General features: G+C 43.7%; 2 protein-coding genes and 1 pseudogene across 3 annotated transcripts; 2 read left to right on the top strand and 1 right to left on the bottom strand.

Moving 5' to 3' along the window:
• The first annotated feature begins 9401 nt into the window (after positions 1 to 9401).
• LOC139416314 (aladin-like) lies at positions 9402 to 16795 on the top strand. Its single transcript, XM_071164814.1, has 17 exons — positions 9402 to 9496; positions 9697 to 9808; positions 10362 to 10489; positions 10642 to 10697; positions 12364 to 12455; positions 12591 to 12637; positions 12826 to 12924; positions 14509 to 14652; positions 14770 to 14890; positions 15022 to 15146; positions 15241 to 15301; positions 15366 to 15456; positions 15576 to 15669; positions 15760 to 15827; positions 15934 to 16012; positions 16106 to 16190; positions 16522 to 16795. Exons 2-17 carry the CDS (start codon positions 9713 to 9715, stop codon positions 16675 to 16677), a joined length of 1542 nt encoding a protein of 513 aa, XP_071020915.1. The 5' UTR covers positions 9402 to 9496; positions 9697 to 9712; the 3' UTR covers positions 16678 to 16795.
• Positions 16796 to 18799: 2004 nt separating this feature from the next.
• LOC139416313 (collagen alpha-1(II) chain-like) lies at positions 18800 to 47751 on the bottom strand. Of its 2 annotated transcripts, XM_071164812.1 has the most exons (54): positions 47448 to 47643; positions 40471 to 40677; positions 38661 to 38680; positions 38235 to 38267; positions 37314 to 37346; positions 37158 to 37211; positions 36452 to 36553; positions 35869 to 35946; positions 35054 to 35098; positions 34747 to 34800; positions 34059 to 34112; positions 33398 to 33451; positions 33086 to 33139; positions 32834 to 32887; positions 32653 to 32697; positions 32480 to 32533; positions 31978 to 32022; positions 31666 to 31719; positions 31146 to 31244; positions 30988 to 31032; positions 30739 to 30837; positions 30515 to 30568; positions 30285 to 30392; positions 30102 to 30155; positions 29712 to 29810; positions 29512 to 29565; positions 29310 to 29408; positions 29048 to 29101; positions 28809 to 28862; positions 28496 to 28549; positions 28322 to 28375; positions 28040 to 28084; positions 27784 to 27882; positions 27502 to 27609; positions 27344 to 27397; positions 27138 to 27191; positions 26983 to 27036; positions 26442 to 26495; positions 26227 to 26334; positions 25985 to 26038; positions 25823 to 25876; positions 25542 to 25703; positions 24813 to 24920; positions 23991 to 24098; positions 23543 to 23596; positions 23312 to 23419; positions 23138 to 23191; positions 22896 to 23003; positions 22701 to 22754; positions 21158 to 21265; positions 20772 to 21060; positions 20448 to 20635; positions 19911 to 20147; positions 19405 to 19738 (listed from the first exon to the last, which is right to left on the bottom strand). In XM_071164812.1, exons 1-54 carry the CDS (start codon positions 47539 to 47541, stop codon positions 19592 to 19594), a joined length of 4470 nt encoding a protein of 1489 aa, XP_071020913.1. In that variant the 5' UTR covers positions 47542 to 47643; the 3' UTR covers positions 19405 to 19591. The 2 variants fall into 2 exon arrangements, with proteins under 2 accessions (XP_071020914.1, XP_071020913.1); XM_071164813.1 differs by lacking the exon at positions 40471 to 40677 and having other exon boundaries at positions 18800 to 19738; positions 47448 to 47751.
• A 9937-nt stretch (positions 47752 to 57688) lies between these two features.
• LOC139416311 (glutaminase kidney isoform, mitochondrial-like) overlaps positions 57689 to 68226 on the top strand; it is a 32954-nt pseudogene continuing 22416 nt past the window's right edge.

Genomic DNA, 68226 nt, shown 5'->3' with positions numbered 1-68226 from the left:
TTTCTGAATGTTTGGCCTTGTCAGTATGATACATATACTCTCAGAAAATAGGGTACGGTTAGTGTCAGTGGCATACCACAGTTTTGCGAGCCCCCTCAGGTCTTAAAAATGAAAAAATAAAATCAGACCCTTTACTCAGTACTTTGCTGAAGCACCTTTGGCAGTGATTACAGCCTTGAGTCTTCTTGGGTATGATGCTACAAGCTTGGCAAACCTGTATTGGGGAGTTTCTCCCATTCTTTTCTGCAGATCATTTCAAGCTATGTCAGGTTGGATAGGGAGCGTCACTGAACAGCTATTTTCCGGTCTCTCATCAGATGTTAGATTGGGTTCAAGTCCTGTGTTGTGTTGGCTGTATGCTTAGGGTCATTGGAAGGTCATTGGAAGGTCATTGCAAACTCCAAGCGGACTGTCATGTACCTTTTACTGAGGAGTGTCTTCCGTCTGGCAACTCTACCACAAAGGCCTGATTGGTGGAGTGCAGAAGGAGTTGTCCTTCTGGAAGTTATCCCGTCTCCACAGGTGAACTCTGGAGTTCTGCCAGAGTGACCATTGGGTTCATGGTCACCTCCCTGACCAAGGCTCTTCTCCCCCGATTGATCAGTTTGGCCAGGCGGCTAGCTCTAGGAAGAGTCTTGGCGCTTCCAAACTTTTTTCATTTAAGAATGATTGAGGCTATTCTTCTTGGGGACCTTCAATGCTGCAGAAATGTTTTGGTACTCTTCCCCAGATCTGTGCCTTGACACAATCCTTTCTCTGAGCTCTACGGACAATTCCTTCAACCTCATGGCTTGGTTTTTGCTCTGGCATGCACTGTCAACTGTGGGACCTTATATAGACAGCTGTGTGCCTTTCCAAATCATGTCCAATCAATTGAATTTACCACAGGTGGACTCCAGCCAAGTCGTAGAAACATCTCAAGGATGGTCAATCGAAACAGGATGCACCAAACTCAATTTCGAGTCTCATATCAAAGGGTCTGAATACTTATGTAAATAAGGCATTTTTTATTTTTAATACATTTGCAAAAAAATTCTAAAAACCTGTTTTTGCTTTGTCATTATGGGGTATTTCAATAAGGCTGTACCGTAACAAAATGTGGGAAAAATGGAAGTGGTCTGAATACTTTATGAATGCACTGTATAATCTCACACGGTGCTGTTCTGTACCTTTGTTCTGTACATTTGGGGATAATCTAGTATAATGTAAAAATGTTGTACCCGATATTTGGAATATAAAAGGTACAATCATAGGAGGCATGGCTGAGTCGGGGTGGCATTCAGTTAGTTATTTTTGGCCACCTGTGATTGAAAGTGGTGTACCAGTTTAAGCAGTCTATGGTTATGTTAATTAAAGTTTGAGCATGTCTGCTGCTAGTTCTGACGTCTTTATAAAGGCTTACATAAAAGCATGTGACAATAAAGAGCTGTAATTAATATTTCAGAGACGTTAACCCAACACTGATCAAACTAGTCAAGAGGTATATGGACCTCTTAAGCGTACTGATTAACGTGTTGACTTGACAGTTGCTCGACCCAGGTTCGAGTCCCAGGCTACCCCCACGAATTCACTACACTGGTGTCAGAAGCGGGATGGCGGAGCGGTGTGAACACATGAGGAGCTTGGTATAGAGAAGAGGTACATTTTTTGTCACTTAAAAGGAACACACGGCTTTGTCACTGTGATGGTACTCTAAAAAGGGAAATTTGTACAAACTGCAAGGATATATACCTATAACTAACAAGGGATTTTGCTTACAGGTACCACTACAGTGACAAGCGTTTGGAACCCTTTCAGTACAATTTGGTACCTTCTTTAAGTTTAAGTAGAGTAGAAATGATTGTAATCAAGTCAACTACAAAGGTGTTGTTCACTCAGCAGAAAGACTGTCTGTAACAGACTAAACATCAGACAGATGGGCCTTACTTTGTGGGAGAAGAGAGGGAGAGAGAGAGAAAAAAATAACTACAGGGAATCAAAAAATCTTGCTCTACCTTTCTTTAAAAAAAACACTCCTGTGAGAACAAGTCAACCGTTTCAATGCAATTTCTCCTCAGTAAAGACTCAATTATTCAGTAAACCACATTTTAATATCTATGAATCTATGAACGGGATCGAGGCAGTCAAACAGGGCCAAATCATCTGGAATGGGAAATAGTTTTATGAATGAACCAGGAAGATAGCACTGACTACAGAATAAACCTGACCTTTATCCCCAGGGTGATTCCCTTAGGAGTGTCACCATAGGGCAGGAAAGCCTATATATTTGTTACATTATGGATATGGATAGTACTCTGTTGGAATCAATAAGGATGAGTAAGCTGCTATGCTTCTTCTGGTACTGTATTGTATTGAATGGTCCTGTTACATGCTTGGCTTGACAGTGTTATGCTGCAACCAATTCATTTACAATACTGTACAAGTCATGGCATTGTATCTCCGTAGAATATGACGAAATTGCATAACTAACCCATTGAGGTGTGTGTGTGTGCGTGCGTGCGTGCGCGTGCGCGCGCGCGCGTACGTGTGCGTGTGTGTGTAAGTAAGAGAGAGAGAGAACTGCCACATGTACCCAATTTACATTATACGGCAGCCCCTTACTCTGTACTGCACCACCGCATGAGAATCGCGACGCTCGAGCGAATAGAGAGCGTTAAATGGGAAAAACACTGGGCCACAGTGGGAAGGAGCACTTTCGCTCACAAATGCAGGGAGATCTATCTTTAAATAACCAAGGATGTGATGATGACACTCACTAGCATCACAGTCGACGTGCATGAATTAAAACCCGAACCGTACGAGTCCATCCATGCCAAGTCTAACTGCCGCATCGTCTGTAAATTTACTTAATGTTGGCACCAACACAAACATATTTCGTAATAGATTATCACGCTGCTGCATAAATATGATCTCTCGCATTAATCAGCGATTATGCATTTTCTCCTAGATTGACGTGCTGTTACGCTACAATGTGAACAGAGTACGAACAGAGTACATTGCATGAGGCAAAGACAAACCTACATGAACATCTCATAATGCCTGATTTCCTATTTGATCTATAATACTTGATAGCATGACATTCCCATACCTTTCTGCCTGGTTGATGTCGCGTTGTCAAGTACGGGATGGGTTCAGCTTGCTACATGCGATAATTAAGAACAATTGTCGTTTTTCCTCTCCGGACTTACAGTCGTTTTATTGCGTGAAAGTCCCTTTCCACGAGTTCACGTTATCAGAACGAATCCCAGCGGGCAAATTGTGTTATCAATAACCGGGGAACCATGGAACGTGAGTCGCGCGCTGGGTTGGGGGAGGGAGCTGTCTCCTTCCCAGTGCTGAATTGACGTCACGGAGGAGCAAGCTACCCACAAGGGGGCGCGAATATCGCCCCCACAAAATTGTACAGTGGTTTCCATCTTTTCAGCAACGTTTCATAAACTGTCTTCGAGTCATGTGAGTTCCACTGACTTCTTTGTTCTTTGCTTGAGATGATGCCTTTGGAAATGTTTTGCACACACAATTAATGGTTCAGATACGGTAGGATAACGTGGGGTAACTAGCGCTCTCCAAGAACAATGTCCAATTGCTGACACAAGAAAAGCAAAGTTTGGTAAAACATTTGGAATATGGATGATGGTCATGCTTAGAAAAACAAACTATGAAGGCAAATAAGTGGCTACAGTTTACGCTTTTTTAATCAAATGTTTTTTTTTAAATAAAATATTTTTGGGTAACTTATGTTAAAATATATATTTTTTTTAAATATGTTGAGTGATTAACTAAATTAACTAGTGATTAAGTTAAAGTCCAAGTATCAAATATTGAAATAAAATGGCATCATCTCACTGTTAATATCCTCACTATGATGAGGTTTTGATGTAAGGTCCCTCTTTTTATTGTCCCATCAAATCATGTCCACATCCTAAAGTATCTACAAAATGACTATGTAACTGATTTAAGTTATTTGGACATGATTTAAACATGATTTGGAAAATGCTAATTTAGTCACTATTGACTTACATCAGATCTAACTTAATTAGATTATATATACACAGTACCAGTCAAAAGTTTGGACACACCTACTCATTCAAGGATTTTTCGAGATTTTTTTCTATTTTATAAATAAATAATAGTGAAGACATCAAAACTATTAAATAACACATATGGAATAATGTAGTAACCAAAAATTGTTAAACTAATCCAAATATATGTTATATTTGAGATTCTTCAAAGTAGCCACTTTTGCCTTGAAGACAGCTTTGTACACTATTGGCATTCTCTCAACCAGCTTCACCTGGAATGCTTTTTCAAACGTCTTGAAGGAGTTCACAGCTGAGCACTTGTTGGTTGCTTTTTTTCTTCACTGTGCGGTCCAACTCATCCCAAACCATCTCAATTGGGTGAGGTCAGGTGATTGTGGAGGCCAGGTCATCTGCTGCAGAAATCCATCACTCTCCTCCTTGATCAAATAGGCCTTACACAGCCTGGAAGTGTATTGGGTCATTATCCTGTTGAAAACAAATGATAGTCCCACTAAGCACAAACCAGATAGTATGGCGTATCGCTGCAGAATGCGGTGGTAGCCATGCTGGTTAAGTGTGCCTTGAATTCTAAATAAATTGCTGACAGTGTCACCAGCAAGCACCCCCTCACCATCGCACCTACTCCTCCATGCTTCTCGGTGGGAACCACACATGCGGAGATCATCCGTTCACCTACTCCGCATCTCAAAAGGACACGGCGCTTGGAACCAAAACATTTGACTCATGAGACCAAAGGACAGATTTGCACCAGTCTAATGTCCATTGCTTGTGTTTCTTGGCCCAAGCAAGTCTCTTCTTATTATTATCTTATTACTTATTATTAGTAGTGGTTTCTTTGCAGCAATTGGACCATGAATGCCATATTCACGCAGTCCCCTCTGAACAGTTGATGTTGAGATGTGTCTGTTATTTATTTGGGCTGCAATTTCTGAGGCTGGTCAGTCTAATTAACTTATCCTCTGCAGCAGAGGTAACTCTGGGTCTTCCTTTCCTGTGGCGGTCCTCATGAGAGCCAGTTTCATCATAGCTCTTGATGGTTTTTGCAACGGCAGCTTTCCACGTTTTGAAATTTTGAAATTTTCCCCATTCACTAACCTTCATGTCTTAAAGTAATGATGGACTGTCGTTTCTCTTTGTTTATTTGAGCTGTTCTTGCCATAATATGGACTTGGTATTTGGGATGCATGCCAGCAAAGCCACTACACAACACAACACTAAACAATACATTAATTGCACTCTACCCCTGCTTCACCTGGATATCAGCGGAGCCTTGTCTGGCAGTGAAACAGTTCATTCAGCCTCATTTATTGCCTTTTTTTTAAACAGCTGGTATGGCTGAGTGTTTAAACAAATGTGGTTTCTATTGACAATTGAGATGTGCAAACTATGGCATAAGGGGATTACAAGCGGATAAGAGGCAATCCGTAATTTCGATTACGACATTAATGAGCGAGCTAGGACGGACGTAGTCAATATAACTATTTTAAGTTATACTAAGGTATACTTATACACTTTTGAAGTGTACAGCGACAGAATTCAGAACATGGGCCATTCTTACCGTGTTCTCCCTGTACACCAAGTCAGAACTGTAGGATAAATAAAGGGGGCATATAAGCAGACAATGAAAGCTCTTACAATATTAGATGATTACACTTTTAAAAAAAGGTTATAGGCTACATCTGCACCACCAAGTCAGAACAGTAGGTGAAATTAAGAGGTGAAAATAGACCAAATTATTAGGGTGAGGCACATGGGCTACTAACAGCTTGCTACACAACATACACTCAGTATTACTTTCTTAGCTGCAGTATACATATCTCCCTGGCATATTACATCATTTATGCAGCAGCATACAAGACATTTTTGGACTCACCTTCCCAGCACTCGGGGCACTCGGCTGAGATCATTAACATTTCATATTTATTTATTTTTCCATATTTTCTCATTGTTTCTGTGATCAAAAAATACAATTAACATTTAAATTAAATTATTTAAGAGTCCTGTTTAAGTTGTATTTTAGTATTTTGATACCTTGTGCAAGGTCACTGATAAGCATTCAAAACTTTGTGGATGGAGCCTCCCGAGTGATGCAGCGGTCTAAGACACTGCATCACAGTGCAAACTACATTGTTACAGATGCTAGTTCTATACCCGTGCTGGCCACGAATGGGAAACCCATGAGGTGATGCACAATTGGCCAGGCATTGTCCGAGTTAGTGGAGGGTTTGGTTGGCCAGGATGTCCTTGTTGCATCGCACTGTAGTGACTCCTGTGTCGAGCCAGGTGCATGCACGCTGACACGGTCGCCAGGTGTACGGTGTTTCCTCTGACATCATTGTTTTGGGGGTGGATGGGTATAATTTGTATGAATAAAATGTATAAGAGCAATATTTAAAATGACTAAATCGGTTAATTTTGTATACATTTATTTAAATTTGCATCGGGCCACTTCTGGGGGGATTCTGGTAAGATGTCGGCAAAGTCGTCTGAATTCCAGTAGACAGAAACGGCCTGATGTACTTGGGCTGATTCTGGGCAGTCATTCATTTTGATTCCGGGCCAAGTCTGAAACCTGATTCCGGAAGAGGGCCGCTTCTGGGCCGATTCCTCATTGCTAGCTGGGTTGTTGGGCTGTGCTCACTTGAACAGAAAGGTGGAACGGCGGTCCTTCGTGTGCAAATTTTGTCTTCAAACTCTCAAAGTCTGCTATTCTCTGGATTTATAACTTGAAAAAAAAAAGGTTGAATCATGATGACGTCAGTGATCTTCAGGTCTTAGCTCTAGAAAGAGGGATGAGTTCCCGATTTACAATTCCGTTGGATGAAAGTTCAAAACGTATTTTCCCAGTCGTAGCTCATTTTTCCCGAGTTCCCAGTTGTCTTGAATTCACTAAAGTCAGATTTTGCAGTTCCGAGTTAACAATTGTTTTGAGCGTGGCACAAATCATGCTTCATTGACAGCATGGCCAATGTTGAATGTTTATAATTTTAAACTAGGAAAAGAGACCCTTATTCTTAGACCTGGGACCACACAGACACAGCCACTCCATTGAATAGCAGTTAGCCACTGATTCCTTCCAAACCACTCATTGTTGAATTTGCGATTTCCAACTTGTTGTGTAATGTTTATGTCCAATGGCCGATGAGCACCAATACATTTTATCTATCATTTCTCTTAATTATTTATCTTCATATGACAAGGATTAAAAAGGATTTGCCAGTAGATTGTCGACTTGATTCATGATGATGACTGCTAGCTAAGATTTTGAAAGTATGATGTTGACATGATCAGTCCAATCAAAGCTACCGTAGATAAAACGTGATTCGATGTCATTTTATCTGTGGCAAGTGACCTTTAGCCTTCTTGGATGGGCACTTCTAATTTAACTCTGTGGCAGCACCCAAGGGGCTAGAATTTTCAATGTCTACCCTTAGACTTGGCTGTGATGTAGTGTCCCCATGAGTGACAGAACACTGAGCCAATCACAGTGCAACTCTCTGCATTTTCTGCTGGCTTGCCCCACCACAACAGAAAACACTGAGCTAGGCTGAAACACCTGCATTTTGGAGCTGCCTTACTCAAGAAAACAACAAAGAGACCACATGTTTGTTTGCAGCTTTATTAACTCAGTGATATTTATATATTGTTTTTACATTGTTTACAAACTGATAGGTGATATGTATTAATGCCAAAATAACATGCAGAACAATGCCAAATAACATGCAGAACAGGCAAGCCCCCCCCCCAAAAAAAAAACCACCCAAAAAAACATGTGAGGTCAAAACCGGTGGGGCCCTGAATGACAGGTCACCACTGCCAACATTCAATGTCTACAATTTGTTTTTACAATTTGTTTGGTTCATCCAGGCCATGTAACAAACAGCATCAGTGTGAACCAGATTATGTGAGTGGAGTTGAGCGGTTGGAAATACAGCACTGCTCAAGTGCTCCAGGTCATTTTCAACGTCTCTGCTACAAACCGCTCTGTGCTCAGAAAAGAAAACTGCCGCTTGATATTTTCTCCATTCATTAAAATCACAATTTAACCAACACCCATCTATTTTTGTGACTACCTGGGCCTACCATTTGGTTTTGAATTATTGAAACCAAATCATATGATTTGAATGAAAAGTGTTTGAATAAACATGAAAAGGTGAATGTAAGAAGTGCACATGTCATTTTAAACAGCATATAAACACTCCAAATAGGTCAGGAGCCAGACAGGGAGCCCAAGAAGGAATGGAAAGGAATTATTTAGGCTATATTATTTATATTATTTCAAGGCTATAGCCTACAAATAAATACATTGTGAAGCATTTGCGAGTGTGACACACACAAAAGGCTGGTAGGAACATAAAGCATTCAACATTATTGTATTAAATCATTGTAGTCTATACATTTCGTATATAGGTTGTGACTTACTTATAATTAAATACAAATTAAACAAAAAATTACATTATTGCCTTTGAATTTATTTTTAGAATACATTTTTAGAAACATGAGTTTGGCCTGTCTGTGGCTTCAGGCTCATGCGATGGTGCCTGGAGATCGGGCCAGTAGCGGAGAGTATCCATTCCACACTTGCAGGATGCTAAACATAATTTTCGCCATTCTTGACAGGCTGGGCAGAGACCCTGAGTTTTGTATTTATTTATATAGGTAGGCCTAAAGGTTTTTTAGGCAAAATAACCCAATCAAAACGGAAAGCTTCTTGAATACCGGCATATACCAAGCCTATTGGGCCAAAATCAACTATGGCCTATTGTATAGATAGATAATAGAACAAACATGAACGAAACGTTTAAGATATGTGTTTTTTTGTTTAGAAACACTTTGCTCAATGACACACATAGTTATCTATCACCTCATTCCTTTCTTTTAGCATGTGAATGTAGTACACCACCATGCCTCAGGACACGTGTCCTTTCAGATTCCATTAGGATTATTTAGTTGTGGACAACTCCCTCTCTTGCTCTCCTCATCATTGTAAGTCATCTTGATTAGGCACATGTGTGTTTTATCAGTTTCTTTATGAAAATATTTAGCTAACTCCAGGTCAGTAGCTAAAGCAAGGGGCTATAGCAGCACAGAAGTAGACTACAAATACATGCTGGGCCGGGCATGCCTAAAGTCGTGAATTAAGCGCTACTGGAGCGGGCGATAAGGCCGACGCTCCAGCCTTTGAGAATCTCGCTCCGAGCTCCTGTCAAACTGGGATCGCTCTGCTCCAGCTCTACCCCCCAACATCTGGTGTGAACAGAAGTAGGATGTAATGCTGCTATTTGTCCGGTAGATGACAGCAGCGCATGCACCACTGGACAAAGTACGTCCGCGTTGTGGAAATTCTCCGTATTGTATGCCTTTTACAGGCCTCCGTAGTTTACGAAACTTTCCTGACGGACGCTCATCTGCGTTTTGAAGCAAACCTAGCTACATTTTACAGGATAAGGAAGGTAGTTAACATCAGCTACATGGGCAACTGAGTAGTTGTTTTTAGTCATTCTCGGTCTAGCTTGCTAGCATGTCTAAATTGCCAATCATAACTAAGCTACTACTAACGTTTAGGACTAGCTAGCAATCTAGCTAACTTCGCTAGCAGCTGCATGTGATGGCTGAATGTTGAGCTTGCTAAATGTGATGTGTCTTTTTTCAGGAGGAATGTGGTTGTGATGTGTTCTTTGGCTCTGTTCCCCCCACCGCTGTCCGGCGATGGAGAGACTTCTCAATACAACGAGTCTAACACAGATCCATCCGTCTGGTTTGAGGTGGGCGGGCTACCGTATCATTGTCAATCCCTACTACTGTTAACCGGGTGGGTAAAATTTGTGGAACGTTCCAACAGGAATCTGTTCCAAAAAACTTCGCAAATAACAAAGGTTGCCAACAAAACAACGCATACAAATTTGAATAGCGGCAGAATAAGATGCCGGGTAGAGAGTGGGCTATTTCATAACGTTTTTCACTCACCACGTTTATTTCCCGAAAAATGTCTTTCCTCACTCTGGTAGCCTATGGGCAAACATTAAGAATAAGATACGGGGTGAGTTGATCATGCTACTTTGTATGCGTTGTTTGTTGGCAACATTGTACTTTACGTTTTTGGAACAGATTCCTGTTGGAACGATCCACAAATTATACCCACCCCTGTTAACTTACTAGTCACCACTAGCTACAGTGTAACTTACCGAGTTGCCACAAACTGTCTGCCAGTGCATTGCTTGGATGTTTAATGTTATCACCTAATATTAGGCTATGGTGTGTGTGGAGAGCAAGAGCTACAGGATGAATAATGTTGTATGTGTTTCCATTTTGCTGTAGGATTCACCTGCTCTGAATCTGTACTTCCCGCGAGAGTCACTGAAGCCTCACAGCCGCCAAGAGAGCAGCAGCAAGTCGGCCTTTAGGGACCACTGTGAGACGCTGTACACGAGGAGTGCAGGGGCTTGGTGTGTGTGTCTCTCTCTCTCTCTCTCTCTCTCTCTCTCTCTCTCTCTCTCTCTCTCTCTCTCTCTCTCTCTCACACTCTCTCACTCTCACACTCACTCACACGCAATTCCGAAGCCCTGTTCACTAATCCCCACCTCTGTCTGTCTGCTAGGCGTGATGCCGGCCTGTCTGGACTCCTAAATGAGATCGCAAACTCCAGTGCAGAGGGTGAGTGCCATGTTATCGTCGTTCTTTCACTGTCACGAAAGTATTACATGCATGCATGCGTGCGCTTTAGATAAGAAATTGTCATGCAAGACTTTGTGTCTTTTTAAAGATGCTCTGTAACATTTTTGTGAGTTAAGGTCAAATTTGATAACCAAACGTGATAAAGGAGCATATTCCTACACCTAAAACTGCTCCAAAACAAATTTATATTCAAACATTTAAATGTTGGCCTCAGCTGACTACTGCATGCCGCCGTTTTGATAACGCATCATCACTGACATCACTTGAATGGTTGGTCTGACAAGCAGCCCCGATTACAATGCATGTTATTAGCCTCATTGAGCATTTTCATTTTGACAATTAAAAACATAGGGAAATAAGTGCCATTTTTAGAAGGCTGTTCCGTTAGAAATTGGTCGTGTAACTTGGCATGAGTGATAAATTGACAAAAATATATACCCTGCAAGGTTGGCTATCCATAGCTAGCCAGCTAGTCCAAACCACAGTAAGCTCAGCTATCATTGATGGATGTTTTTGCCATCTAGTGACGTTAGCGGGACGTCTTGCTACAGTTATTTTTACTATGGACATTGGCAGCATCATTTGTTAGGTCTCACCAATAGCTGCCATTGATTTAACAGGAGTGGACACTGTTAACAACCCTGCATATTGGTAGCTAACTCTTTCAGAACAGACGGACACCTAACCATCTTGCATTGACTGAATACTCGCTTTTCTAGCCCAGGTATCTAGCTAGCCTCTCCTAGGTTTGGCACATCTGAAGTCCCTCACTGCAAACCATATTGAATACCGTTTTAATGTGTAGTGTACATGATCTGCCAGCAAAAGTGACTTCGTCATTGTGGGCATTACCGTGCAGTTAGCCTGTTGGCTAGCTTTGGCTAACGCAGTTCGTCCCGTTACCCATGTCAAAACTACTGTAATGTTTAACACAGCTAGAGCTTACCCTCCGAATGAACACAAAAACATGTGTAAGTGGATTTTTGAATGAACAATAGGCGCTTATTCGATGCTAGCTACCTGCTTTGAATGTGATTGTATACGTCATGCATTTAGCTAGTTTACTAATGACGGGTAACAGTAGATCTTGATGCCTCTGCCCATGTAATGTAGCCAAGTTGAATGTGCTCATATATGCAAATGCATTTTTGACCGGACTATACAGGCTTGTTATTGGGGTTGTGAGTATTTGGTTGTTTTTCGATCTCAAATTGGTTGTTTTAGCTTTTCTTTTATTCACTTGTTTGATTATGGCTGCTCCTGAGTGGCGCAGAGGTCTAAGGCACTGCATCTCAGTGCAAGAGGCGTCACTCCAGTCCCTGGTTCGAATCCAGGCTGCGTCACATCCGTCCGTGATTGGCAGTCCCATAGGGCGGCGCATAATTGGCCCAGCGTTGTCTGGGGTTTGGCCTGGGGTAGGCCGTCATAGTAAATAAGAATTTGTTCTTAACTGATTTGCCTAGTTAAATAAAGGTTACATTTTTTAAAATAAAATAAAACATCTCTCGAAAAACGTGTAATATTATGTTCTAAAAGCATTTTCATACCATCACGTTCAACAAGGTTACCTAACCTCGACATGTAAACCAATGTTACAGGTTGATTTGAGTGTTTCAGTCCATCTTCTAATTGAGTGTGTTCCCAGTGCCCAAGTGGCTAGGGGTGAGCTCGAGCTGTGTCCTGGCCTTGCTACGCTGGGTTTCCTCCTTCCACAGCTCTCTGTTTCCTCACCTAACAGTAAGTGGTCCAGTCTGTCGTTTCACATGGCTAATTCTCAGGCAGTTCCAATCAAACAATACAGAACTTACCGGGGTGTGTTGGATTCTGCAGGCTTCTCTAAGTGACTGTCATTATTTTGCCCTTTGTCTTCAGTTGAGCAGCGAGGAAATGACCGCCGAGTTTTCCCAAGTGCTGGACTGGTAAGACTACCTTATTTAGTTGATGAATCCCCAATCGGATCCTTAAATATACTCTCTCTTATGTTGTGTATGTCCTTGTCAAATGTGAGGTATTTGTTTACTTTCACATAAGCATGCTCTCTGAAATCATGGCTGAAGTATGCTATGTATCTGTAGTTGTCCTCCTGTTCTTGCTCCCTGTGTCTCAGGTCGGACTGTGCAGTGCGGGGCTTTGCCTGGCACCCACACACTCAGAAGTGTGCCGTGGCCCTTTCAGACGATTCCATCAAGATCTACAACCCCAAGAGGTTAAGTCTGTCGCAATGGTGCTCTCTCTCTCTCTCTCTCTCTCTGTGTGTGTCAGTGACTATCAAACTCTACGGGCTTTGGATGAAACCTACAGTGCATTCGGAAAGTATTCAGACCCCTTGACAACTTCCATGTTTTGTAACGTTACAGCGTTATTATAACATTTGATTAGATAAAACATTTTCCTCATCAATCTACGTACAGTACCCAATAATGAGAAAGTGAAAATGTTTGCAACTGTTGCAAAAGTATTCAGACTCTTTGCTATGAGCCTCGAAATTGAGCTCCGGTGCATCCTGTTTCCATTGATCAGCCTTGAGAAGTTTCTACAACTTGATTGGAGTCCACCTGTAGTAAATTCAATTGATTGGACATGATTTGATAAGGCACACACGTGTCTATATAAGGTCCCACAGTTGACAATGCATGTCAGAGCAAATACCAAGCCATGAGATCGTAGGACGTGTCCGTAGAGCGCTGAGATAGGATTGTGTCGGGGCACAGATCTAGTGAAGGGTATCAAAAAAATGTCTGCAGCATTGAAGGTCCCCAAGAACACAGTGGCCTCCATCATTCTTAAATGGAATAAGTTTGGAACCACCAAGACTCTTCCTAGAGCTGGCCGCGGGGCCAAACTGAGCAATTGGGGAGAAGGTCCTTGGTCAGGAGGTCCAGAGTTCCACTGTGAATAATGGGAGAACCTTCCAGAATGACAACCATCTCTGCAGCACTCCATCAATCAGGCCTTTATGGTAGAGTCACCAGACTGAAGCCACTCCTCAGTAAAAGAGTTTGCCAAAAGGCAACATCACGTCTGGAGGAAACCTGGAACCATCCCTACGGTGAAGCAGGGTGGTGGCAGCATCATGCTGTGGGGATGTTTTCCAGTGGCAGGGACTGGGAGACTAGCCAGGATCGAGGGAAAGATGAACAGAGGAAAGTACAGAGAGATCCTTGATGAAAACCTGCTCGAAAGCACTCAGGACCTCAGACTGGGGCGAAGGTTCACCTTCCAACAAGACAACGACCCTAAGCACACAGCCAAGACAACGCAGGAGTGGCTTTGAAGTCTCTGAATGTCCTTGAGTGGCCCAGCCAGAGCCTGGACTTGAACCTGATCGAATATCTCTGGAGAGACCTGAAAATAGCTGTGCAGCGACACTCCCCATCCAACCTGACAGAACTTGAGAGGATCTGCAGAGAAGAATGGGAGAAACTCCCCAAATACAGGTGTGCCAAGCTTGTAGCGTCATATCCAAGAAGACTCAAGGCTGTAATCGCTGCCCGTCCTGTTTGTACATTGTCATTACGGGGTATATTGTGTAGATTAATGAGGACAAAAAAACCAACTGAATCCATTTTAGAATAAGACTTTAGCGTAACAATATGGAATAAGTCAAGGGGACATACTTTCCGAATGCACTGTATGTCCTCAATCATATTGTCAGACCAGCCTAGTGCAGTGCAGTGTTTAAACTATGGCACCGTTCCTGCAGTGTTTACGTACGGTTTGTGAGTGAAATTATCTCTTCTCTGTCTCCCTGCCTTGGTCTCTCTGTCTCTCGCACATTCTCTCTCCTCAGTGCTACTACTCCCACCCTGAAGCACCGTCTGCAGCGCAGTGTGGCGGCTCTGCAGTGGAAGCCTTTGTGTGCGTCTGCCCTGGCCGTCGCCTGTCACAACTGCCTGCTTGTCTGGCACGTGGACCCCACCTCACTTTCTACCAGGTACACACACACACACTTGTGTGCATTATAGAGTCATTTCTATGTCTTGAATGTTCTTCTTCCTCTGCCCTCCCTTTTTCTCTCTCAATCTTGTTTTGGTTTCCCTCCCTCTCACAGGCCTTCCTCTGGCTGTGCCCAGGTCCTGTCTCACCCAGGCCATTCCCCCGTCACGTCCGTCGCATGGTCACCTAACGGACCGCTCCTGGTGTCGGCCTCTCCCAGGGACACTGCCATGCTGGTAGGAATCGTCTCAATCCACACACACACACAGGATCTGCTACTCGGCTGGTAAAGTATTTTACTGTGATGTCGTAAGGGCTTTGTGACTCTGGTCTGTCTCTCTCCTTCTCGCCGTCTCCTCTCTGTCAGGTGTGGGACGTCGCTGTTGAGAGCTGTGTGCCTCTCCACCGCGTGGGAGGGGGAGGAGTCACGTACCTGTCCTGGTCTCCCGATGGCAGTCGTGTGCTGGCAGCTACACCCTCCTCCCTCTTCAGGTCAGAGACGGTAGCTTCATTCTTCGTGTAGTGTTGGTTGGCTGTTTCTGTATTACTGTATGTGTGTGTTATTTATGTGTTTGTGTTGCTGCAGGGTTTGGGAAACCAGGATGTGGACTTGTGAGCGGTGGCCTAGTCTGAAGGGACGCTGTCAGGTGAGATTGTGTGTGTGATTGTGTGTGTGTGTGTCTGGCTAACTGTCTCTCTGTAACTGTCTAGTCTGGCTGTTGGAGTCCTGATGGGAGTCGGCTGCTCTTCAGTGTGCAAGGAGAGACCGTCATCTATGCCCTGACCTTCACTGACAACCCAGGTACACACACACACACTATTCCATGTACAATATGAGGCACTTCAACCTTTTTATAGTTGTTTACACTGTGCTGTGTGCTTGCGTTTGTTTTGATGTGTGTTCTCCTCTTTGTCCACTAGGAGTGCCCTTAATGATGTCAGGTGGGCCAAAGGCAGCAACAGTGGTGGCCGACCTGTCCGAGACCACCTTAAATACACCTGACGGAGATATCATGTAAGGAAAGGCCCGGGTTAACTAGTCCTTTACTTCACTAGTTGTCGATTACCCTCACCGATTGGATTGTTGCGTTTGTCTATGTGTCAGGGTCGGAGGAGAGATCCAGTCATTGGCGTGGGATCCGAGAGGAGAGCGTCTAGCCGTGCATGTCAAAGGTCAGGCTTGTTCTGTCTCTTCCCACTTTCTCCGACTTGAGAGATTGTGTGTGTTTTGACGTCTTCTCTCCTCCGCTCACTTCCTCCCTCTCATCGGCTCCGCCAGGAGACGCCGGAGCAGGCCGCCCTGCCATGATCGCAGTGTTCAAGACTCAAATCAGCCCCGCTTTTAAGCTTCTGCCATGGTATGTGCTCTAGTATGTTACATTGCCAGGAAGGTATCTCAGTGGTAATCAGTTGTTTGTATCTCAGTGGTAATAACTGTGTGTGTGTGTCAGTGGTTTTGTCCAGGGGGAGGCCGGGACAGAGCCCAGACTGATGCAGTTTAACCCCAACTACCAGCATGGAGCCCAGCTCACTGTGGTTAGTCTCTCTTCAAACTCTTCTCTTTACAGTCGCGGGCCTCCAGTCATTTAGACGACGCCTCACAGTGCTGCTTAAACTGGTCTTAATAAAGCTAGAGTTCACTGATAAACTTGAAATGTAGAGCTGTTTTCAAACCTCAAGTTGTTTCTGCCTTAATTCCATTCGTATGGGGAGACATGGGCAACATAAAATGGTACATGGCCCACACACACACATTCCCTTTTACATGGCTGTTGTTGTACAGTAGTGCATCAGTTACTAGAGCAACAGATGTAGTGAGGTGTAACTTAACTCATCCTAGTGACTGTAGTGAATTCTCTCTCTACAGTGTTGGTCCAATGGGAAGATTACCCACGTGCCTTTCTGCTTTATGAGTGCTGGTAATCCCCAGCCTGGCCTGGGAGGCAGCCCGTCTCTCCCCCTGACCCAGGGCAGACCAGCCGACTACAACAACCAGACTCTCTACACAGAACTCATCTCCTGACCACACACCCACACATACACACACTCAAACTAACACAGAAACCATATTTCAGTACAATTTATACTTTTTTTTTTTACACACTTTCTAAATAAACGTGCACAAAGTGTAATGCAAGTTGTGAATGATTGTCTTTTTGAATTCCTAGACCAAGACATGGTAAGGGGGTTGGTGGAATGGGGTTAAGGTCTAGGCAGCGCTGGCCCGTTCTTTCAAAAGAGATAAACAAGGTGATTGGGAGTTTGGAGCGTTTGGAGATTTTCATTAGCCCATCCGTGACAAGGATCGATGAATTGTGCATTCCGAGATGCCGTTCTGCACCCCGCTGTTGTACTGTCCCATTATTTGTCTGTGGCCCGCCTGTTCGCTTGTGCGATTCCTGCCATTCTCCTTCGACCTCTCCTCAACAAGCTGTTTTCACCCACAGGACTGCTGCTGACTGGATGATTTCTGTTTGTCGCTCCATTCTCTGTAAACCCTAGACACAGTCATATGTGGAAAAACCCAGGAGGGTGGCAGCTTCTGAGATACTGGATCCGACGCACCTTAGGTCACTCATTTTGCCCATTTTAACATTAAATCGAACAGGAACTGAATGCCCCGATGCCTGTCTGCCTGCTTTATATAGCAAGCAACATGACTCACTGTCTGTAGGAGCGATCTATTTTTGTGAATGGGGGTGGTGTACCTAATAAACTGTCCGGTGAGTGTATATGATCATATACAACTGGAATCAATGTTTGACATTATTCAGTTCTTGTCATACTGCATCTGTTTGGGGTTCTTGCGGTCAATTTGCAGTCTACAGATTATTTATAATAATGTTCTGGCCCCCTGACTTCGCTCAAGAAAAAATCATCCCGCGGCTGAATCTATTTGAGGATCCCTGTCTAAGTTAATCAAGTCTACTGTATATTCTCTTAATCTATGTTTATCTTGGCAATAATGTTTTCAATCTTTAAAAAAACAAAAACAACCTGGCATTAATGGTATAGCTTTGCTTTCGGTCAATAACTCGAAAAGATGTAGGTCTACAACGATGATATTTGTGATTTTCAATGTAGGTTTGTAATGAGAATAATTTCCCTTTAAGAAGATATCACTGTTTAGTCTCCAGTCTAATTTTTATTGCCCAGCAGAAAGATATGGAAAGATGTTGTGGGGAAAGCACACAACGGCAAACACCTATGTCAACGTGTTGACGCGTCAGTAAGACATTACTGTTAATAAACAAAATACTTCACAATTCCATTCAGCACAATTTCTTTATTTATTCTTATTAATTCAAACAAACAGAAGCCAACCATGCCCGGCCCAACCCTGAAACCGGTGAATGATTACAGACAGTACTTTCATTCCTGTGTAATGAGATTTTCTCATAGCTAAAACACACACTCACGCACAGTCTCGCATACTCACACACGTACCATGCACTCACAAACATAAAAAAAGTTAACTGAACTCCCAAGAAATACAACTACAACAAAAACCTTAAAGTATACAGACCTTGGGTTCAGTTACCAAAAAAAAAGCTATTCAACTCCCATGCCATGTCCGTACTTTCTCAAAAGAAACGCAATTAAAAATCAACTTCATTGTTACTTGGTTTTTCCTTTTTATTTCCAATTTACATCAATTAAAAGTGTACCAAAATAAAAACAGACAAATGATCATGATCATAATAAAAATGAGTAACAACAAAAGAAATGACACACCCTCTCACACACGACGAGCCACCCTGGTTGTTTTGGGTAGCTCTCCTTGGAGTCCCGTGATTCTATTTGTGGGGCGTAGACTCCATAGGAGAATATCCAGAGTCACTTGGTTCCCTGCCTTGAATGGCTGCACCTGTCGTCCGAGGTGGGGTGTGTGTGTGTGTGGTGTGTGAGGCTAGTGGGGGTTTGGGGGAACAATGACTGAATTCTAGAACTCATAGCACCTTCTGAAGACAGCAAAGCAAAGATAGCTGTTCAGCACCAGTTCCACCCGGAAGCTCATTTTGGTCAGCTCAAGATTTAAGGTCAACTTTTTCACTTTGTTTTTCAGCGTGAGGTAGCTTTAAACAATCCGGATGACTACAACAAGACTGATTTAATTTCCCAAATTTTATTAGAATTTTTTGGGGGGGGGTTTGTTTGTCAACCGAGTAAGACATTTTCCTCTAATGGGCAATAAAGGGGTAAAGGACAAGGAAAAACATATCCCAAATGTAACCTCACTTTCCAAAAAGTGTTGGTGTGCATATAGACACATGTACACACATAATGTGGAAATATATATAAAATCATCTGGTTGTTTATAAACACAGACTTTTACAACAATAGAACCAAGTATTTTTAATACACAGTAAAAGTTTAGCTCCTGGTCTTGATGGTTAAAAAAAACACATTTTGAAGCACCTTATAATTACTGAAAATATTTTTTGGTCTACATTGATTCAAAATGGCGTATTTGTAGCTAGGTCGGAGAGGGAGGTGGAGTGGGAGGTTCTAGGTGTTCTGTAGTGGGAGGAGCTTGTGCTGTTCTTATGGTTAAGCCCCCCCCCCCAGTCCCACTGTACCTCATCTATGCCCCTTTAAAGTTTAGACAATAAATAAGTGACATCGAGTCATGTTTCTGTTTCTCCATCACTCGTCCCTTGGCCTGGTCCCTTTTCCTTCCGGCTCAAACTCATTCCCACCGACTGTGGGCCACAGGAAACACAACTGGGGAATGCTGGAATTACGTACGGATATTGCTGGTGTCTTTCAGTGCTAACATCCAGGGTGTACAACTTGGAGAGCACTTCTTTGTAAGAGAGAATATCAATTATCATTTTTTTTTTTTAGTTCCGGTCTTCTTTTTTTGGATCGTGTATTGTTTCATAGTTATTTCTTTCATGTTTTAGTTTTTTTTTCTCGTCTTGTTTGTCCCACTTTTACAAGAAGCAGACTGCGCCCACGTCCACGCCAAACTCCTGGTCCGCTCCTCCGATGTCCATAGGAGCAATGTCCACGATGGGCAGACGGGAGGTCTTCTGTGTTTTGTACTCGAAGACAGTCTTGCCCCACTGGCCTGTGTGTTTCTGTGGGACGACAACGATATGTGTTGAAACACTGTACATTCCCATAGGCTACAATGACAGATTTGTTTTGTTTGTTTACTGTGAAACTGGACTGTGCCTTCCCCAATAGGTCCTACTTTACTATGTCCATCTTTCCCCCTGTCCCTACTTTGACAGTGCCTATTCCCCTCACCTTGCAGCCGTCCTCCGCCACGCTGTAGGTGAAGCGGCTGTTGCCCTCAGCTCGGATCTCCACGTCGTTGGAGCCCTGGAGCAGCAGAGCCTTCTTCAGGTTGCCCGTGGATGCGTCCATATAGGCCACGCTGTTCTTGCAGTGGTAGGTGAGGCTCTGAGACGCTTCCGTGGACAGCAGCCTCAGGAAGGTCAGCTGGATACTGGCGGCGTTGGTACCGTCCTCAGCGTAGCTGAACTGTGGAGGGAGCCAGAGAAGGAAGAGCTTAGGGTTAAACGGGACACGGGGCAAGGAAGGCGTGGAGGAGGTCATGGAGGTCACACACAGGTTTATGGGTGGTAGGATTTTATGTGATGTCTAGAACTTATCTGCAAGCCGGAAATATAGGTTCAGTCTGCAATTCATAAAAATAAACACTGAGAGGAAGTGCTTTACTCGTTGATCAGGGTAACCCTTGAAACGAAGTTGCCCTACTGAAGCAGTAGCCGTATTTCGCTCAAACGTGCCAGTGAAGTGATTATTCATGTCGAGACTCACGTGGAATCCTCCATTCATGGTCTCTCCGAACCAGACGTGTTTGCGGTCCTTGCTCTTGCTTGTCCACCAGTTCTTGTGCGGCACGTTGGCTATGCTGGGGTACACGCAGGTCTCGCCGGTCTCCATGTTGCAGAAGACCTTGATGGCGTCAGCTGTGCTGCCAATGTTCGGGTCCACCCAGTAGTTACCTGGCGAACAGGAGGGGGAGAGGACAAATGGTTCAAACCTTAGCATGGTTTGGACTGATCACGTTGTACACATCTGTGGTCTTTCCTTTCCATTCACTCTCTCTTCTCCCTCTCCTCTAACCATTCCCCCACTCACCACTCTTCCATTCGGGGTGGGACAGTTTGATGTCTCTGCAGGTGCGGGCGGGGTTCTTCTGGCTACCGTCGGGGCTGCGCAGGTTCTCGATCTGGTAGTTGAGGGACTTGAGTGTGGAGTCCACCTCCACGTCGTGCTGCCTCAGGGAGCTTGATGCCTCATCAGCCCTCATGTACCTCAGGGGATCCGGAGACTTCTCTGGCTGAGACAGGCCAGCGAAGGCAGACATGTCGATGCCAGGGCCGGGAGGACCAGGAGGACCAGGGGGTCCGGGGTTACCAGGAGGACCCTGAAGGAGAAGAGGAGACGATTGTTACAAGGTGGGACTACATGAAGACAAACATATTTGCTGCTATATGCTATAAATGTTGCCAAGCGTTACTCACAGCAGCACCAGTCTCTCCAGAACGACCACGAGGCCCAGAGGGTCCGAGGGGTCCTGGGGTACCGTTAGATCCATCCTTACCAGCGGGACCGGCTGGGCCAGGGGGTCCCTGAGGAGGTAGATAGGGTGGGGTCAGTCACAGCTCACACACATGGATGCTAGCATAGCATGTATGAATGGGAGTCTCTTTGTAGAGGGGCTGGATTCACAGTTAGTTTGAAACTTTTACCGGATGTAACATTGTTCATGTTCAATTGTCCTACAGTGTACACTCTTTAATTCAAAAACAACCTGCTTATCGGACATTACAAACTTAGCAGCTACACTAGATGACCAAAAGTATGTGGACACCTGCTCGTCGAACATCTCATTCCAAAATCTTGGGCATTAATATGGAGTTGGTCCCCCCTTTGCTGCTATAACAGCCTCTACTTCTCTGGGAAGGCTTTCCACTCACTAGATGTTAGAAAATTGCTGAGGGGATTTGCTTCCATTTAGCCACAAGAGCCTCAGTGAGAAGGGGCACTGATGTTTATCACTTAGGCCTGGTTCGCAGTTTACCTTTAAATTCATCCCAAAGGTGTTAGATGGAGTTGAGGTCAGGGCTCTGTGCAGGCCAGTCAAGTTCTTCCACACCGATCTTGACTAACCATTTCTGTATGGACCTCGATTTGTGCACAGGGGCATTGTCATTCCTGAAACAGGGAAGGCTGCTCGGCCATGGAAACCCATTTCATGAAGCTCTCGACAAACAGTTATTGTGCTGACGTTGCTTCCAGAGGCAGTTTGGAACTCGGAAGTGAGTGTTGCAACCGAGAAACAGACGATTATTATGCGCTACGCGCTTCAGCACTCGGCGGTCCCGTTCTGTGAGCTTGTGTGGCCTACCGCATCGCGGTTGAGCCGTTGTTGCGCCTAGACTTTTCCACTTCACAATAACAGCACTTACAGTTGACCAGGGCAGACATCTAATGAACTGACTTGTTGGAAAGGTGGCATCCTATAACGGTGACACGTTGAAAATCACTGAGCTCTTCAGTAAGACCATTCTAATGGCAATGTTTGTCAAAGGAGATTGCATGGCTGTGTGCTCGATTTTATACAACTGTCAGCAGCGGGTGTGGCTGAAATAGCCGAATCCACTCATTTGAAGGGGTGTCCACATACTTTTGTATATGTAGTGTAGCTCTCTATGGGTGATAATTATTCACATCCCTTTCCTCTTCTTTATCATGTAATTAATCTTTATGCGTATATTTTTTAAGTAGTAGCCTCTCCTGTCTTGTCTTCCTCTCTGCCACTACATGTGGTAATCACAAAAGCATTAGCCTTCCCTGTTATCCTAGGACAGACTAATTAAAACACAGTAGCCATTCTCATCCTCTACCTTATCACAGTGTTGGAGGATTATAAAAAAAAAACTAGCCTTTGACCCTCATTATTATATCACGGGATAACTACTGTATAGGAGTAGTCCTTTTGTCTTATCATAAGTCTGGAGGGATTAGAGAAGTGTTCTGTCCTTCCCTCTCGCCTGGACTCACTTTAGCGCCACTAGGTCCGGCAGGTCCAGCAGCTCCCTGGTCTCCAGCGGAGCCCTGTTAGTTTAGACAAAGACGACTGGAAGTCAGGGAACAGAACTTATTCCACACGCAGAAGTGTCATGAATACAGATCTATGAAGATGGAGAGGTATAATGGCTAAAGGTCCAGCGTGGCCAGAGGACTTGGGTGACTTACGGGAGGTCCGGGAAGACCCTGCAGACCGGTGAAGCCACGGTGTCCCTTCTGTCCCCTCTCTCCTGTCTCGCCAGCCTCTCCCTTGTCTCCACGGGGTCCTTGGGGTCCCTGATTTAGAGAGGCAGAGTGTGTCAATCAGCTCAGCAAAAAAAAGGGTGTGCCAATGCCGGTGCAGCTACAGTTGGTAATAGTTCACTAGAGAATGGTGTGTGTGTTTCAAAATGAGCGATGTTGAAACTCACAGCCATTCCTCTAGCGCCAGCTGGTCCAGCGGGTCCGGCAGGTCCTTGAGCACCCTAAAAACAAGAGTGAGGTTCTTCCCATTAGACAGGCTAACAACACCCAAACCAGTGTGAATTACAAAACACTGACATTTATCTCATTCATATTGTGTCTAGTTTTGTATGGGTACTCACTCCCTCTCCTCTGTCTCCCTGCTTGCCCAGGGGGCCGACAGGGCCGGGGGCACCGGGAGCGCCCGGGGCACCAGGAGCACCAGCAGGACCAGTGTTACCACGCTCACCCTACAGGGGGAGAGAAGATCATAGGATATAAGGCCATCAAAGCGCATATGATAGCTTATCCATCAATTGGATTGATTGGTTTAGACTGATTGGTCTGATTGGTGTATAATGCAGGTGTCTCACCTTGACTCCAGTGGATCCATCTCTACCAGGGGGTCCATCAGATCCAGCGTTGCCCTGTAAGGTAGAGACAGAGATTTAATCATTCATTGAAATGTATTGCTTTTTTGTTGGTTGCGGTTGTTGTTGTTAGTGCTGTGGTCATTGTTTACAATTCTGCTTGGCGGTTATTGTGACTGTGTGGGGGAGGGAAGTTCTTGTTTTTGGAGGCTGCTGTTGTTGTGTGGTGATTATTGATATTTATGTTAATGTTGTTGTTGCTTATGCTGCTGCTGTCGTTGCTATGGTTCTTGCAGTGGCTCAATTCAGAGGTGTAATTATATTGGCCAGCAGGTGGCACTATAGTGCAGCTTTGGCCCACACCTCTGTCATTGCTGTGTGCAGCTGCAGTGGCCTATAATTGTTGTGGTTGTTGTTGTTGTGGCCTTTGCTGCTGTGTTTTAGTTCTGACCTCTCTTCCGGGCTCTCCTGCAGGTCCAGACAGTCCAGGGGGTCCCACAGGGCCAGGCGGTCCACGGTCACCACCAGCACCAGAAGCTCCCTGCTTACCGGGCTCTCCCTGGGACACACAGAACATGGACATCAGACTCACCATCAAGTGTCAGATGTCACCACAGTCCAATTATATCTGATGTCAATAACTGCAACGATGTAACATGCGACTGACTAGTCAATGGACTCATGGACTTCAATATTGATCCGCATGGTAAGTAGGACATCAGCACGGTCTAAAAGCCCCTAGCTGGTAAGAAAAGCATCAAAACCCCCAATATGACGTAGTATGATGGACACTTAGTTCTGAATGCATCTCAGTTACAGCCAATTGGTCACTGAGTGATCGACTTCTTTGTGACCGTTTTAAGGAGAAAGAAGTCTGGGTATAGATCTGTCATATTGAATGTATGTGGATATCAGGACTCCATGATATTACACAGGCAATCACTCCAGGCATCCCATATATGATTTTAGGGGACATATGTTGTTTAGTTACCGCTCAATGGTGCATGAGTAGTGGGAGTTATATGAGCCTGGACTTAGAAGGTTCTCAGGCCAATTGTCATTCATATTTTCTATCACTATATGTGGGTATGTCAGCTTATAGAGAGACCTTAACTTACAACTGGACCAGTAAGGGCAATGGTTCTCTAACACTGACCTGGCTTTCAAAGTTCACCTCTTTTCCTGATTCAGAAAATACTGTGACAATTTTTTACTCACACTAATCATAGCCTAATTCAAGTGTGGTAGTTATTATCAGGGGTGAGGTACTCACAGACGGTCCAGGAAGACCAGGGAAGCCCCTCTCTCCACGCTGCCCAGGCAGACCAACAATACCACGAGACCCAGCCAGACCATGGGGACCTGAAGGACCATCAGGGCCCTAGAAATGGAGGAGACAATTAGGTCAAAGTTCACTACATTGACTTTACAACCCCAGCTCATCGAGTGCATAACTCCAGTTCCAGAAAAATCAGGCACATTTTAAATGAAGTGGTTGACTATCAAGGTGGGTGAGTTGGTGTTACCAGGCCGACAAGGTACATCCATAAAGCTTAAAGTAACTGTTCAGTGAAAATCTCACTTTTTAAACGTTTATATTCGGTTAACTCATACCCAGATAATGTTGCTGACTCGTATTTGTGGCCAAAGCTTAAATTGGAGAAAAGACACTTCCAAAACACCACCTCAAACTTGTGTCGTAAACAGACCATTTCAAAAAATGCTTGCTATTTCCTCGTAGAGAATGCCTCATTGGATGAGCTGGCCAATCAGCGGTCTACTTTTTATGACCGGTATACGCCCACACCATTCCAAGACAAGCTGCTTTTTAACATACTTAATTCAAAATGTTTGGAAGGAAAGTATTTCACTCATTGTAATTAATTAAAGGTCAGATTTCCTAGAAATCTGGAAACACTGGACAGTAACTTTAAGAGGCTGGGTGGCATTACCTCCGTGAGATATCATTTAGCCAATGTAAGAGTGGATGGGGTAGACTCACAGGGGGGCCGTCTTCGCCAGCATCTCCCTTCTCGCCAGGGGCTCCAGCAACTCCACGCAGCCCGGCATCTCCCTGTCTTCCTGGGGTGCCAGCGTCACCGCGAACTCCCTTAGGACCGTCTTTACCAGCAGGACCAGCGGGGCCAGCAGCACCAGGGTTACCCTGAGAGAGGGAACAGAGAGATGCAGCATTTTTTCAATCACACACATATACACAGGTAATCTGAATGAAAATATGCATTTCTGTTGTCTTTGGAAGAATTGTGAGGATGTGATACTCACATTGGGACCGGGAGATCCAACTCTTCCAGCAGCACCAGGGAAACCAGTAGCACCCTACCAACAAGAAAGGGACAAGACAATATTTCAATAACAGAACATACCATGTGATATTTTCACTTACTATTGGGTAATAATCTCTTATCATTGGAACTGTTGACTTACAGCGCCACCCTGGGCACCGCGGCCTCCTTTAGATCCAGAAACACCAGTGGGACCCTGGAACAAAAAGCAACAATAAACACAATTAGACAAAGAAACAAGAGAACAATGAAACAAGAAGTGCATCAATTGTGTTCTCTCCATTTCTTTTTTCTCCAAATGGTAATGTCTTGGGTCATAAGATATCTGTCTCAGGGACATACAGGTTTTTTGGTATCTCAAAGTGCATTTCGATGGGTACCTACCACAGGTCCAGGGGCCCCAGAGGGTCCCTGAGGTCCAGGGGCACCACCATCTCCCTTCTGTCCAGCCTCGCCAAACTCTCCCTTGGCTCCAGGCTGACCATCTGCACCCTGGAGTTTGGTGGATGGAAGATACCGGTCAATAAAGATCCAACATTTGATATGGATGATGTGAATGTTTTCATTGAAACGTATGCGACTGCTGTGGTTCTACTCACAGGAGGCCCAGCGAAGCCAGCAGGCCCAGGAGGACCACCCTCACCACGGTCACCCTGCAGGAAGAGAGAGATGGACTCGAGACACAGGCACCACAGAGAAAGGCTTTCTAACTGCACATGTATGTGGCCCTGTCCGTCATGCTGCAGGTGCGGTGGTTGAAAGTGGAGGAGGCTGTACTCATCGGAGATCAAACCTTTTGGAATGGAATATATTCTGAGGGACTAAGTGTACTTTGATTTAGTGTACTTGGAACTTCCTTTATTATTTTTTAACTGTTGCCGGGCTACTTGGGAAGTGAGTGGTCTTGGAATCAAACTGAACAATATGTGGCCATCAAAATATCTGGTGACTTTGAGTGATCTTATATTTTGATCTGTCGAGCTCTGCTTCCTCTCTAGTTTCTTCCTGCTCTCTGTACTGGAGGGGAGTGAGTTTGCGCGGAGGTACATTTTCGAACCTGAGCACGTCGACAACGTGGCTGATTCAATACAAGTCTAAAAACGGACGATATGACACTGGAGGCGGAAAGACCCAACTTACAGGAGCACCACGGGCACCAGCCGCACCAGTTGGGCCAGAAGGTCCACCCTCACCCTGAGAGGGAAGGAGAGAGAAGAGTGAGAAACCATCTGTCAAATGAATATTACACCATACACATAATAACAGGTGTGTTTGATCAGTATGGTAATTCATACCTTCACGCCGTTGGGACCAGCTGGGCCAGGAGGACCAATGGGACCAGACAAGCCCTGAGTGGGAGGAGAGAATAAAGATGGAAAGGAGAGAGATGGAGTTATTATCAACCTCACTTGGTCATTGGATCATTGTATTTCCATTGGGACTTTGGATCAGAGTTGCCACAGAAGAGTGTGGCTATTTTCTCTGCTTCCGCGATACTCACTCTGGAACCATCCTTTCCAGGAGCGCCCTCAGGTCCTTTCTCGCCGTTGTCACCCTGCAAAACACAGAAAACCATGACATGTATCATGATATAACCTTGCAGTCCGCCGTCGAATTTTCTACAACAATGATTCAATATTTTTGACAGTTGTTACTCACTCTGTCACCTTTGGCTCCAAGGATACCACCAGCTCCTCTCTCTCCTGGCATACCCTGCAGGCCGGGGGGTCCCTGAGATCCAGCACCACCAGTTGGCCCAATGGCTCCCTGTCAGAGAGGAGGAACGTGGAGTTAGAAGATGGCCGATCACACTGTTTCTGATGTTTCTCTCTTCAGTAGTGGCACTGTGATTGCCCGACTATAGGAGCTCAGGACTCCGTCTCCAATAGCAACGGAAACTCTTATTGAAGACGAGGTTGGCTGAGGGGAGGGGCTCCTAACCTTGGGTCCATCAGTTCCAGGAGTTCCAGGAAGTCCACGAGGTCCCTGCAGACCCTGAGATCCTGCGCCGCCCCTCTCACCAGGGAAACCACGCTCGCCCTATCAGGGAACAGAGAGACAGGAAGTGAGAGGCAGAAACAGGAAGGACTACAGACATAAAGGTTTGACAAGTAGATGGTGGTGGCTAACTACATGATTGTGACAGTAAGTGAGGAAAAACATCTAAATCAGACTTATTGTAGAAATGAAAACTCACTCTGGGTCCCGTAACGCCTGCAGCACCAGCCTCTCCAGGAACACCCTACAGAGAGAGGAGAGAGACATTATAGCTGCATACTTTTACAGTAGATAAATAATACCGTGAGAATACAGCATGTTCTTGTGTTTGCTAGAATTACATGATCAGGATACAGGCCTGAGGCGTGTGATGACAAATGTGACGTGAGTAGCAGGGTTAGATGTTCCTAATGTGTTCAATCAATCAATAAGGGACCTGAACAGGTCGACCTGGTGTACTGCTGTGACCGTGGACACTCACCGCATCACCAGGCTTGCCTCCCTCTCCCGGGGGGCCAGCAGGTCCAGGCAGACCCTGCACAACAACAACAGGACAATCAGTGACTTCCTATGACGTCATCAAAAATAGACATCAAGTTGTTCGGAATATAATCATTCCTGTTCTAGCCATTCCAGAAAAGTAAGGCAAACTCACCTGGAAGCCAGATGGCCCAGCAGCTCCCTGCTCTCCTCTCTCTCCAGCAGGTCCCTAAGAGGAGAGCCATCAAAAGTGATCAACACAGGTTAGACAGCGACAGCACCCTGTGGTGCTGTGTGGAAAGTCTGGGAATTCCATTGCATCCTCAAGTGCTCAAAGGGAGACGCTAGCTTTTTACAAATACTATGGCTACACATATTCTGTTATAGGTGCATCGCAACAAGAGATTCTATTACTACGAGGTGCAGTTTTCACTCCTCCAGAACCGTCTATTGTCTTTCACAACGTCGGTCAGAGGTTGAACACTTACAGCAGGGCCGTTAGGTCCAGCAGCGCCAGTCTCACCATCTTTACCAGACAGACCCTGTTCAGAGAGAGAGAGGAACATGAATCAGTTCACCGTGAACCACCGCTGCAAAGGGATAGCGATCGATATCCGGTTCCTCCATTCCTTTAAATTTTGTGGGGCTGAAAATACCAAAAAATTGCACAGAGGTGAACTCAACTTTGCTAAGACAGGAAGTTCATCTGAAACGCTGATCCACTTACTATCAGACCTTGACGACCCACGAGACCCTTCTCTCCTGCCTTGCCAGGCACACCCTGTTGGAGAAAAAAAAACACAGTGGTCAGTCACAGGGAAGAAGAGAAGACAAGTGCAAGGGGGCTTAATGGGGATGTTTCCATACACTTCCTGTACTGTATGTGTCTGCACTGTCAGATACTCTGTGTCTAGAGCTGGAGGAAAATCGACTAGCAATTTCTTCCCTCTGGGTATCACAACTTTACTGGAAACCCCTGTGACACTTACATTGGCTCCCTTTGGTCCGGGGAATCCCATCACACCAGGCTGGCCACGTGCTCCCTGAGGACCAGGTGGGCCGGGGCGACCGTCCTCACCAGCAGCACCCTACAGTACCACACACGGAGGAGAGAAGGTTTAATTGTATGGCAAAATGTTTGGTAAGAGTGGAATACTAGGCGGTGCTAGCCGGTTAACGAGGCATACTTACACCAGAGCCAACTTTGCCTTGAGGACCAGCATCTCCGGGGCGACCAGTGAGACCCTGTGAGCATCACACACAAAGACAGTGTCAACATTATACATGTAGATGGAAACCGATTTAAAGCCACGATGAGCCCCAGCTCGTATCGATGGCTGTTTTGGCTTGTTGTTGTGGTGGTGGAGACCAGAGGTACTACTACTACTCACTCTGGCTCCGGGAAGACCAGGCTCTCCTGCGCGGCCGGGGTCACCAGTGCCTCCCTTAGGCCCACCCACGCCGGGAACACCACGGTCACCAGGGGCTCCCTGAGGAGGAAGAGGGGAGAGAAAGAGAAAGATTAGTATTGTTTTGCTTTCGTCACTCACATTTAAACAACATTGTTGATGAACTGTGACTAGCTAATTGTATTAATCATAGCTGGTTTTGGACAATTTATTTGTATTTGTTTTTTACTCATTGGTCTACATTGGCCGTCTTCTTACAGTTAAGGACTCCTTTAGTAGAACTAGTTGTTATGGTGATTTTGCTCCTGTCCATTCCTGTTTATCAGGTGAGATAAAAGTGTCAACGTGTCAAATCAGCATTGTAAGACCCACCTTAGCACCAGCAAGACCGTCCTGACCCGGGAAACCACGGTTACCGGGAGCTCCCTAGAAACAAGGACAGAGAGGACATTTCTGTGATGAGGAATAGGATGTGGGAACAACTGATATGACCCAATGACACAGGACAAAAACAGAGCAAACTGCCGCGAGGTCTGTGATGGTTCGGATCCTTACTCTCTCGCCAGGAGGTCCAAGTGGTCCAGCAGCACCAGGCTCTCCTCTTGCTCCTCGTTTGCCCTCCTCGCCAGCGGGGCCAGGGCCGCCTTGGGGACCAATAGGGCCCTACAGGGGGTGAGCAAGAAGATGCCGGATTAATCCCAAACATACTTCCAAGTCCAACTCAATTGAGTGAAAATATCCATGTGTGGTTATGATATTATATGACCCATCAAAACAGAACTCACAAGCTCTCCCTTGGGTCCAGCCTCTCCTTTGAAACCAGGAATACCGGGGTCTCCCTGTAACAAACGCAGGGGCAAAGTCATCATTCTAGAAATCACTCAGAACAGTTGAAATAGGAATGACTTGACTCACCAGAAACATGGGTTTCCCCCCTAAGTAAAACCAATAAGCACCACCAACATAATACTAGGGTGTCCAGGTTTTGGGGGGAACATGGGGGACCTACCGACTGGCCCTTGGGCCCAAGAGGTCCTGTTGCTCCCTGAGGTCCGGGGGGGCCACGGGGTCCTGGGAAACCAGGTGCACCAGCAATACCAGAAGCACCCTACAGAGGGCGACAGAGAGAACACAACCGAGCGTTACTGGCTGAGTAGTAGACCGATAATGGTGACCAAGAGCACTGTTTATTTCATGCTGAGTATGTAAAGAGTGTAGAGGGTACTTTCTAAACCATATAGTGTGAGAGTAAACTTACAGCAGATCCTTTAGCTCCGGGGATACCATCAGTACCAGGGTTGCCCTAAAGGAAGAGAGTGAAGAGACGAAAACAATGCATCAGTTTAATTGTGAGAGATAATCAGTACGAGATGATGCACTTCGGACTGTATCACACAGAGCCTGGGTGTTACGTACAGAGGCGCCAGCGGGACCGGGAGATCCGGGTGTGCCAGCCTCTCCGCGGGGTCCCTGTGCGCCCTCAGCTCCACGGGCACCAGTGGGGCCAGCTTCTCCCTGTAGGATGGAAGCAATTCAGTGGACCATTAGGACTGCTGTTGTTTCTCCATTGCTTCTAACTGTTCTTCAAACTGCCCTCGGCGACAAAGTCAAATGGTGTGGTGATTAGAGCTCATTGTCTCCCTGTGATAGACCGGCATACAGTCATGGTTCAATGTGACTCTTCCGAGTCCTTGACGTCGAGTGACTGAGAATCTCGCCTCGTTGCAGCTTATCACTATGGATCACCTCGTCAGAGTTTATCACCCGTGGTCTAGGGAAATGAAGTGTCTGACCGCCGCGATTGGTGGGAATTGAACAGACCCATCCTTTATCGCACCAATAGGCTTCGATTTGGTTCATGGCTGGCAGGATGCACGGCAGAAAGAAATGAAGAATGTCAAAAATTGTACATACTGTAATTGTAAATAGTACAAACCTTGGAGCCAGGGGATCCAGGGAAACCAGGTGCTCCAGCAGGTCCAACAGGCCCCTGTAGGAATCCCAGTTCAAAGGTCAGAGTTCACAAACTCACTAATTCCTGGTTTTGTTATTATCGCACAAATACAACATGGACTGGGAGAAACAGACAAAGCGGTCCAAATCCATTTGAAATTATTTTGAAAATATGCACAATTGTGATGTAATAGGTGTATTATTGATTTCTGCATTACGGTTATCTTGTACGACAATGATAAAAGCTAGATGTCTTTGAAACAGTGAGGAACCAACATGAGGAGCTCATACGTACAGGGGGACCAGCAGGGCCAGGCAAGCCATCATTACCACGGGCACCCTGAGGAGAGAGCAGACACGGGAGACATTATGATGGTGGTAGGTACCGTGAGGTGTTTATGGATGAACACGTTCACACCGTTGTGTCTCAATATTCCGTCTCCAAAGGCCTAAGGTCGGCTTCACGAGACTACCTATAGGCAGGCTTTTCAGAATTGCAATTTTGACTGAAATTGATTTTGCTACACAGCCAGATTGAGAAGGTCTTTATCGTGTGGCAACATTAACCAAAGAGAAAGTCCAAAAACTCTAGGCTGGGATTGTCTGGTAGACAAGTGTATAGACTATGATTGGGTCTGGTGAGGATTGATTGGGATTGGGGACATAAATGGTCGAAACTATACGGCACATCATCTAGGGCTACACCTTAGCTTTGGTGCATTGCTAGCTTGTATTGTTCAGGAGTGTAATAGTTTAATCAGAGAGTGTTAAAGGTAAATGTCTGCGTTGTTACTCACAGCAGAGCCAGAAGCTCCGGGACGGCCTCTCTCGCCAGGCAGACCACGTGGTCCCTACAGGAGACAAGTGATGAACACTCAGCTTGGTAACATTCAGGTAAAAGTTACAGTTGGCGAATAAAAGCATTATACTCATACTATGCAGGTGCTGCACAGGTGTAACGCTCTCTTACCATTGGTCCAGGGGCGCCGTTCTCTCCGGGAGCGCCACCCTCGCCCTATAGAGAGGAGACAGTCAGTCAGTTAGCCAATCGGACGGCTTCTCAGACAGTCCGTCAGATAGACAGACAAATAGACACAGAAATAGAAAACTCAAAAGATTGGATGAGTAGAAGACCGGGGCAGAAGTCTTACCTTGGCTCCAGCAGCACCACCCTCTCCCTTAGATCCATCAAGACCAGGATGACCCTACACACACACGGACAGACAGACAGCAGTGAGCCACTTCATCAGGACTTATTAGTCCTACATCAGCCCCATTAGACTGATTTAATGAACACTAATGAGCTAATCTGTTGCGTTGCTAATCAAGCTGGGACGTGTAACATCATAATATCCATGCTGAGGGAGTTGTGATTGTTAAAATAAGCACGATGAAGCACCCACTCTGTGTCCTTTGATTCCGGGAAGACCAGGAGTCCCGGGGAATCCACGAGCTCCCTGAAATAAATAAATAAATGAGGAAATTGGATACTAAAGGATTCTGTGTGGGATTCATCTGGAACTCCTACCTTAAGATATTGAACATTGAGTTGATCAGTATATAGTAAGATGTAAACAAAGGCAATTGATAAAAAATTAAAATAAACTTAAGTCTGTAGTACATAAGAGAACTGTTATCCATGGCATTGTGCTCTGATGTTGTGGACATAGATTTATGTTTTTCTTTCTACTATAGTCTAATCTTTCAGTGTTTACCTGAGGTCCTGCAGGTCCACGTTCACCAGCCTTTCCAGGTTTGCCAGCCTCACCCTAGCAATAAAGAAAGGGAGACACTTGAAGATATGATTCAAATCAGGAGTTTATCAACTGAATAGTAAATGTCTTCACGTTTTACATTTTAGATTCTAATTAGTTTACTTCAGCGAGAGAAGGCCCTCTGGGGTGGGGTGGGGTGAGTGTGTGGGTGGGTGGGTGAGTGGGTGGGGAGTTCAGTGTGGGAATGTAAATGGCTAGGAGTTTAGGATTTTCTAAAGGCACATTCAATGAAACAATTGTATTACAAGTTAGAAATGGTAGGTCAGTGCTTTGTGGACTGCTTCGCTGGTACTGTGTCAACGAGGATCATGCTGGTGTTTTTGTAAACAGTGGGGGAAGAAACAAGGTCCGCCTTTCATGATGGAATGAGGGGCACTGGAGTCTGGCCTGACGAAGTCAATAAGATAATGATAGTTTGGGCAGGTGGCAAGAGAGGAAATATGAGGAAATTGAAGTAACAAAGCGTGTTCAGAGCTCTACATCTGATAGAGCTCGCGCTCTACTCGAGCACGGCTTTGACAACCGAGCTCAGGCCTGAGCCGTGGATCTGGTCCAAGCCTGGCATGGTTCTGGTTCGGTTGCTGAAGAAGGCAATACTTACATCACTTCCTGGTTTGCCAGAAGGTCCAGGGGGTCCTTGGGGTCCCAGTGCACCCTGTCATAAGGGCAAAGAGCTTGTTGTCATTGATGTGTAGGCCTAATTGCTGTGACTTAGAACAGACTAGTGCAAGAAGCTACCTTCCCACAGTAAACTAAAAATGAAATCACTTCATGATTTCGGGGCCTTTCACCTAGTCTTTGCATTCTCACTGCCAACTCTAATGAAAATGTTATGTCACAGGCAGTCATGTTAAAAAGGTACCCTGTCTATTCCTGTCTATTTATATCTGACATTCACAGCATGTAGAGGAAAGGGGGCATTTTCCTGTTGCTTGTGGTTTGATTTTAATGACGGGTAATGATGTTGGTGATTTTCACTTGAGCTCTGAGGGGGGCGGAGCTCCATGTGATCCTCACATGGATAGACATTCCTACCACTTCTAGGGGTCAGGGGTTAGAGGTCGAACTGGGTTGAGTGGATTTATGAGACACTTTCACAGTAAACACTAATTTCTCTATATTTTATGTGGTTAGTACGCAATCATACAGCCCTCAGTCGAATACGGCTCCCGAGAGAGCTGATACTAGAATGCTCTGGTGCTGCTGCCAAGCTCTACGTATTATATTTCTACATTGGTGTTGTGGCACAGAGATGTATGGTGCACCCTGGGATAGTTCTGGATACTCACAGCAGGGCCTGGCTCTCCAGTCTCTCCGGGGTTACCTTGGAAACCTTGTGGGCCCTGGAATTGATTAGAAGGGACATCAAGTCAAAGACATCCTAATAGTCTGCATATTTCTATAGGCGTAGGGTGTCCACATTAGAGACCAACATAGTATATTAGGACACAGGTAGACCATAAATGTTTATCCATCCGATACAGAAGGTCAAAGGGTCAAGCCCTAATCTACAGCACTGTCCACATTCTCCTTCTGTTGTGGTTATTACTAGGGCTTAGTGTCCAGCCCACAGTTATGAAGGTGGTGTATACTTACAGGGGCTCCAGAAGGGCCAGGTGGACCACGGGGACCCATAGGGCCCTACAGAGGAAGAGGGAGAGAGATAATGAGAGGAAATGCATAATATTGATAGCAATTCATAGCTCAAAGACTATTGGGGGTATTTGCTATTTAGTCATGTCTTATAGGGAGAGAAAAAAACACACTAATTGCCAGATGTCCCATTGTAATTCAAATAACATGGCCTGTGGGTCTTCCGATGTTGTGTAATAATTAGTTAGAGTTGTGGTGTAGAAAGGTTTGAGGCCATGGTTATCTGGTCGTATGAAGAAAAAAAACCCCAAAAAACAGTGTATTTCAATGAGTCGTCGGGTAGAATAATAGACTGTAGGTTGACTCTTATTTGGGAATTGGGGGAGGGGTCATATGCTTCCAAATGCTGCAGGGCGTGTCCATAGATACGTCAATTCATCGACCATAGGTAATATAAATAGCATATGTTTCATGATCATTTCTATGTCTTTGTTACTGACTGCCGTTATAATATAGCTCATATTCCATACCAACAGGACAGCATTAGCTATCGATTTGGTATGCCAGCACAATCTGTACTACAGTATGCTCCATTCAGTGGTTCATTTCCATGACAAGATTGCAGTCTGACGTCAGTACTGTCTTCAAGTCTGTAACACAGCATGCCACTACCGACCGACATTTACCACATACCATATAGCTCTTTAGTTTACCACTATGATTTTATTTGTCTCAATCATTCATTTGAGTCTTTTTAAACCCCCTCTGGATTCTGTGAAGTTCATGTGACGGTACAGTAACATCTCTTGTCCTCTAACCATAGGTCCTTGCATCACTCCCATCTGTGCGCCTCCGGCTTTCTCATCGAATCCACCAGCCATCTGAGCCGCGAAGTTCTGCAGAAACACAACACGGGTCAAGAGACATTGTTCGTGAGTCGACGGTATCTACAGTAGATGCACTGCCCCCTGGTGTCCGCCAAAGCTATCACCGCCTGTATTTCTGCTATACAGGATATATGACCTCACCAGGGCTCCGAGGAAACAAAAACTCTGGTGGCATGTTTACAGTTGTCAGAAGGGATTACATTGGTGATATTGACTGTGGCACAGTAGCTTACCAATGTGTCGTCCATTCTTCTCTCTCTATTCTACTAACTAACACATAGATGAGCAAATAGGCGTATGGCTTAGTCTCTTTCACACACGTGTGTGTGCGTGCGTGCGAATACACACATACACACACACACATCTGACAGTGAGAATATGGTGATACTGTACTGCTAGTCCATCAACAGGGAGTGCTTCTCTGCACCACAACGACATAAACAGAGATTATGTGTGGTGGTGACATCCTCTCTCATCTACTCTCCTGTCCTCTCCTCTGTTTTCTACCACTTACCCCGCCAAGACCTGGGGGTCCGTTGGGTCCGGGAGGGCCAGGGGTTCCGGGGTTCCCGGGGGTTCCAGGCTCGCCATCTCTGCCTCTGGGGCCAACATTTCCCTAGGGAAAAGGCGAGAGGGACAAGCACATTCAACAATGGGTTCAATACACAAACATGTTCAGTGTTATCAGCTTTCATTGGGAAAAGTGAGTGATTGATATTGTTGCATGGCTTTGATGGTGTTGTCTGCCTTAGGAGACTATGTTACTGAATGTAATTCTGTTCGCAATCAATCAATCAATCAATCAACCAACCAATCCATGAATCAATCAACCAACCAACCAACCAATCAACAAATCAGTCCATCACCCAAACAATCAACCAATTAACCAATCAATCAACTCTAATGCATTTGCTGCATAACTAGCCTGGCCAGTGGTTGAAGAACTGCAGAGGATGTATTGAGGTGCTTTGCGGAGTATGCCACTGTTTCGTTACAATCTTATTGTACTATTTATAGATTGGAATATATTGGATTTTCCACAATAAGGTAGCGTATACTGTAAATCTCCCTATCCTGGATCTAAATGCAAAGTCGCACACATGATAAACTAGGCAGCAATTGAAGATGTTGAATGGTTAGCCCTTATTTCAGTCCATACCACAGACAGATTTCTAAGCATAACCTACCTGCACAAAGGTGACTGGGATTTACTGTCTTACCTTATCACCCTTAGCGCCAGCTTCTCCACGTGGTCCCTGCTCGCCCGAGGGGCCCTGCACAAACAAACAAATGTTAGGATGAGCAAGATGCTTGACAAACAGAGCACATTATTCACAAAACAAAAATAGCAAGTAAATATTTGAGAATATGTTTACCATAGGGCCTGCTGGTCCATTCGGTCCTACAACCTGGACAACAGAACAGAAAGAGAGCTTGTTCAGTTCTCAATACTTAGTGGGATGAAAGTAGTCTTTTCAAAGCCCTGATGTCTTTGAAAAGGTTTCGGGTTGCACTGCTTTGAATTGCTAAGATGCTGGGAATAGCAGGAAGTCCATTGACAATTTACTTTGGCTGAAAAAAACATCTTCCGCTTGTCAAGGTTTGTTCATTTCCCAAGAAGCCTTGCATACCAATGAATAAAAAAAGTGACTAAATGGATGTAAGACGATTGGTTTCGGTCCATTATGTCCTAGGAATGTCGGCTTCCTTCCATGTTTTGACAACAAAACAAAAGACAATCTGTCTAAAACCACCAGGTTCAAAGCAGGGTAGCTAATCACTTATCATTCGGAGGCCTTGGCTCTCTTGGAATCATATGATTCCCCAAAAGAAGAAGAACACAAATAGCCAAATTAGTAGTCCGTTACACTCCAGAGAGTCAACCCTGATAATGACTACAAACTGACTTGGATAGCTATGCTGCATGTATGTGACTTTTAGGTGAGGCTATTATAAAAACGTGTTAAAGTGTCATTGTTAGAAGTAGACATGCCGTAGCCTCTTCTTGACTAATGCTTGGCAATGGCATGCATAGGTACCTAAAAAAGGAGCGTCAGTGCCTTCGTTGACCAAAAATCCTTATGTCACTCTGATTTGAACGGACAAACAAGTCTTCTGATCTCTTCCTGAGTGAGCGTGAGCTGTAGTGCATGCCTTTGCATACAGCAGCTCATCACTGACTGTACGCTTGAATAAGGCGGAGAAGAAATAAGTACATGAGATAATAAACCCCCTGTGTCCCCTGAATACTGGCGCAATTATTTGACTATACAGTAAATCTGAGTGTGCATACTTACATCTGCAATCTCGCCTGGTTCCCCTTTCTGGCCCTAATAGGAACAAATGAAAGTCAGTGGTTTTAATGGTGGTCAGTGGTCTTAATGAAAGTCTCTGGTCTTAAGTCTGTGGTCCTAACAAAAGTCTGTGGTCCCAATGAAAGTCTGTGGTCCCAATGAAAGTCTGTGGTCCCAATGAAGACTTTATCAGTATAAAGACACATAATATTCACATCATGTAAGTCTGAAGTATTTTGGAGCCTGAGTGTGTGGATGGTTATACACGGTGTTTAGATGATCGTGTCGGCGATAGTCTGATAAGCATTGTCTAAATGACACATTGGTTTGTCCAACAGAAAATATGATTTGTATTTTGCCAAGTTATTGTTATTCGTTCATAACAGCTTTCAGGGTGGCATATCACATCATCGTTTCCCGTGGTCTCACCTTAGCACCAATCACCGCCTCTGAGGTTGCATTTGAGGTGGATGAGGAAGAGAGAGAGAGAGAAAACAACATTAAAAAGGGTGAACTTGAGACTGCTGATATCTGTGTGGGGTCCAAACCTCCAGAGTTTGAACCCTCCAGATTAAAAGGAAAACCTGTGGAAACCAAAAGACCAAACTCCAAGGCCCTGACAACCCATCCCGAGTGGGTTTGAGGGTTAGCTGTAGATCCATGTTGAGGGGATGGGGCCAGAAGCAAAGCAAAGCGTGGGGGTGGGACAGATGTTTGGATCAAATCGTCTGTGCGTGAAAAAACATTTGTCAATATAGCATATTTTGGAGCGAACAACAGAGTTCATTGTATAAATGGCTTTAGCGAGGAGCATATCATGTGACGAAATGGCACATTTCGTGGTTATTATGATAGACTGATGATGGATTGTTAGAACCAAAAATGTATATCTTCTCAAAAGTTAAAGGTTACTACTATACTTGACAGAATAAAACATGACGCATGAAAATCGTTTTTTTCGTTTTCAAAGGCACATTTTTTCAAAATGCTCGAAAATATTATGTCTCAGAATATATACTCTTTGTTCAATCATAAAACATGAACAATGATTCAAATGTGAAATGTGAGAGCAGCTTTGGTTTATTTGTGTTGTTCGGAAAGCAAGTATGAGTATTCTATGTTCAAAGTGCATATACTGTATCTTTGAATATTGATAGTAATAGCACATTGGCACTCTATATTATCATGTGTTTGCCTCTCTTCTCTTTGCATATGTTATCTGCTGTGTGTTGAGCCTGGGAGTACACTCTTAGGAAAAAAAGCTGCTATCTAGAACCTAAAAGGGTTCTTCAACTGTCCCCATACGAGAACCCTTTGTAGAACCATTTTTGGTACTAGGTAGAACACGTTTGGTTCCAGGTAGAACCATTCCCACAAGAGGGTTCTACATGGAACCCAAAAGGGTTCTACCTGGAACCAAAAAAGGGTTATCCTATGGGGGCAGCTCGAATAAGCCTTTTTTCTAAGAGTGTAGGTTGGGTCAAGTCTGGTGAAGTGAAGAACAATAATGACTCCCACATGCGTAGGTCCCTGGAAATAGGATCATATCCAGACGCGATGGGAGTAACGTGGGACCGGTGTTGGAAAAGAAGGCAAAGCAGTCAAAAATGTTCACGCTTAGACACTAGTGATGGAGGAAATGAGACTTCAAGAACCCCAAAAGTGGGTGGGACTATCATGTCTTGTCAATCATTTGTCTTATTTCACCCCAATAGGATCGCTTTGATGTGGTGGGAAAAAAGCTTCCATTGGACAAAAAAAATTACACCGTGATTGGCAGCTCAGGATAGCTTCTTAGTCACCCGCCACTAGTTAAAGCAAACATAGAAGTGTCTTGTTTTCAAGATTGACCCTGGTTGTTTTAAGTGGAAACCAGATGCCACAACGGTAGGAATAAACTCCTCATGAAGTGAACATCCATAGAGGGAGATTATCCAGAGAATGTTGCAGGTATGATCGCCAATCCAAAACAAGCAGGGAAAAGGGTAACACTTTTGAATAGGGAACATCACACCTAGCTACTTATAAATCCCTTTAATACCCATTTATGAGCCTCAAAATCTGTCCTGACTCCTGTCCAGACTCATGTCTGCACACCAAAGTCCTGAACATAAGCTACTGAGGACCTGTTAAACCCAGTGAACATCTTAACTACCATTTAGTTCCCCATTCAAAAGTTTTGGCATGTTAAAAGGGCACAGTAATTTATTCATGATTGTGTGAATAAATAAATTACAACCAGTTGGGGCGCTGGCGTCCGCAGGGCAGATGGGGCAGCACTCTCTAGGTTGGATGATGGGGTTGGCACACTCTCTGATCTCCTCGCAGATGATCTCATCACACAGCACTGACCCGCTGTCACACACACAGATACGACACGGCTCCGGCTTCCACACATCCTTATCGTTATAGCGTTGGGCATCCTGGATGCAGCTGCCTGCCTCCTCTGTGACCACCGGCAGGAGGTGGTACAGAGGCCATGGGGCATGCCGGGGGCAGAGACGGGGGTGGAGGGTGGTGGTGGATGTGAGAAGTGGCAGGAGAGGGATAAATAGGGATGGGTGGGTGTCAAAGAGGGCATGACAGTGATCATGGTGTGTAGGTGCGGGGGAGGAAGCATGAGGGGGGCACATGTGTAAATGGCAGGGTAGGGTGGAGGGCAAGCAGGAAGGGCATTGAGTGCAAGGTGGGGTGGAGGAGAGGGGTGGGGGTCAAAGTGAGATGGGTGAAGGTAAGTGGAGGCAGGTGGGAGGAGGGGGGAGAGACAAGTTATCAGCTTAGCATGAGGCCTCATTTACACCACATGCACAGCACACAGCATCACAGCACCCACACTCATGACTACACTCACAGCTTGGGACAATCAACAGGTTTCACATATACTTTTTATTTTATTTTATTTAACCTTTATTTATCCAGGTTAGTCTCATTGCAATAAAATCTATTTTTACAGAGAGACCTGGTCCAACCAAGACAGCAGCAGGGGGGAACAATATTTGAGACAAATGTCAGACATACTGTAGGAACTTACATAGACACACCATAAAAAGTATATACAGTACCAGTCAAAAGTTTGGACACACCTACTCATTCAAGGGTTTTTCTTCATTTGTACAACTTTTTACATTGTAGAATAATATTGAAGACATCAAAACTATGAAATAACACATATGGAATCATGTATTAAGCAAAAAAGTGTTTAAAAAATCGAAATACATTTTATATTTGAGATTCTTCAAAGTAGCTACCCGTTTCCTTGTTGACAGATTTGCAAACTCTTGGCATTCTCTCAACCAGCTTCATGACGTAGTCACCTGGAATGCATTTCAATTAACAGGTGTGCCTTGTTACAAGTTAATTTGAGCCAATCAATTGTGTTGTTACAAGGGAGGGGTGGTTTACAGATTTGATCCTATTTGGTAAAAGACAAAGTCCATATTATGGCAAGAAGAGCTCAAATAAGTAAAGAGAAATGAAAGTCCATCATTACTTTAAGACATGAAGGTCAGTCAATCCGTAAAACATTTCAAGAACTTAGAAAGTTTCTTCATGTACAGTCGCAAAAACCATCAAGCGTTGTGAGGAAACTGTCTCTCATGAGGACCGCCACAGGAAAGGAAGACCCAGAGTTACCTCTGCTATGATGAAACTGTCTCTCATGAGGACCGCCACAGGAAAGGAAGACCCAGAGTTACCTCTGCTATGATGAAACTGTCTCTCATGAGGACCGCCACAGGAAAGGAAGACCCAGAGTTTCCTCTGCTGCAGGGGATAGATTCATTAGCGTTACCAGCCTCAGAAATTGCAGCCCAGATAAATGCTTCACAGAGTTCAAGTAACAGACACATCGCAACATCAACTGTTCAAAGGAGAGTGTGTTAATCAGGCCTTCATGGTCGAATTGCTGGAAAGAAACCGCTACTAAAGGACATCAATAATAAGAACAGAAGTGCTTGGTTCAAGAAACACGAGCAATGGACATTAGACCGGTGGTAATCTGTCCTTTGGTCTTTGGTCAAATGAGAGATTTTTGGTTCCAACCACCTTGTCTTTGTGTGATGCAAAGTAGGTGAACGGATGTTCTCCACATGTGTGGTTCCCACCGTGAAGCATGGAGGAAGAGGTGTGGGGGTGCTTGCTGGTGACACTGTTGGTGATTTATTTAGAATTCAAGGTACACTTTACCAGCATGGCTACCGCCGCACTCTGCAGCGATACGGTACAGTACACCATCCCATATGGTTTGCGCTTATTGGGACTATCATTTGTTTTCAACAGGATAATGACCCAACACACCTTCAGGCTGTGTAAGGCCTATTTGACCAAGGAGGAGAGTGATGGATTGCTGCAGCAGATGACCTGGCCTCCACAATCACCGGACCATACCCAATTGAGATGGTTTGGGATGAGTTGGACTGCAGAGTGAAGGAAAAGCAACCAACAAGTGCTCAGAATATGTAGGAACTCCTTCAAGACTGATGGAAAAGCATTCCAGGTGAAGCTGGTTGAGAGAATGCCAAGAGTGTGCAAAGCTGTCATCAAGGAAAAGGGTGGCTACTTTGAAAAATATAAAATATATTTTGAATTGTTTAACACTTTTTATGGTTACTACATGATTCAATATGTGTTATTTTGTAGTTTTGATGCCTTCATTACTATTGTATAATGTAGAAAATTTTAAAAATAAAGAAAAACCCTTGAATGAGTAGGTGTGTCCAAACTTTTGACTGGTACACCGTGTTTTGACGCAGACACAAATATATTTCAATTACAGACATATATATATATATATTTTTTAATCTATCATATGTACAGTTGAAGTCGAAAGTTTACATACACTTAGGTTGGAGTCATTAAAACTCGTTTTTCAACCACTCCACAAATTTCTTGTTAACAAACTATAGTTTTGGCAAGTCGGTTAGGACATCTACTTTGTGCATGGCACAAGTAATTTTTCCAACTGTTTACAGAAATATTATTTCAGTTATAATTCACTGTATCACAATTCCAGTGGGTCAGAAGTTTACGTACACTAAGTTGACTGTCATGTCATGGATTTAGAAGCTTCTGATAGACTAATTGACATAATTTGAGTCAATTGGAGGTGTACCTGTGGATGTATTTCAAGGCCTACCTTCAAACTTAGTGCCTCTTTGCTTGACATCATGGGAAAATTAAAAGAAATCAGTCAAGACCTCAGAAACAAAATTGTAGACCTCCACAAGTCTGGTTCATCCTTGGGAGCAATTTCAAAATGCCTGAAGGTACCACGTTCATCTATAGAAACAATAGTACGCAAGTATAAACACCATGGGACCACGCAGCCGCCATACCGCCCAGGAAGAAGACGCGTTCTGTCTCCTAAAGATGAACGTACTTTGGTGCGAAAAGTGCAAATTAATCCCAGAACAACAGCAAAGGACCTTGTGAAGATGCTGGAGGAAACAGGTAGAAAAGTATCTATATCCACAGTAAAACGAGTCCTATATCGACATAACCTGAAAGGCCGCTCAGCAAGGAAGAAGCCACTGCTCCAAAACCTCCATAAAAAAGCCAGACTACGGTTTGCAACTGCACATGGGGACAAAGATCGGACTTTTTGGAGAAATGTCCTCTGGTCTGATGAAACAAAAATAGAACTGTTTGGCCATAATGACCAACGTTATGTTTGGAGGAAAAAGTGGGAGGCTTGCAAGCCGAAGAACACCATCCCAACCGTGAAGCACGGGGGTGGCAGCATCATGTTGTGGGAGTGCTTTGCTCCAGGAGGGACTGGTGCACTTCACAAAATAGATGGCATCATGAGGAAAGGAAAATTCTGTGGATATATTGAAGCAACATCTCAAGACATCAGTCAGGAAGTTAAAGCTTGGTCGCAAATGGGTCTTCCAAATGGACAATGGCCCCAAGCATGCTTCCAAAGTTGTGGCAAAATGGCTTAAGGACAACAAAGTCAAGGTATTGGAGTGGCCATCACAAAGCCCTGACCTCAATCCTATAGAAAATGTGCAGGCAGAACTGAAAAAGCGTGGAGAGGTCTACAAACCTGACTCAGTTACACCAGCTCTGTAAGGAGGAATGGGCCAAAATTCTCCCAACTTATTGTGGGAAGCTTATGGAAGGCTATGCAAAACGTTTGACCCAAGTTAAACAATTTAAAGGAAATGCTATCAAATACTAATTGAGTGTGTGTAAACTTCTGACCCACTGGGAATGTGATGAAAGAAATAAAAGCTGAAATAATTAATTATTTCTACTATTATTCTGACATTTCACATTCTTAAAATAAAGTGGTGATCCTAACTGACCTAAAGCATGGACTTTTTTACAAGTATTACATTTCAGGAATTGTGAAAAACTGAGTTTAAATGTATTTGGCTATGGTGTATGTAAACTTCCGACTTCAACTGTACCACTGCCTTAAGTCCTAATGCCAATCACATTCCTCAATAGCATGTGAATCAACCAAACTTTTAAACTCCTGCTAGATGAGAAGATCCTGGAGAGAATTACAAGACTACAGAGCCGAGTAGCTAAAACACTGTTTGCCTTGATCCGATCTGCTCTTTAAAAGTAAGTAGGAGTGACCTATTCAAAGAAGAACAGAGATGTCCAGAATCACACAAAAACACTTATTATTAACCACATTAAAGACAGAAGCATATCAGCATAATTTATAATAATGTATGGCATCATTATGTTCATCATATCCAGGTATTATGCCTAATAGACTCATCTCAACACGATGCAACATGGATTGGCAGCATGGCAGACTGGATCTTTCAACGTACTGGTCTGGGTGGATGCTGATTCTACCTGGGGGCCGTAGTCTCACAAAATCTAACCACCGGTCTGTCGCTTGGTTTAATCTTGCAGCATACCACCATGCATCCTACTGCAGGTTGGCTTCTAAAGCTAAGCAGGGTTGGTCCTGGTCAGTTTCTGGATGGGAGACCCGATTCTGCTGGAAGTGGTGTTGTAGGGCCAGTAGGAGGCACCCTTTCCTCTGGTCAATTTTTTTTGTTTGTTTATCCCAATGCTCCTGGGCAGTGATTGGGGACATTGCCCTGTTGTAGGGTGCTGACTTTCCAATGGCATGCTAAATGGGTGTCCTGACTCTCGGTGTCACTGAAGATCCCATGGCACTTATTGTAGGAGTAGGGGCTGTTAACCTTGGTGTCCTGGATAAATTCCCGATCTGGCCTTCATGGCCACCTAATCATCTCCAGTTTACAATTGTCTCATTCATCGCCTATCTCCTGTAACTATTCCCCAGGTCGTTGCTGTAAATGAGAATGTGTTCTCAGTCAACTTACCTGGTAAAAAAAATAAAAGCTCAACAAGCCTCACCCAGGTTTATTTCTCCTGCACTCAAACGGCTAGATTCGTTAACTCCAACGGAAGATAAAGCATCCATTCAGATCACAGTAATCATATGCAGGAGAATGCTGAGGCAGCCGACAATGAATGTATATAGCGGTGCCATTTACAGTGGAAATGTTTTTTTTTTGCGTGGTGGAGTTAGTCTGTTTAACCTGTATGCCTACTGCGCTCCCTGGTGACCAGTGGACTTGTTATGAATGAGTCCCTCACACTGGGCGACTGTGCCCAATTGACAAGCTGCTGCCCTAAGTAAACAGGGAGTCCTTCTAAAATTCTCCATCTGGATCGCACAGCTGTGTCAGGCGCCAGTTCAAACACATTGGAGAATTGAGAATGGGTAGCTTTCATGCACACGGTCTAAGGTTGGGTCTACGAGGCTAAATGCAGCTATTTGTTTGTGTTGCATTTATGTGAAAGTGGTTATTAGCACGTACCTGCCACCAAACTATACTATATAACACACGAGGTGGGTGGGTTCGGTTGGTGGCATGTTGTTCCACAACTTTTCTTTGAGTTGTGGCAATATGTATACGGACCCACAATCTCCAATTCCTTACTAAATGCTTAGAACTACTAGCAACAATGGACACGTGGCCCCTAAAATCTGTTCTTTGGAGTACTTCAAGAGAAATTGACAAACCATTTTAGGCTATGTGGAAACAAGCCTATGAATATGAGGATTTGTAAAGCAACACATGATACATTACACATTGCATAGTGTGGTGTAGCCTATCTCTCTAGCGACAGTAGTATCCTGTTCCATAGTTTCTTCATAAAATAAAATATCTTATTGAGCGACCAACTGCCATTCACTTCCTGCTACCCTTTGAGCCTTCTAGTCTGGGGTCAAGCTGTGTCTGACCCTGTCTTTTTAAATTATGAATATAATGAACCTTTTCAAATATTTCAGCCACAGCATGAAACACAAATAATTACACTTTTAATCCCCCTCGTCTAACAAATAGTCACCTTAAACAATTCAGCTATACTTTTGAAATCAGAATGTTTTCTCAGGGAGGGGGGGGGGGGGTGTAAATGCCAAAGTAAACGTTTTCTAAATTGCCCAATAAGCTCTTGAACTGTCAAAGCATCTCAAGTGAGCCACTGTGTCTCGTCTGTTGTCTCCACCAAGTGGATTTGTGTTGTTAAACACTGGCACCACGGCTAGAGAGAGCACACTGACACTGTGCTTGTTCAGAGACAGGAACCACAGTGAGTATCCAGGAGTGAAACAAACGGACACTTGTTCACCTGGTTCTCCATCCCACACAGATGTGCCTTGATAGCCTCACCTATCCTCCCAAAAGAAAGGTCAACTCTTTCATAGGCCCCTTATATCTGCAAACACTTACAATGTAACCAAAATGTAGCAATTAACGATGTCAATATCGAACCAGTATTAGGATGATAATGTTCAATTCAATACCATTATTTACATAGTTAAATAGTAATTTCTTAAATTGATATCATGTACAGTATAACAGTCCAGATAATTAACATTTCACCTCTGAATTGTATCTGCAAGAATTCTAATTCATAATTGGGCAATTCCTCCAATGACCGACAGATATATTTGCATGAGTTTGTGCCCCTCCATCAATGCCAATGTACCCAAGTGGTTCACAAAATCATATCCAATTCTCATATCTTGTTTGCTGCAGTTTTACCAACACTTGCCCTATTCATTGTGAAGGTGAGAATTGCGCAGGAACTTTAGATGCCAAGGTAGTGTGCCACAGAAGCGCAGAAAGTAAAATATGAGTTGATAAAATGGCATCAGCAGAAGAATCGAAACTTTTGCAAAAGACAATTCAACAGAATTATGTAACTTACGGTCATCCTCTTCCTGGCATCTGACAATGGATATTAAAACAACTTGGGATGCTACAAGTAGCAGAACAGTCCGTGAATCCACAAAGCTGAACATGTCTAAATTTTAGACATGCAGGACCTTGGGTGAAGAAAAAGATGGGACGGATCAGACGATGCTCTCTTTTAATGGAGTGTGTTTGTGTGTTCCCAGAGACTACAACCGAACCATGCAGTCAACCTTCCAAAATCGAAGTGGAATCCAACGCGGGGCCCTAGCCGGCACTTTACACCCACCGCGTCAGAGCAAGAACCGCGGTTTTATGTCCACAGTACCTTCTACGGATCTTCGTATATTCCAAAATACTAGACCTCCCCCCGACCCCCAGTCGAGCTTGAAACCCAACCCACATCTCCCTCCCCTCAGCACCAGCAGAATATATTCTCCCAGGGACCTCTTTCTTTCTCCTATTCCTCCCACGCGCTGCGAGGACGAGGTAGCCTACCTATAAATCACACTTTTTGGTTCGCTTTCGACCCCCCATTACAATAGCGTGGAGTATAGCCACTCACCACAATTTTGCATTACAATACTTGAAGTAGACCTTTTCCGAATGTTGCTCAATAGGCTACAATAACCAATAACAGATTTTCCATTTTACCATTTGCAGGTGGATTTAGGCCTTCACGGATAGGCCTACATTCATATTCAACTCATGTTTATTCATACACTTTTTTTATTGGCACTTAAAATAGGCAACTCTCTTATATATGGGCTTATAACAAAGGTGTAATGCAGTAATGACCAGATGTCTGAATTACATCATGGCTCTTTTGATGCAATAGTATCGTAAGTCTACCTGGGATCATGTCCATAGACTTGCAGTTTAGATTTAGGACCCAGAACAGAACTTACTCAGGTCAATAGATGAGAGACAGGCTTTTAAGATGGATCAGCTATATATATATATATATATTTGCACACAAATATAGGATTACTGTATTGAAGTCCATGGATTCCCCCAAGAGGAAACCGATCCCCTCATTGAGAGTGAATGACACTGTCGACCTGTCCACCTATACATGTGCCCACACTTGGCAAATGTTGTAGGCCTATATTTAGAAAGTTTCTACATTTCAATATTCTCTCTCTCTCTCTCTCTCTCTCTCTCTCTCTCTCTCTGTCTCTGTCTCTGTCTCTGTCTCTCTCTCTCTCTCTCTCTCTATGTCTCTCTCTCTCTTACTCTCTCTCGCTCTCTCTTTCAATTAAATTCAAAGGGCTTTATTGGCAGGAAATGTTAATAAACTTGGTGTTCATCTGCTCACAGGCCTCCAACTAACCTACATGTAAAAATAATATACAAAATAAAATAAGGCTAATCCACTTAGCTAACAATGGGAGTTGAGGGTGTATGAAGTGGACCATGGTGTGAACTACCGTAGGGAGCACTGAGGGCATGGGAAACGGCCAGCCTGCCTCTGAGGATTAACTCATTCTAAACCTGTCTGACTTTACAGAGATTCTTGGATTATGGCTTTATGGGTGTCTAATTATTGCGGGATCTGAGGCTACCCCTGGGTGTGTAGAGCACTCCAGTCCATGACAGTGTTATGTCATGGTCACGTTGCATACTTAGGGTCAGTCAGAGTTTCGGCAAGAGGCCTGTCTGTTTGAGCAAAGACCAGTTGACATGAGGCTGTGAGAACCAGTTAAAAGAAGATGTCTGCCATGACTGTTTGCAATGTATATTAAGGGGCTGGAAACTGAAGGCGTGTTGTATGCATTTCCATTAACTTTCCTGCATATGCAGTAATAGTGTTGGCAGTTCATACAGTACATGCAGTACATACAGTACATACAAATTCCACCAGTGCATGGAGCTTGTTGCTATTGCTAATGTTATACTAGTTACCTGTCACAACAGTTCAGATGCCCAACAGTCCCCTCCAGGCAAACAACATGGGCTCTCTTCATTGTGAAGCTCAGAAATAGTGAACCAGGGGATGAAATGCCTGTATGATCTTTATCGTGTATCTTTCTGAGGCAGATAGGGCCAGGCGAGAGGGCCTGAAAGCGGGTCTTTGTTGAGTGGAGAGGCACAGTCACACCGGGGTCATAACCTTTTCGAGAGACCTGTCACATAGGGAAGAAAGCGTCTGAACCCTCCATCACACCCCTGATCCAGGGACAGTTTTATTATTTGGTGCATATTGGTTAAGGTTAGGGAGAGCTGATCCTAAATCAGTTAATTTGGAAGAACACAGGAAGCATCTTGACCAATGCAGTCCTCATATCTGTTCCTAAAGCAACTAGCGAGCTCTGAATGTCTGTCTTAAATTACCATCATGCCTGTCCTAGCTAAACCAATATTACGTTCTATTAAGACAATATCACACTCTCATTAACACCCTCTCCAATTTACAAAGTGAAGCCAGGTTATTTTATTAGGCAAGTCAGTTAAGAACAAATTATTATTTTCAATGATGGCCTAGGAACAGTGAACACTGAACACTACCTTGTTCAGGGGCAGAATGACAGATTTTTACCTTGTCTGCTCAGGGATTATGATCTTGCAACCTCTCAGTTACTAGTCCAACATTCTAACCACTAGGCTACCTGCTGCCCCAGAAAATGGGAGATTGATAGATCATAGGACCAACAGTAGGTACATACACTGAGTGTACAAAACATTAAGAAAAGCTGCTCTTTCAATGCCACAGACTGACCAGGTGAACCCAGGTGGAAGCTATGATCCCTTATTGACGTCACTTGTTAAATCCACTTCAATCAGTGTAGATGAAGGAGAGGAGACCGGTTAATGAAGGATTTTTAAGCCTTTTAACAATTGAGACATGGATTGTGTATGTGTGCCATTCAGATCGTGAATGATCAAGACAAAATATTTAAGTGCCTTTGAATGTGGGAATGATAGTACGTGCCAGGCGCACCAATTTGTGTCAAGAACTGCAACGTTGCTGGGTTTTTCACACTCAGCAGTTTCCTGTGTGTGTCAAGAATGGTCCATCACCCAAAGTACATCCAGCCAACTTGACACAACTGTGGGAAGCATTGGAGTCAACATGGACCAGCATCCCCGTTGAATGCTTTCGACGACTTGTAGAGTCCATGCCCTGACGAATCGAGGCTGTTCTGAGGACAAAAGGGGTTGAGGGGGTGCAACTCAATATTAGGAAGGTGTTCCTAATGTTTGGTTTACTCATTGTAGAACTGGAATATACTGGTAACTGACTAAATAAAGGAAATGGCAACATAAAGTGACTAAATAGGGTGTAGGTGTCTGGAACTCTGTCAGAGAAATTCCATAATTTGGTGTTTTGTTGATGGTGGTGGAAAACACTGTTTCGGGTGCCACTCTAGAAACTCCCAGAAGTGTTCAATCGGGTTGAGATCTGGCGGCTGAGACGGCCGTGGCATACGGTTTACACTGTTTTCCTGCTCATCAAACCATTCGGTGACCACTCTGTGATGCCCTGTGATGTCATCCTATTGTCATCCTATTGGGACATAGCCATGGTTGCCAAAATAATGGCCTGCCCATCATTTGTATACATGACCCTAAGCACGATGGGATGTTAATTGCTTAATTAACTCAGGAACCGCAACTGTTTGGAAGCACCTACTTTCAATGTATTGTGTATCCCTCATTTACTCATGTGTCTCCATTATTTAGGCAGTTACCTGTACATAGAACTGCAATCTGAAAGCATCACTCAAATGCATGACTACTAGACGGCCGTCTTGGGGACTTATTTGGAACTTCTGCTGGATTTCACAGTGTACCATGCCTTATGATCACAACAATAGATCAATTGAACTGCGCCTCCACAATGGTAGCCAAGGTCCAAAGAACTTAATGTGCGATAGAAAACTGTCCGTTCAAGAAATGTCTCTCGTTCCCCCGACTGTACGCTGCCTCCGTCTCCCTGAGCACACAATAGGCCTCTGTGTGCTGGGCCCACGGAATGCTGTGAGATGGCAGGGCAGTGGGGATCGCTGCCTGATGAGGATGGTGCCTGGGGGGGTTGAGGAATGGTGGGTAAGGTGGGAGGATGGAGGGGTTCGGGGGGGGGGGGTGATCATTCAGGACTGTATGACTGCAAAGAGGCTCCAGGGGTCTAGAGGGTGTCTAGGTTTCGGCACGGTGACCACTGTGGAGGGGTGGCTGTGGTTTGCTGAGTACACAACGTGCCTGGGGAAGTCGAGCAAAGGACAGGGCCAGGCTCAGTCTATAAAATATATTTGTTATTGTATCCATTTTCTATTATAATTTCATAAATGGTGCAGGAGGTAACATTTGTAAAGTTGAATAGCATACCCAGATTACCAAATAGTAGGTAATGGGACCAAAAAGGTGATAGAATATAATCTAAAAATGTTTCAACGCTGTACAATTGCGCTGTGTTTAACTAGAGGAACTCTAACTTCTGCTGAAGAGAATGAGGGAAATCTGTGGAATATTTGGATTTCAGTGGTGAAAAAACTCCCTCCAGTGGAAGTCGGGTAGAACTGTCTGGCTACTCTTGCTTTAGCGGTGTGCGTGTGTGTGGTGTGTGTGTGTGTGTGTGTGTGTGTGTGTGTGTGCGTGTGTGTGCCTGTTTGCACTGTAAGGCCTGTATGTCTGTGTCATTATGGGGAGGAATGTGGGAGAGAGTAAAGTTGGCAATGAGTGAGAATTCCATTCACGCTGGGTGGTAGATGGATAATGAACCGTGTTCTTTAATTTGAGAAGCGAAATGAACGATGCATCAAATCTCTACAATTCTCTAATTAGGGAGTTTTGTTTCACCACTCTGCACACAATTAAAATGTTCCTCTCGCTATGATCAATATCAAATTAACGTCTAAGAAGTCATCTAAAATTGAAAGCAGAGGATATGTTGAGATTGGAAAGTAGCAATTCCCTTTGGATAGTAAAAGCATAAAATGAAGATGTCGCAGACACTTTTTTCCTCATTGGCTTTTCTTCCAACATCATTCTAACCTTCTGTCCTACAAAGTAGAAAGCATGCCTCTCAGACCCAAGAGAGTTTAGCGAGGGTCAGAAAAACGAACCTTTCAAACCAAGACGTTTTGCCGCCAATTTTAGCGTACCGCCAACGTTTTGCAGACTTTTCTTTGTACTGTATTTGAACGATTTTGCCAACAGCAAAGCCTGTACTTTTAATTCCACCAACCGAGGTAGTCATGATTGTGGTAATGTGTTGCAAAGTCCCGCCAAACCCTCAGTATTAATGCAAAAAAACAACATCCCCCTCTTCCTCAGAGAACGACAGCGTAGATGGAGAAAGATGCCAGTGAGAAGTAGCCTGACTGGGCAAAACACTTCTCTTTGATCTCTTCTTTAGCACTTCGGGAAGTAGTTGTGATTTTGGGGTTGTGTGCACTCTGATATGTGCTTGTGTGAAATCGTCCAATGATATTAGCTGGGTACAAGGTTGTGTAGGTTACTTTCTAAATGTAATCCGTTACAGTTACTAGTAGGTTACTTGCCCAAAATTGTAATCAGTAGTGTGACTTTTGTATTACCCAAACTCAGTAACGTAACCTGATTACTTTCAGTTACTTTTGGATTACTTTCACTTTAACAGGCATTAAGAAGACAGAAATGTTCCATCAAACGCATCAGGTGTGTCATCATAATGGTATCTGACTTGTGGTCAGACTCGCTCATGTGGAACAAACTTAAATCTGCACCTTTTTTCAATGTTGAATTGAATGTCATAATGTATTTTTTCCGCAAACATCCTTTCTGAATTTAAAAGTAATCCAAGAAGTAATCATGAAGTTTTTCTAAAGTATCTGTAATCTGAATACAATATATTAGCTGGTAACATAACTTATTACAGTTAGGGTTTTTTTGCAATCAGATTACATGTAACTGACAGGTAGATACCACTATTTGAGACGCCCTGAACTGCTGAAGGAATCCCAGACAAGCTTTGGACCCAATAGAAATATATAGCAGTTTCTCCTAAATCCAGGATATCATGGTGACATTTTAGGTGAGTCTGTTAACTACCATATTTCACCAGAATACTTTTTGACCCATAATCCTGTCCAAATACAGAATCTCCAACCCCCAAGTGTTTCAAACTGACTGTCCATTGTAGGTTATTCTAAGCTCCAGGGCTTTATCCAGGCTCTCAGACTACTGAGGCTGAATCAAAGCAGCAGGCTCCGGTATATTTATTTTCCTGTGTGAGACGACGACGGGGGTGGGGGTGGGTAGTTAAGTTTGTGCAGGCAGGAAGGGTGGGGCATGGGGGCTTCTCACACACGATGGAGGCTGGGGGGGGACAAAGCTGGCATTCATGGGCTGAGGAATGGAAAACATTTTCTCCTGAAAACTCCTGAAGCTACAACCTGGGAGAGGTGGTGTAGGTAGACCATTGGTTAGCGTGTGGCCCTTAGGAGCGGTCACATTCCTAGCGAGGCAAATCCAAAGGCTCCACCAGTGCCGGGTGAGGCCTCGTTTATTTGGTAACGCAGGTAACATTATGTCACCTCGTAGAGTCAATCTGGGAGAGGATACTATAGCATTCTACACCCAACAGCTGCACAGACTACACAGTCTAAAAAAACCATGTAACCCTATACGGGTGGGTGCAGGAACTTTTCAACTACGAGGACGTTTTTGGATGGGGAGTCTGGGGACCATTGGGGGGGCCTTGACCGTCTGCATGACAATAATGTCTCCTGAAAGAATTCCTTGAAGTGCCTTGAAGTGAGCTCCTCTTGATAGTCTTGGTAAATGTAATCCACCAATGTATTCCTCTCCTTAGTGAGGTTTTTCATGCTACATGCGAGTTGTAACTGTTTAAAGATTTGAGGAAAAAGTTGATAAATGCACCTGTGTCGGTTCCATTTATCTTATGTTTACTGTAACAGCCAGTAATGTCTTAACCAGTCAAATAATTTCCCCTTAGCCTAGTGGTTAGAGCATTGGACTAGTAACTGAAAGGTTGCAAGTTCAAATCCCTGAGCTGACAAGGTCGTTCTGCCCCTGTTCCTAGGCAGTCATTGAAAATAAAATAAGAATTTGTTCTCAACTGACTTGCCTAGTAAAATAAATACCAGTGTGCTGATATTCTACACCTGTGTTGTACATGATCAGAGAGGTGTGTGTGATGGACCCCTGAGGGATGCCCTCTCATGGATACAACAGACACAGTGACGCAGCTTAGATCTGGGGTCAGTCTGCCACCTGCAGGCAAGAGATGTAAACAGACAGCAGAACAGGTCTTCTGGGGTTCTTGTGGAGTAGCATTGAGTTGCCTCAGCCTAGAAATGTAAAGTGCCCTACTGATCTTAAAACTGTTTTTCAAGATTGTGGACAGGGGGGGACCGGTGCATAGGGGGGGACCGGTTGTTATTTTAAACAATAGAGTAACAGTCTTTTTTAGGCACTAACTCCAGCATGGCTCATTGGCCAAAGCCTATGGGGAACTGGATAAACGCAGAGAATAAGATCGTGGTGAACACTGGCCTGGGCGTTCTTATACGTTTTGTTCTATGAGATTTTCATCAGCTCACATCACTTTTTGTGACATTTGTGTAATCAAAACAAGCACTTGAATCACACGAAAGCTTCAAAATTCCTAAAGGTTAAGTTAACTGACTGATATTACATCATTGAACAGAACGTCTAAGATCTCCCAAGCGTGTGTTAACTTCAGACCTTATTTTCTGCGTTTATCCCAAAACCCCATTCTTTCCCCATTCATTTCCTGGGGCAGCAGGTAGCCTAGTGATTAGAGCGTTGGGCCTGTAACTGAAAGGTTGCTAGATTGAGTCTCCGAGCTGACAAGGTAAAAAATCTGTTGTTCTGCTCCTGAACAAGGCAGTGTAACCCACTGTTCCTAGGCTGTCATTGTAAATAAGAATTTGTTCCTAAACTGACTTGCCTAGTAAAATAAAAGTACACATTGTTACAACTGTAGTTTCCATCTCATCCAAGGAACTATGTAGTTCTGTCAGAGTGGTCATTGTGTTCTTGATCACCTCCCTAACAAGGTCCTGTTTGGTCAGACAAACAGCTCTAAGCAGAGTCTGGGTAGTTCCATATTTTTACAATTTCCCAATGATGGAGACCACTGTGCTCTTGGAAACTTTCAACACTATAGAAATTGTTTTATACCCTTCCCCAGATATCTGTCTCATCACAATTCTACCTTGGTGATCTACTGGCAGTTCCTTGGACTTCGTGGTATAGTTTCTGCTCTGAAATGCACTGCCATCTGTGGGACCTTATATTGACAGGTGTGTTTCTTTGTAAATTAAGTCCACACAATTGAATTGGCCATAGGTGGACGCCAGTCAAGTTGTAGTGACATCTCGAGGATTATCAACAAAAATGTCATGCACCTGAGCTCAATTTGGAGTGTCATAGCAAAGGGTTGGGAATACTTATGTAAATGAGATATTTCTGTATTTCATTTTCAATAGCCTACATTTGCAAAGATGTCTAAAAACACGTTTCCACGTTGTCATTGAGGGGTATCATGTGTAGATGGGGGAGAACATCAATTGAATCCATTTTCAATTCAGGCTGTAACAGAACAAAATGTGGAATAAAATAAGAATACTTTCTGAAAGCAATGTATGCTACGTGACACACTATATGGTGTCGCTACACAAGCTGCAAATTACTAGAAAATCCCCCAATGTCATCTCTGCTCATTGGCATGCTTCATTTCACCATAACCAATGTAACCATGAAATTGTAAGTAGTTAAAAAATAATAATAATTGGTAATTGTATTATTTATTTATTCACAGGTTCACAGGTGTCATGACGTTGCCCCCCCCCCTCCCTCCCCCCTTTCTCCCTTCCCTCTCTCTTGACTCTACAGAGGGACTCTTGAATAGCCTTTGTTAAACAGAGATTCTGGGAACCTCAGAAGGTGAGGGGAAATGAACTATATTTTGGTAATCCAACCAGTTGAACATATGCGTTGGTACTTAATGAATATGATGTCAGTTCGGTTGTCATCTGAGACATTCTCATCAATGATAGGATGACAAACAGTACAGTGGAAAGTCTACACATTATGCTTATCAGATTCACATGGAATTGTTGTGCAATTTAAATGTTTGAATATGAAATTATTTGGGAGGGGATGAAATGTGATTTTAGCTTCTAAAATGTGAGAATTAGGTTTTCATGAGTGAATTAGGCCCGACTCAGTGGCCCGCCCACGTGAAGAGACATTGGTTATAAACTATGAAACACGCCCTCCTCTCCCTTCCTATATAAAGCCTTGATGACAATATAACTTTCTGTTCCGGGTACATTAGGATGACGATCCGATGTCAGAAGGGTTAAAATAATAACTACAGATCGAGACATCGCTTCTCCCTTTGATCTTCAGTCTTCCTGCTCTTTCACTCAGCTAGGAACGTGTTCCTTTATGACATAATTTGTAATCAATGTATGGTTCATTCTGTGTATATGTAATTCTGTGTGATTAGTTTGGTATTTAGTAAATAAATAATGAAACCCAATTTTGTATTGCTGATTCAACCTGTTAGCCAGGGTTCGTGAAGATATCCAGGAATTTACAACTTTCAGATGAGACTGAAATAAGGTGAAGATTAATATTGACTGCTATTGATGTAAAATATTATAAAGGTCTTTAAGAGTTTATTCGGAAGATAACTGCTCTATAAATATTATTTTGTGGTGCCCCGACTTTCTAGTTAATTACATTTACATGATTAGCTCAATCAGGTAATGTTAATTACAGAGAAAGGATGTTATAGAATAGCATGTCATATCACTTAATCCGGCAGAGCCAAAGACACGACACAGGTGATAATACAACTTCTTGTTCAACAGTTGCAACAAGGTTAGATCATATTACATCTTGCAGCGAGGTATTTAAAGGTTTTGGCAATGTTTTCCATAGAAACTGCTCAGAGAAGTAGCCTATAATTAGATTTGTACTGTGCCCCTAGCCACTGAATCACGTAACTGAAATCCTATCCATGCGCGTGCCAAGGATCGTACATTTCTCACCCTCTTCCCTGGGAAAAGTCTAACCTGGATCCTCGGGACGAAAAACTCTGACGTCACCCCCATTGAGGTTGACAGCTCTACCCGGGTAAGAGTTAAGATTGGGGTTAGGTTTAGGTAAAGGTCGGGGTAATGGTAGGGTGTTAGGTTAGGTTTGAGGTTTAGGTTATGGACGTCCCAAGGATCCCGAAACAGCACAGCCACCTTCCCGTTCTGGATTCACTTGTCATTGGTCACTGGCCCATTTCATCTGTCGACCAACTTGTGCCAGTCACAACTCCACCCCCCACGCGATAGTATCAAGTCCTCAAGTGCGCTCGCGTACATGAAAACTGACATAAAGCCTCCGAGGAACGAAGCACTGGACACAGATCTGATGCCTCTACAGTGTTTATTATATTCTAAGTGTATTGTTCTTTTGGTTGCGATCCACCCCTTTAATAATGCATTGTCTGAAACGTCTGCGGACTACAAATGCGGGAGTTTTACAACTGCTCAAACACGCTGTCAGCTCCGCACGGGTTGGGAGTGACAGCAATGGCTTATCCAGGATCGAGCAACAGTCTCAGCTGTTATGCACAAGCGCAGCATCACACAGCCAGCGTCAGCAACCCTTCCATCATCAAGCTGTCAATGACATGGATGAAGCAGAGTGCAGGTAAATACCTACTCTTTCCCTAATTGGTACTGTAGAATAATGTGACTATGCAGTGCCTACAGAAGGGTTGCCCACCTGGCAGGCCGAATTCGACCAGCAGGTGATTTTATTTAAACCTCCATTTATTAAAATACATTTTCTTTGTTGGACATACAATACTTTAAAATCACCAGGATATCAATTTTAATTGAGGAAATATTTTCCCAAGTATTCCCACCCATAAATATAGACATGTGTTATCGTATCCTAATTGAATACAGGTTTGAAATTATTCGGGTTTTGTCAATTACTATATCCTTGTGCTTCTTGATGTCAAGCTGCAACAATTGAATATAATTGTTCCAGCCCCCCGACCATCCGCTCAAGAAAGAATCGGCCCAAATCTGAATTTAGTTGGGGAACCCTGGCCTACAGTAGTGGCACGTTGTCTGAAAGAGTGAAAAGATGTTCTTCTGTTGCGATCCTATAGGGTCGTTCCATTTCATTTAAATCGCTTTTTGACCGCACAACTTTTGATTTGAACGAAACTTTCTATACATATTTGCCGATGGTAAAGTGGACAGAAAGTAACTTTTTGGACCTGAATGCCAAAACATTTCGAAAATGGAAGTGCTCAAAGTTGACCCATTTTGCATACACTAACCTACCATGAGACATCCATGTCTTCATCACTGGAAAAGATGAACAGTCGAGTTTGATATAATTTAAAAGCTTACAAGCAAGGTTGTCAAACTATTTAATAATTTATTGAAACTTAAGACAAATGTATATAATCATGCCATTTTTAAACTTTTAACTTAAATTATCAAAAATAATCACATTTTCGCATATGTCATAATTTAGACCCTATTTTACATAATCGGCGGTGTATGTGTTGTGTCCGTCATGGGTTAAGACACAACATGCTCTTGAATACAGGGTGGGTGTCATGTTGTTGTCTTGACCTCTGAATACCTGGCTATGAAAAGCCAACTGACATTTACTCCTGAGGTGCTGACCCGTTGCACCCTCTACAACCACTGTGATTATTATTTGACCCTGCTGGTCATCTATGAACGTTTTGACGATCTAGAAGTACGATCTGGCCTTAATGGCTATGTACTCTTATAATCTCCACCCAGCACTGCCAGAAGAGGACTGGCCACCCGTAGCCTGGTTCCTCTCTAGGTTTCTTCCTAGGTTCCCTGACTTTCTAGGGAGTTTTTTTCCTAGCCACCGTGATTCTACATCTCCATTGAGAGCTCTCTAGGGTTTTAGGCTCGGTTTCTGTGAAAACACTTTGCAACAATTGCTGATCTAAAAAGGGCTTTATAAATACATTTCATTGGTTGACTGAAATGGGAATGAAATGTGCATTTCAACTTTAAAATGGTAGCACAAAGATGGTTGGAGGTCCAAACATCAGAGAATGTTGAATGGGAATTGCATGGGAATATTAGTTTATAAATCAATTATACTGTCAACCCTCCATAGGAAACCTATTGAAATCATGGAACGATGGATAATACAATAGACAGTTGCATTTCCGATGATATTCGACGATGAATTGTGTTTCTATGGTTGAATGACATGCACCCTTATTCAAGAGCATGCTGTGTCTCAACCGATGGCGGGCGCAACACAAACACCTCAGATGATGTCAAAAAAGGGTCTTAAGCTACAACATTTGCGAAAAGCAAAATAATCTATTTAAAAAATAAAATAATTTAAGTACATGATTGTTATTAAAATAATTACAATTCAAGAAATTCTAAAATAGTTTGTCAACCCTGTTTTGGTAAACTTTTAAGGGATATCAAACTCAGCCGTTTATTTTTTCCAGTAATGAAGACATGGATGTCTCATGGTAGGGTGGTGTATGCAAAATAGGTCAACTTTGAGCACCTTTATCACCTAAATGTTTTGGCATTCAGGTCACTTTGTTACCGCTCCTCCCATAAGCAAATATGTATGGGAAGTGCTGTTCAAATCAAATATGTATGGGAAGTGCTGTTCAAATCAAATATGTATGGGAAGTGCTGTTCAAATCAAATATGTATGGGAAGTGCTGTTCAAATCAAATATGTATGGGAAGTGCTGTTCAAATCAAATATGTATGGGAAGTGCTGTTCAAATCAAATATGTATGGGAAGTGCTGTTCAAATCAAATATGTATGGGAAGTGCTGTTCAAATCAAAAGGGGTACGGAAAAAAAGGGATTGAAACCAAATGGAACGACCCTATAATAATGAGTTACTGATTTTCAGTGATGGGGAGTAGTGAACTACATGTACATCAACTAGTCATTTAAATAAATGTAGCTGTAGCTTGGTGGTGGTAGTTGAACTAAATTCAAATCTTGGTAGTATTTTCAGTAGTTACCCATTGGGCACAGACATCAATTCAATTGGTTCAACGTCATTTCATTGTAATAATGTGGAAGTAACATTGATTCAACCAGTGCGTGCCCAGTAAGTAATACATTGTTTTGCCATGTAGTGGTGTAGCTAACTACTGGAACTACACACTACATTTTTTCAAAAAGAACAGAAAATATGGCTAAGGTAGGCAACATTTCCTTTCTTTTTCAGCATCAGACATGCCTAATTTTCACTTAAAACAGTTTTTGTGTTTAATAGGCTAAATGACATATTATGTTAACTTCTGACTCCAAAGTGATCTGTTCTTCCAATTTGTAGTTGGTGACGTTTCAGATTTAAATATAATTTTTCATGAAGTAGTTTGGATGTAGTGAACTACTTTTTCAATGTAACTTTAAGTGAACTATATGTTTCTAGTTTTAATGTAGCTTAACTTCTTCCAGTGTGAAGTCATTGGTGGCTTGGTAAACCACGCTGAGAGTACAAAACATTAGGAACACCTTCCTAATATTGAGTTGCACCCCATTTTCCCCTCAGAACAGCCTCAATTGGTCACGGCATGGACTCTACAAGGTGTCGAAAGCGTTCCACAGGGACGCTGGCCCATGTTGATTCCAATGCTTCCCACAGTTGTATCAAGTTGGCTGGATGTCCTTTGGGTGGTGGATCATTCTTGATACACACGGGAAACTGTTGAGTATGAAAAACCCAGCAATGTTGTAGTTCTTGACACAAATGGGCATCATGAACTGTGTCATAATTGTCCCAAGGCTTAAAAATCCTCTTTAATAACCTTTTGTGACGAGGGGGCAGTATTTTCATTTTTGGAAAAATAACGTGCCCGTAGTAAACGGGATATTTTGTCAGGACAAGATGCTAGAATATGCATATAATTGACAGCTTAGGATAGAAAACACTCTAAAGTTTCCAAAACTGTAAAAATATTGTCTGTGAGTATAACAGAACTGATGTTGCAGGCAAAAGCCTGAGAAAAATCCAATCCGGAAGTGTCTCATGTTTTGAAAGCGCTGCGTTGCAATGCGTCCCTATTGAGCAGTGAATGGGCTATCAACCAGATTACTTTTTCTCCGTATTCCCCAAGGGGTCTACAGCATTTAGTGTAGTTTTACGCATTTATGTTGAAGAATACCCGTAAGCGGCTACATTGCGCAAGTGGTCAACTGATGCTCCCAGAGAGATTCTCACATAAAATACAGAGGTAGCCATTACTCCAGTCGGTCCTACTGAAAAACTAATTGTCCCGGTGGATATGTTATCTAATAGATATTTGAAAACCACCTTGAGGATTGATTATAAACAACGTTTGCCATGTTTCTGTCGATATTATGGAGCTAATTTGGAATATTTTTAGGCGTTTTCGTGACTGCAATTTCCGGGCGATTTCTCAGCCAAACGTGAAGAACAAATGGAGCTATTTCGCCTACAAAAATAATAATTTTGTAAAAAAGGAACATTGGCTATCTAACTGGGAGTCTCGTGAGTGAAAACATCCGAAGCTCATCAAAGGTAAACGATTTAATTTGATTGCTTTTCTGATTTCCGTGACCAAGTTACCTGCTGCTAGCTGGACAAAATGCTATGCTAGGCTATCGATAAACTTACACAAATGCTTGTCTAGCTTTGGCTGTAACGCATATTTTGAAAATCTGAGATGACATGGTGATTAACAATATATTTCACTTGTGATTTTCATGACTAGGAATATTTTCTAGGAATATTTTTATGTCCGCTGCGTTATGCTAATTAGTGTCAGTCGATGATTACGCTCCTTCATGCGGGATGGTGAGTCACTAGAGGTTTACAGGTGTCTACAGATAATTTAATGAAGCTATTATTTTTGATTCAGACATTTTGTTATGCATACAAAGTGGACTTCAAACGAAATTCCCAATAATACTCCATCCAAACAACTACTTTAATCATAGACTAAATGTAGGAACATGGAGCTGAATAGTCAGTGGAATTAGTTTGAAAGCAGATATTAAGATGAACTACACTTCTACACTTGACTACACTACTGTGCATTAGATCTACACTACACTACACTACTGTACATTAGACATTCACTACACTACACTACTGTGCATTATACCTTCACTACACTACTGTGCATTAGACCTTCACTACACTACACTACTGTGCATTAGACCTTCACTACACTACTGTGCATTAGATCTTCACTACACTACTGTGTATTAGACCTTCACTACACTATACTACACTACTGTGCATTAGACCTTCACCACACTACTGTACATTATACCTTCACTACACTACACCACTGTACATTAGACATACACACACTACTGTACATTAGACCTTCACTACACTACACTACTGTACATTATACCATCACTACACTGCACTACTGTACATTAGACCTTCACCACACTACACCACTGTACATTAGACATACACACACTACTGTACATTAGACCTTCACCACACTACACTACTGTGCATTAGACATACACACACTACTGTACATTAGACCTACACTACTGTACATTAGACCTACACTACTGTACAGTAGACCTACACTACACTACAGGTCATTAGACCTACACTATACTACACTACTGTACATTAGACCTACACTATACTACACTACTGTACATTAGACCTACACTACACTACTGTACATTAGACCTACATTATACTACACTACTGTACATTAGACCTACACCACACACACGACTGTACATTAGACCTACACCACACTACACTACTGTACATTAGGCCTACACTACAAACACTACTACACTCTCCTTGCTGGGGAGAAAACAAAAACATAGAACATTGTTCATACACACTTGTCTTTAGTGGTTAAGTGCTCTTTTGCACACGTTGTATGTTTTGAGAAAAGTTATGCAGATGAGAGTCAACTATCAAAACACAGTGTACAACGTATATGCACTGGTAATCTTTAACAATGACCCTGTCAGACCTACAGTAGTATGGACATCACAGGAAGTTGGTGGCACCTTAATTGGGGAGGACAGGCACGTGGTAATGGCTGGAGCGGAAAAAGGGGAATGGTATTTAAGACACCAAACCCATGGTTTCCATGGTTTCCATGTGTTTGATGCCATTCCATTGGCTCCGTTCCAGCCGGTATTATGAGCCGTCCTCCCCTCATCAGCCTCCACTGATTGACATGATGCACTGTGTTGTCTGGTCTTCACAGGAGCAGGTTGATCTCTGGGATGGAGGACCTTCTCTTCTACACCATTACAGAGGGCAAAGAGATGATCCCTGTCTCTCAGTTCATCTCTGTGAGTCTCCATCACACCACACCCACCCTCACTGTGTGCCACCAACACTAACCCATACAGTGTTTTTTTAATTTAACCTATTTTTTATTTTTTTTGCTGGAATGAGAGTTGCTCATATTGACAACTACTGCGGCTTTCCGTGACGTCCTTTTAAAGTTGACCCAACATGTACTGTACCACAACACATTCTAGTTCTTAAAGCGGCCTTTGGGCTTGCGGTTTTCACTCCAGCTAAATGAACACCGAATGAATCCCAGGAAGTGTAAGACGAGCCAAGGCAGGAATCCATCACACCATGTTACCAGCCCAGGCTCAGGTTTGAAAAGTGTTGAGGAAACGCCTTATGTAACTTTATTACTAATAGACAGATGTAGCTGTTGTTAATGAGGCTAGAAGTGAATTCCCTTAACCCTTTACACACGTGGCAATTGGCATATATGGATAGGGCAAAATTGAAACGTTTCTTATGGAAGAAATCTGAAATGTATAAGCATTGTAGCAATTAAAAGGGAATTGTTTGGAGATTGTGGTAACATTATTAGACCAAAGTGGAGGACACAACAGTTCAGCTGACACATGACTGAATCCAAGCATTACAGTGTTGATTTTATGTGCATTTCATATTTATTTGTTGATTTGTTGATGACGAAATCTAAAAATATTTTGGATCAGGAGCATCAAGGGGGTCCAATCCGGCCTGCGGGTGGTTTGAGTAAAAAAAAATGTTTGGGGGGGGGGGACTCAATTTACTTTAAAATGACTAAAACCAAATCAAAACTGTGTAGAAATAATAATGTGCCTATATTCATACAGTTTCTTGACTGTCCAGCTCACTAATAATCACTAGACAGTCAGGTCGCATCAATAAATTCCCTAAACTATGGTTATGGGACTATTATTAACACATTTTGACAGCAAGGAAATATAACACATTTTCAGTATGGCCCTCTGGACCTTGTTGAAGACTGAATGCGCCCCCCCTCCTGGAAAATGTGACCATAGGTGCAACTTAAGACAAATAAATTACAAAAGGTTTGGGTGAGAGGACTGACTGGTGTCTCCATGTGGCCACACACACCTCTCCAAAGTGGGCACAGTTCCTAAGCTATTTCAATATACTTTTATGAAAGAAAGAGTCTTCAACTACAAGGTACTTTTTTGAAGCTCTCCAGGCTGTGCCGTTGAGGAACTGGAACAAGCACACTTGTAGTTGTTTTGTTTGGAACACAGCCCTGCAACCCCACCCACCCTCACACAATTACTGTTGTTGTTTATCGCAATCCAAAAAACGGTCCATTATAAATCGCAATCTGTGAACAGGTGGGCATCATTTGAAAGCTTGTTCGATTGCCAACATGAATAGCTAAGTTGTAAAATGTTGGTGAAAGTGTTGGGCTTTCACAAGGCAAAACAGAGAAACGGATCGTAATTCTGGTCCACATGGAACCATTTGGACACACATTTGGACTCACGGGAGTTTTGGCTTGCTTGTATGACATCAAAGCAGTATTTATTGTAATAATCAACGTCTCCCCATAAATAGAGCGCTCAAAATGTACAGCCTTTCCCTCACTCGGACAACAACACATTTTGCAAAAGTTTCCCAATTCGCGGGAGGGATGGAGGTCTCGTCTCGTGCGGTGCTCGTGATCAGATGTAGTGCGTCTTATTCTGTGTGTAGGGGTCAAAGGTGAGTGCGCAGTGCCTCTCAAATGTAAATTTCTACGCGTTCTCCACACTCTTGTCCTCACCAGAACGTACTCAAGAGATTACTTCCTCGAACTTGGCGCAGGAGAGTGTGGAGCGCGGAAGTATGCATACTGGAGAAACACCTGCTGTGTTCCCTCCCAGGGCTTTTACGACACAATTTAGAACAGGGATGAGCAACTCCGGTCCTCGAGGACTGAGTGATGTCACACTTTTCCCCCATCCCTAGCAAACACAGCTGATTAAACAAATTGCATTGTTAGTTGTTTTAGCTGGGGGCGAAAAGTGTAACACCAATCAGGCCCCCGAGGACTGGAGTTGTCCATCCCCTGATTTTAGAACATCATAGAAGTCTCAGCTCAGTTGGTGAAAAGGTCATACAAGCACAGTCATCCATAGCACCATGCATGCTGAACTTGGCATTTTACGATGTGTGAAGAGACTCTGTGTCCAGTGTCCCCTCCCATTGCTTTTACACCGTAATTCATACCTTCGGAGCCTTTCTTGGTGCCCCTCATATGCATATTCAAATGAACTCTGAACTGTACAGGGTACCGGGGTCTATTAGAACGCTGGGTGGTGTTGTGGCACGGCATGGTATTTGACAGGCCATTGTGTCATGGCCTTTGAATCATCATCAACATGACTTTTTAACATTGAATCAAAGAAACACTGGCAATGGTTTTTAGATGGCTCCAACCAATGACTGTATATGAATAAACAAAGCAATTAATCACGTGACACCATTCATTTCCATGCCAAGACTCATATAGCGCATTTGAAGCCAAGGAAGTCGGTTAAAGGCCCAGTGCAGTCAAAAATGTGATTTCTCTCTGTTTTATATACACTGCTCAAAAAAATAAAGGGAACACTTAAACAACACAATGTAACTCCAAGTCAATCACACTTCTGTGAAATCAAACTGTCCACTTAGGAAGCAACACTGATTGACAATAAATTTCACATGCTGTTGTGCAAATGGAATAGACAGGTGGAGAGAGGTGGAAATTCTAGGCAATTAGCAAGACACCCCCAATAAAGGAGTGGTTCTGCAGGTGGTGACCACAGACCACTTCTCAGTTCCTATGCTTCCTGGCTGATGTTTTGGTCACTTTTGAATGCTGGCGGTGCTTTCACTCTAGTGGTAGCATGAGACGGAGTCTACAACCCACACAAGTGGCTCATGTAGTGCAGCTCATCTAGGATGGCACATCAATGCGAGCTGTGGCAAGAAGGTTTGCTGTGTCTGTCAGCGTAGTGTCCAGAGCATGGAGGCGCTACCAGGAGACAGGCCAGTACATCAGGAGACGTGGAGGAGGATGGCAGGGGGGCAACAACCCAGCAGCAGGACCGCTACCTCCGCCTTTGTGCAAGGAGGAGCAGGAGGAGCACTGCCAGATCCCTGCAAAATGACCTCCAGTAGGCCACAAATGTGCATGTGTCTGCTCAAACGGTCAGAAACAGACTCCATGAGGGTGGTATGAGGGCCCGACGTCCACAGGTGGGGGTTGTGTTTACAGCCCAACACCGTGCAGGACGTTTGGCATTTGCCAGAGAACACCAAGATTGGCAAATTCGCCACTGGCGCCCTGTGCTCTTCACAGATGAAAGCAGGTTCACACTGATCACATGTGACAGACGTGACAGAGTCTGGAGACACCGTGGAGAACGTTCTGCTGCCTGCAACATCCTCCAGCATGACCGGTTTGGCGGTGGGTCAGTCATGGTGTGGGGTGGCATTTCTTTGGGGGGCCGCACAGCCCTCCATGTGCTCGCCAGAGGTAGTCTGACTGCCATTAGGTACTGAGATGAGATCCTCAGACCCCTTGTGAGACCATATGCTGGTGCGGTTGGCCCTGGGTTCCTCCTAATGCAAGACAATGCTAAACCTCATGTGACTGGAGTGTGTCAGCAGTTCCTGCAAGAGGAAGGCATTGATGCTATGGACTGGCCCGCCCGTTCCCCAGACCTGAATCCAATTGAGCACATCTGGGACATCATGTCTCGCTCCATCCACCAACACCACGTTGCACCACAGACTGTCCAGGAGTTGGCGCATGCTTTAGTCCAGGTCTGGGAGGAGATCCCTCAGGAGACCATCCGCCACCTCATCAGGAGCATGCCCAGGCGTTGTAGGGAGGTCATACAGGCACGTGGAGGCCACACACACTACTGAGCCTCATTTTGACTTGTTTTAAGGACATTACATCAAAGTTGGATCAGCCTGTAGTGGGGTTTTCCACTTTAATTTTGAGTGTGACTCCAAATCCAGACCTCCATGGGTTGATAAATTTGATTTCCATTGATCATTTTTGTGTGATTTTGTTGTCAGCACATTCAACTATGCAAAGAAAAAAATATTTAATAAGAATATTTCATTCATTCAGATCTAGGATGTGTTATTTTAGTGTTCCCTTTGAGCAGTGTATATTTCCACACTGTGAAATTTCAGCCTGTTTTGGTGGGATGGAGTTTTGGCCTGCCTGGTGACATCACCAGGTGGTAAATGAGTTAATAGACCAATAAGAAATAGAGTTCCAAACCTCTCTGCCAATAACAGCTAGTTTTCAGTTTTCCCTTACCCTCTATGAACCACTCTCAGACAGTCCTAGCTAAATTCTTTGTTAAGAAGCTATTTTTAATTCTTTTTTTGAAAACAAGCACAGTAAGGTACTTAATTGTTACCCAGAAATGATTTGATATGGAGATAACGGCTGCATTGGACCTTTTAAAGATGGTGTCTCAT

This window comes from Oncorhynchus clarkii, chromosome 9 (genome assembly GCF_045791955.1).
Source record: "Oncorhynchus clarkii lewisi isolate Uvic-CL-2024 chromosome 9, UVic_Ocla_1.0, whole genome shotgun sequence".
Lineage (NCBI taxonomy): Eukaryota > Metazoa > Chordata > Actinopteri > Salmoniformes > Salmonidae > Oncorhynchus > Oncorhynchus clarkii.
The sequence above is the reverse complement of the archived record's forward strand: the minus strand, read 5'-3'. Positions and strand labels throughout refer to the sequence as shown.

Bases quoted from the DNA above. Each gene is read 5' to 3' on its own strand.
- LOC139416314 (XM_071164814.1), top strand. From the start codon at position 9,713: ATGTGTTCTTTGGCTCTGTTCCCCCCACCGCTGTCCGGCGATGGAGAG. The intron at 12,925-14,508 runs GTTAAGTCTGTC...CTCTCTCCTCAG, and splicing joins AAGATCTACAACCCCAAGAG to TGCTACTACTCCCACCCTGA. The intron at 15,457-15,575 runs GTACACACACAC...TTTGTCCACTAG, and splicing joins GACCTTCACTGACAACCCAG to GAGTGCCCTTAATGATGTCA.
- LOC139416313 (XM_071164812.1), bottom strand. From the start codon at position 47,541: ATGTTCAGCTTTGTGGATTCACGGACTGTTCTGCTACTTGTAGCATCC. The intron at 37,212-37,313 runs GTAAACATATTC...TTGTTTGTGCAG, and splicing joins ATGGACCAGCAGGCCCTATG to GGCCCCTCGGGCGAGCAGGG. The intron at 32,698-32,833 runs GTAAGACTTCTG...TCCTCTCTATAG, and splicing joins GTGGTGCTGCTGGAGCCAAG to GGCGAGGGTGGCGCTCCCGG.